Source organism: Callospermophilus lateralis, chromosome 14 (genome assembly GCF_048772815.1).
Source record: "Callospermophilus lateralis isolate mCalLat2 chromosome 14, mCalLat2.hap1, whole genome shotgun sequence".
Classification (NCBI taxonomy): Eukaryota; Metazoa; Chordata; class Mammalia; order Rodentia; family Sciuridae; genus Callospermophilus; species Callospermophilus lateralis.
In genome coordinates, this window is record NC_135318.1 from 48,894,511 (window position 1) to 48,966,599 (window position 72,089).

At 37.8% G+C, this 72,089-nt stretch overlaps 1 protein-coding gene across 2 annotated transcripts; it reads left to right on the forward strand.

The window, feature by feature from the left end:
* The first annotated feature begins 3,004 nt into the window (after positions 1-3,004).
* On the forward strand, positions 3,005-39,286 carry Papolg (poly(A) polymerase gamma). 2 transcript variants are annotated; one of them, XM_076833123.2, is made up of 22 exons: positions 3,005-3,237; positions 6,380-6,541; positions 7,899-7,965; positions 11,435-11,516; positions 12,478-12,587; positions 13,457-13,510; positions 15,536-15,647; positions 17,838-17,927; positions 21,613-21,751; positions 23,184-23,256; positions 24,198-24,318; positions 24,633-24,717; positions 25,138-25,191; positions 27,162-27,281; positions 27,988-28,097; positions 29,812-29,933; positions 30,178-30,353; positions 30,884-30,972; positions 31,051-31,271; positions 31,833-31,898; positions 32,221-32,277; positions 35,264-39,286. In XM_076833123.2, exons 1-22 carry the CDS (start codon positions 3,221-3,223, stop codon positions 35,360-35,362), a joined length of 2,226 nt encoding a protein of 741 aa, XP_076689238.1. In that variant the 5' UTR covers positions 3,005-3,220; the 3' UTR covers positions 35,363-39,286. The 2 variants fall into 2 exon arrangements, with proteins under 2 accessions (XP_076689238.1, XP_076689239.1); XM_076833124.2 differs by lacking the exon at positions 31,833-31,898.
* The last annotated feature ends 32,803 nt before the right edge of the window (positions 39,287-72,089 follow it).

The following is a 72,089-nucleotide window of genomic DNA, read 5'->3' on the forward strand; positions in this document are numbered from 1 at the left end:
ACCCATAACATTTTCTAACATGGAAAGATGCCCATAATTTTGAGTTAAAAAAAAAGTAAGGAGCACAATGTGTATGATGTGATTCCATTGTTTCCAAAATTAAAAAACAATACATCAAAATCACTGGTACATATTTATACGTGATTTGGGGTGCTAGAAAGATAAATACAGAGTTGGGAATGTGGCTCAAACAGTAGTGCACTCGCCTGGCATGTGCTGCGCTGCTGGGTTCAATCCTCAGTACACATAAAAATAAAATAAAGATGTTGTGTCCACCAAAAACTAAAAAGAAAAAATAAATATTTAAAAATTATCTCTCTCTCTCTAAAAAAAAAAAGAAAGATAAATACACAGCTGTTAATAATGGTTCCCCTGGGAAAGGGGGAGGGATACATATCCACTCTCTTTTTATGAACATGGGTTACTTTTATAATTTGAAAAACTTTAGTTTAGCTTAACAAATACAGCTATAATGTATACTGCAAAGGAGAAAATGTTCTTATTTAAATAGAATTCAATCCTAGGTAGATTATCAAAGACATAAACATGGGGGAGAGGGCAATTATACAGTGCCAAACTACAAATTATATAAAGAGGAAAATTAAAATGTATGTTCTGATGTTGACTTTGATTATTTAAATATAGTTTAAAAGTTATCTTAGAAACACCTAAGATTTCACTGAATTAATAGGATTAAAAGGAGAATTCACCTTCCTTCCAAATTGCTCTAACAGACGATGGCAAACAAATTATTCTCTTCAGATAAAGTTAAGAATCAGAAAAAAATAGAACGGAAAATAAATATTTAAAAAACAAATATATGACAGAACAACTGAAATTGCCAGCCTCAGCAATTTAGTGAGCATTTTAACAACTTAGTGAGATCCTGCCTCAAATTTTTAAAAAGTAAAAAGGGACTGGGAGTGTAGCTCAGGGGTAAAAGCACCCCTGGTTTCAATTTCCCATACCAAAAAAAGAGAGAAAATTTAATTTATTGAATTCGTATGAGCCTGGCACTGTGCTAAGTGCTCTACACTATTTAGATAGCAGAGTTAAACCCTGCAAGTCCTCCTGACATTTGTATTTGAAACAAAGCAAAGCCCTGAAGAGAACTCCACATCTTGGTTAGAAAACTTGAAGAAAAGAGGCTTTCTAACAACACATCTTGGTTAGAAAACTTGAGGAAAGGAGGCTTTCTGTCTCCTAGAGTGGCAAGATACACTAACCTGTGGAGGAGATGGGAAGACTTGCTATCTCTGTGGTACTCTGGGCTGAGACCACAGGTCCTTACCATGAGCCCCAGACACGACCCAGATGCATTAGAAAACCTCCAGGCCCAGATGCCCACAGTACAGAAAAGTGGCCCAGGACCAGACATATATAATTTGCTCTATATCTAAAAGTCCCTTGGTACTATCCCAAGAAAGGGGAATAGAGGGAAAACATGATCAACATTGCCTTGTATGCTAGCTCAGAAGACTGAGGGGATCAGAGTCAAAACTTAAATTTTTGAAAATAAAGTGCTAATTGTTGCAAGTCTGGATTTTTGGATTGAGATTCATACTGGTCATACATACTCTTCTCATTTGATTCTCTTTTATTCTATAGATGAGGAAAAAGTTTTTCTTTTTCAAGATTAACTTAAAAGTTTGTTTTGTTGTTGTCACAAAACCAGTCAACAGCAAACCTAGGACTCAATTTTAGGTCTACCTTGCATTAATACCCATGCTAGCTCCTACTCTGTATTTCCAGGAATAGGTTTTTCCTTCTTCCTACCATCTACATCCAATCCACTATTGACACATTCCAAATTTAGATAAGTCCCTTATCACCCTGATCCCATCTGTATCATAGACCATACTGTATTTTAATGACTTGTGTATATGTTTTCCTCCCCTTGGGCATTTATTTATTTATTTATGTGGTGCTGAGGATGGAACCCAATGCCTCACTCATGTTAGGCAAGCACTCTACCACTGAACTACAACTCCAGCCCCGGGACATGATTTCTTGTAGGCAGAAATTAAGTTTTTCCACATAATATGTGCTTTAGTTTTACAACAACAAAAAAAGTATCACTCATATCTGATAGTGTTTTCTACTAAACTCTGAGCTTGATAAGATCAAAGGATACATCTGGTTTTACATACCAGTAAGTCCTGGAGCATAAAACAATGCCTAATGCAGACTGGATTTTCAATAAATATTTTGAATTAATAAATGAATAAGTCAATAAGTAATCTCTTCTATTTAACTGTGACTCTGAGTCATATTCCAAGAATAAGCAGCTTCTTGACATCCTTTCTTTGTAATGGGTTAGTATTTGAAATTTTAAATAAATTTAACATTTTAAAATCAGTCATTATTTTCCCATTTTCATCCTTACAATCACATAGAACATGATCTTCATTATTTTAAAGTGTGAGATTTTGATTCAGCCTTGGATTTATCCTGTTGCAAACTGCTAGCAATTACTTTCAGCCTCTCTGAGCTAAATGCCAGAATGTCATGAATCAGGGGGTGGCACTTAGAGGTGAAGTGAACAGTTAGCCTCCAATTTACAAGCTTGCTTTCCCCTGGGATAATTGCCTTAAAGTCGCACGTTCCTGGGTGTGACCTTCTCCCAACACAATCTCCTTGACAAGTGGATTGATTACGTTTGACTACGCTTAATTAAATTAAAGATGTGGGAAAATTGAAGAGTTAAAATTGTATTTGTTAGGCAAGCATGTGATATTTGAAAAAATACATACATGTTTTCAATGGAGAAACAAGAAAAACATATTTCCAAATTACATTCCAAGAGGTGTGATTGGATTGACAGCCCCATGGACAAAGGAGAGGATCTAAAGCTTTTTTCCCTGTCTGCCTTCGGAGTGAAGGCGCTCACCGCCCCCGTGGGCGGAGCCAACGCAGCCCGAAGGCAGAGCGGGCGTGGTCGAGGGCGGGCCCGGGAACCAAGGGGGCGGGGCTGCAGAGGACGAGAGGCAGTCTGGGAAGCGGCGCCATATTGGCGTCGTCCGCGCTGTATTGTCATAAATAGAGCCGGTTTTGTGGTGTTTTCACTACTCGTTTGGATGCCTCGGCCGTAGTAAGTGGGGAAGTGAGAGAGCGAGCGAGCTGCAAGTGACTGCAGGAAAGTGGATACAGGGAGAAGGGAGCGACCAGAACAGGACTCCAGAGCGAAAGACACTCGCTGAAGAGGGAGACGCAGGAAGCGATGAAAGAGATGTCTGCGTAAGTGGTGGGGGGCGGCGGTTGAGGGCGAGGTGGGGAGAGGTGAGCTGAGGTGGTCATCCCGGAGCTTCGTTTCCCTTCCCTGACCCTAGTACTCTGCCCGCACCTTGCCTCAGTGATCTCCTTCCCCGTTCCCAGCCAGTCCGCAGTGGCACCTCCCCTACACCCGGTGGCTTACCTACCCACCTCTGCCTGGACTCCGAGACTCAGGAGTCCCTGTCTACCCCCGCGGTCCCGCCTCTGAGGACGCCCCCAGACACTGATGAGGAGGGGGAGAAGTGCTTGTGTCCGTGGGGAGAAATTGTCGGTCACTCTCCTGTCCTCAGTACTGTCTGAGCCCGTCTGCTTCTGTCTGCATTGGCGCAAATACCATCCCCCTGCCTCCCCCTCCTCCCTGCCGGAGTGGCTGTCTTCAGGTCTTCAGGAGTGAATGACCTATTCCAGCCCAGGGGTTTCTGTTTGATAAAGGCAGAGGCCTTTTCGCCACTGACGCCCCCTCCTCGGGCCTCCCCACCTACCCACAATATCTACGGGTCTGTATCTCCTGCTCACACTTTGATAAGTCAGAAACAGTTTCTTTGCTTGCCAAGATTTTGTTAGAGCTTCTTTCGGTTTATTGGGAAATAATTTAAATATTCATATAAAAAAATGCAGAGAATAGCTGAAACACCGCTTGTGCCACCACCCATTTCTCTCAAAGAATAACACGCCCGTGTGTGTGTGTGTGTGTGTGTGTGTGTGTATGTGTGGTGTCTGCATTTATTTATTTAAAAGAAGTCAGACGTTCCAGATACATCTGAAGGATTCTCATTCCCCCTTCTCTGGTCCCATTCACGTTCCTCTTCAGAGATCCCCACAGTTCTGAATTGGATGTTTATTGTTGATGCATCTTTTTATGCTTTATATACGTTTGTGTCTATAATAGCTGTCATTGTTTTACTTATTTTTAAACTTTATAACTTAGTGTCACACTTGTCATTCTGCAGCTTGTTTCTTTAGAACAACATGGTACCTCTCAGCTGTCCATGTTAATAGTTTCAGTTTTAATTAATTTACATTAACTAATGTGTTGTATTCCATCGTGGGGATACGACCAAATTTAGTCCTTTTCCTCTTAGTGACTGTTTAGGATATTTTAAGTTTTTAATGTTACAGTGTGGCAGGGAGCATTCTTTTACATGTCTTCTTTTCCACTTGTACTAGATTTTCTCTGTGGTTTTTGCCTATAAGTGAAATTGATGGATGGAAGGGAATGTGCAATATGCTGTTTACAACCCCCACCCCTTCCTGTTTAGATGAGGGAGGTTCAAAACCCTAGAATTGAGATTTTTATGATCAGTAGGGACTCAATAGCCAACATTTTGAGAATACAGATAAGAAATTGAGACCTGGGACTTATAGTGTCAGAAGTAGTTATGGAAGAGAAAATAGAATGGTGGAAAAAGGTTTTGGAGTTCAGATTCTGGCTCTTTTTCTCTCTTTGAATCTCAGGTGCTTTTCTGGAAAATAGCACTTATTCAAGACCTGCCTCTTGGTTATTGAGATTAATTGAATGGTAATATTTAATCAGTCTGTCCCATGTCTATCATATACATGTAAGCAAACACAAACAATACCAGAACACCTCTGTAGCTCACTGAAGATAAAAAGCCAAATTTTTAAAAGGAAATACAACTTGAGCAAGATGCAGTGGTGCATACCTATAATCCCAGCAACTCAGGAGGCTGAGGCAGGAGGATCTCAAGTTCAAATATAACCTTAGCAATTTAGCAAGGCCCTAAGCAACTTGGTGAGACTCTGTTTCAAAATAAAAAGGCCTGGAAATGTAGCTCACTGGTTCAGCACTTCTGGGTTCAATCCCTGGTGGCCCCCCCCCCCCAAAAATGTGTGTACACACATACACACATAAATATATATATTTATATATATATATATGAGAGACTTGAAATAACTAATAAACATTTACAAAATCAGTGTTGAAGAAAATTAAACTGCTATGTTTCTTGGAGTTTCTTGGTATGTTTCTTCTATTTGATTCTCCCCTCCCTCCCTGTGAATTGTATATGATATATAATGATCAGAGTAGGGCAATTACATGCTTTACCTTACACATTTGTTGGAAACATTCAAATTCATCACTATTTTGAAATGTGCAATAAATTGTTGTCAATCACAGTTGTCCTACTGTGCTGTTCATTTTCCTTTTCAACTGCAACCTGTACCCATTAACATGCCTCTCAGGATTCTTCTGTGTCTTACTTTTATAAGACTATTTTATTCAAGCTAAAAGACTGCTTTTTATTTTGAGATTATATTCTTACTATTACTTGTCCCTTAGTGAAAGCATGGTGAAAATGGATGGTAAGGTTAGTTGGTTAGTGTGTGTGTGTGCTTTTACTTTATTTTCACAGCAAAATAAGATGTTATAACCTTATTGGGTCCAAAATTTATTTTGAAGTCATTGGTCCATGTAAACCCCAAATCTCAGAAATCGATTGTACCTTATTCAAGAATGTAATTTCCTGATGGCTAGGGTCTGTGGAAGATCACTTGTATCCAGTAAAAAAGGTTGACATTTAGTATAAAGAATTGGGTAATTATTCAGTGTGAAATATTATTAGTGCCAATCCAAAATGAAGAGTTAAGAGTAACAAATGTTAGGATTATAAACTCTGATTCAAACAAAGGGTGTTGAATTTCCCAAGAAGAAATCTAATTGTGATTTCATTTAAAAGCCAGATTATTTCACAAGGACTTTCTGATGGTATGTTTTTGTTTCTTTCTTAGAAGGAAAAGCCCAATGGTTTTTACCAAGAAAGTTCTTTCTTTCAAGCATTTGCATTTCAAAGATTCTAGAAAGTAGATGGTACTTGACTTTAAGTCTGCAGGGTGTAGTGGAGGTAGCCTTGGCACAGATCTCATTTAGGTTTTTTGCATTCAAAGTAAGTAGTGTTATGCCAACACATGCTGCTTTTGGCTTGAAAAGTCCCCATTTTTCCTTTAAAAAAAGTGCCTGCCCAAACTGTTAGTACTTAATTAATTTCTAAGGTAGCTCAGTTAACATGAGTGGATTGAGAGGGTGAATGTATCAGTATGATATGATACTTTAAATTTTTTCTACTGTTTCCTTTTTCTTCAATAGAAACACCATGCTGGACAGCCAGCGTCAACAAAAGCATTATGGAATTACCTCTCCAATTAGTTTGGCATGTCCTAAAGAAATTGATCATATTTATACACAGAAATTAATTGATGCCATGAAGCCATTTGGAGTATTTGAAGATGAGGAAGAACTGAACCACAGGTATGTCATTGAAAACTGTAAAATATTTTATTGTATCTTATTTAATCATTAATTCCAAAAACATATATTGAATGCCCACTATATCCCTACCTATAGATACAGAAATGACAAAAAGAAAATTTTTGGCCCACCCTACAGCTTACATTTTAGGTGAAGTTTAGAAGAGACTAACAGTCAAATAAGTAAGATAAATACAGTATTACACGTAAGTGCTATTGAGAAAGATAAAGCTGGGAGTAGAGGTTTTCAGAGAAGGCCTCATTGAGAAAATGACATTTAGAGGAAAATGTGAATATGGGTGAGAAGGTGGATATTTGAGGGAAAAACATTCTGGATAGAAAACCTGAGGTGAGAGTGTACCTGGTAGGTTTGAATAGTACATAGTAAGTTCAAATCTGCTGAGTATCTGAAGCAGAGCAAGTAAGCAGGGAAATTTTAGCTTTAAGAAAGTGAGGTGGGAAGGGACTTGGACTTTGGACCTTGTAATGCATTTTCAAGGTTTTGGTTTATTCTGAATGAAATGTAAAGCTATTAGGGCTTTGAGGAGAAGATTAACATGATCTGATTAATGTTTTAATACAGTCACTCTGGCTGCTATATTGGGAATAGTCTGAAGAGGGGTGCAAGGGCAGAAGCAGAGAGATTATTTAAAAGGCCATTATAATAACCCCAAGAGGAAATAATGGTACTTGGAACTAGAAGATGGCAGTGGAGGTGATAAATAGTAGAATTTGGGATACATTGTTAAGGTAGGGTTATTTAATGACTGTGGAATATGAGAAAGACAATGCCAAGGTTTTCAGTCTCAGCACCTTGAAGGATGGAGGAAAAGCAAATTCATTTTCTCATGTTATCTTTTATATCCCAAACCTTCTTTTTTTTTTTTAATGTTGATTTATTTGTGGCATTGACTGCAAATTTGTTTTAATAATACCAAACTGCTCTTATTAAATAATATACTTCACAAAAATTAGCCAATAATTAATTTGCCCATTTTAATTACTCAAAGACTTATAACTGGCAGTGAGCAAATGCTAGCCTCTGGTACCACATTGAGTTTATCTAATTTACACAATAAAGCAAAGAAAATTGACAATTCTGTTGGCCTCTGCAACTCACGGAAGATAACTTTGTGATTTTTACTAGATTTTTTTCAATTTTGAAAATAGTTCAGAGACCAAAATACTATCATCACATTTATCGTCTCTTTGACACTCTGAGGGATCCAAGAATGCCAAAAATGTGCTGTGTATCAACAGATGTGATAGTATTAGCATATATACAATGTGCTTTTACTCAAACACCAACACAGAGATACTGTCTATATGTTTATTTCTTTAATATGTTTTTATTATAGGTTGGTTGTTCTTGGTAAATTGAATAATTTAGTAAAAGAATGGATATCCGATGTCAGTGAGAGTAAGGTAAGATTCTATACTACATGGAATTCTTTGTTTCATTATGTCCTGGTCTTTTGTCCTAGTAGTAAGATGCAAAAGTTGAGAATTATCTGAAACACATTATAACTTAGCTCTGTGGTATACAGGGGATAAATTAGTCTAGATAATTTAATTTCTAAGTAGGTGAGGTTTTACCCCAGAGGTGGCAAATTATAGCTGCAAGTTCGCATAATTTTTTTTTGGATCCATATGTAGTAGGCCAAAATTTAAATATGAGGAGATTTTATTTAAAAAACTAGATTTCAGACTTATTAAATGACACATCAGATCTGGCAACACTGGGCCTGCTTTTGTACTCAGCAGAAAGGCTTGAATGGGACTGGGTTCCTGCCCTCTAGTACTCAGTACTTCCTGCTCCCTCTATTCCCTGTTATTTCTGACAAGGCAAGTGCCATTCATCAAATTCTGTATTTCTCATGTGGGAGTTCCTTATTTGCATACCTGCTTGGCCTCTAAGACATAGGAATTTGTAAACACAAATTTATAATTATGCAAGTAGCTTAACTGTTTTTCCTCTGAATTATATATTTTTCTTTTTTAGAATATTTTGAATATAATTGAATTTTCATTATTGTCTCATTATCACTGTGAATATTATTTTAATGGCTGGATTACAATTAAATGGGGCATGTTCAACTGGGAGTTAACTATATTAGTTAGCAGGTAGCATTTCATCACTAAAAAAATTGTTAAGACAGACTCTATGAAAAAAGAACATTTAGTTAGTTTGCAATTTTGGAAGTTTGAGTCCAAAATTAGGTGACCCTTTGCTTTGGACCTTTGATGAGTATAGTGAATGGCAGTAGTAAGAGTTTATGTCAGAACCAGTAGCACATCCCCATCCAGGAAATAGAACCAGTGGAGTTTCACAGTTCCTTTTGTAATTAGTTACGAATTACCGCCTTACCTCTTAAAAGTCCACACCACCTCCCAATACTGTCACCCTAGAGACCAGTCCTTTAACATATAAACCTTTGGAGGACAAGTGGTCTGCTCACATTCAGACCACTTGTCCTTCATCAGGTAACTCAAATTATTGTATTATAAACTTGGTTTGTTTTTTAAATAATAATTCCATCTCTTCCCATAGTAGCAGTTGAAAGTTCATGTCTGCCAACTGATATCTATAAAGTCCCTTTATGCCCCTTAGTCTGCATGGGTTTAGAAATTAGATAAACATATCCTACAATTATTTCTTTTACAACTTTTATTATTTATTTCTACACCTATGATAAATATGTAGATTTGATTCTTATAAACAATGACTCAAGTAAGGTTAGGATTCTCCTAAGACTTTAGTCATTGAGTTTAACAGTCTTTATGCTATTTACTATTTACTCTTGCTGCCAAAAGGCTGTCTGGCTCATTTCTAAGCTCTCAGCAAGGTTATCAACAGTGGAGTGATATGTCAGATTCTGAGCATGTGAAATCATTGTTACTAGTAATCAGAAAGGAAGTTTTGACATTTTTCACTGAGTAGATAAGGTCATTTGCTATGTCAATTGTAATTCTTTGGTTTATGCATGTTTTAGTTTGGAAAATAACTGAAGGGTTTGTGTTAGAAACTCTAAATGGTCTAGAACACCTATTCTGATTATTTCAGCTAAATGATTATGTTTTAAAACATTTTACCGGACTGGTGTTGTGGCTCAGCAGTAGAGCACTCACCCAGCATGTATGAGGCCCTGAGTTTGATCCTTAGCACCACATAAAAATAAATAAAATAAAGGTATATAAAAAAAATATTTACTTATGATTCAGTGTATTGCTTTCTCACAAATCATGCAAGGTTTTTAAATTTCAAAGTAGAAAGGCAAACTAAAAGATTTTTCAATGTTTGGCTTATCTTTTGATTCATGTTAGTTATTAATAAATATACCAGCTCCTTTCTAGCTATAAAATTGTGATACTCTTGAAACATTAATATTTATTAAACAGAAGAAATAACAAGCATATTCTTCTATACAGATAGTTCTATTCAGATTAATGAACAGATGTAATTTTTACTAGGTATTATAGGAAAATACAGAGAAGTAATAGATACAATTCTCACCTTTGAGGATTTAAATATGGTTGGAGAGGAGACGTTTATGGATCAATAAGTGTAGTGTAAAGATTTTAATAGTGGAGGAGCACAGAGGAAAAAGAGCTTGTTACCTGAATAAGTTAAGAATAGTCAGGGAAGTTTTTACGGAAGAGGTAGAACTTGAAATGAATTGTGAAAAAAGTATTAAAGATACTCAAAGAGGCATGCATTTGAGGCAGGTGCAATGGCAAATGCAGTGGAAAGGAGATTGGGTTATGGAATAACTTCAGAAAGGAAGTTCCATAAGAGCGCAGTGTGGAGATTGTCAGGCCCAAGAATCTTTACCTCAATAGTCCAGGAAGATTGCACTGTAAAGTTTTGAGCAGAAGTAGTATGTAATGGAATAATTTAGGAACACGAGTCAGTGAATTTTGTACAACATAGAATAAGAGAAAAGAAAGACTAAGGGCAAGATTATATAGCTTAGGATAACTATTAAATAGCCTGAAGTTAGGGGAAGAGTAGTTGATTAGAATGGTAGGTGACAAATTTAAGAGATATGAACTAAGAATTAGCCAAAAAGAATAATAATGATTAGTTTAGGCAGTATGGATAATAAGAAGTAGCTTGCTTTTTTTTTTTTTTTTTTTTTTTAGTTGTAGTTGGACACAATACCTTTATTTTATTTATTTATTTTTATGTGGTACTGAAAATCGAACCCAGGACCTCACATGTGCTAGGCGAGTGCTCTACCGCTGAGCCAAAACCCCAGCCCCAAAGTAGCTTTTTAATTATGGTACAATCATAGAAATATTAATTGATCATAGAAATATTAATTGAAGTTATTAGATTAGCTCTCATGAAGATATCATATTAAGAATGACCTCACTTTCCTGAGAAAGCTTGCAGAAATAGAGTCAAGAAATTAAACATACTTTAAGGGGAAATGGGATAGGCTGAGAATATCATGTTGTAAATAGCTGAAAGCTCATTAATTTGTAGTTAAGAGTTCCCTGGTGACTGTTAAAAGTGATCAAGCCAAAAGACAGGGATTTGGAAAAGTCAGGTAGAGTCAAGTGATGAAAAAAAGTTTATATTTAAGAGAGAGATGTAAAGATGTGGGGCATGTGTAGTAGACATGAATGTTTTGTCCTCCCTCTGGAAATACCCTCTTTATTTCATGTCACAACCAAAAGACCCCTGAAGTGCTTTAACAAATCCCATTTTACCAAGGCTGTCAAATGTACTGTGTAACATATGCTGAATAAAATGTAGTAAGCATTTAGACACTTTAAAAAAATTTTTTTATTTGTTCTTTTAAGCTATACATGACAGTAGAATGTAAAGACTTTTTTTGTACAAAATAACTTGAACTATTGAATGTCTTTTGTGTGATTTTTATTTTAGAATCTCCCACCTTCTGTTGTGGCTACGGTTGGTGGTAAAATTTTCACATTTGGATCCTATAGGCTTGGAGTACACACCAAAGGTAACTGGTTTTGGTTATATTCTAGTGATAAGAACTTTGAGTACATGCTTATTTGTTCATAGAAAATATAAAAGCAAAAAATTCCCACTATCACTACTCAGAACTAATCTTTATTTATTTATATATATATATATAAATATATATATATATATTTATATATATATATATATATATAGTGGAATGCATTATAATTCTTATTACACATATAGAGCACAATTTTTCATATCTCTAGTTGTATACATAGTATATTCACACCAATTCGTGTCTTCATACCTGTACTTTGGATAATAATGATCATCACATTCCACCATCATTAATAACCCCATGTCCCCTCCTTTCCCCTTCAACTCCTCTGCCCTATCTAGTGTTCGTCTGTTCCTCCCATGCTCCCGCTCCCTATCCTACTATGAATCAGCCTCCTTATATCACAGAAAACATTTGGCATTTGGTTTTTTGGGATTGGCTAACTTCACTTAGCATTATCTTCTCTAACTCCATTATTTACCTGCAAATACCATGATTTTATTCTCTTTTATTGCTGAGTAATATTCCATTGTGTATATGTGCCGCATTTTTTTTATCCATTCATCTACTGAAAGGCATCTAGGTTGGTTCCACTGTTCAGCTATTGTGAATTGTGCTGCTATAAACATTGATGTGGCTGTGTCCCTGTAGTATGCTGTTTTTAAATCCTTTGGGTATAGGCTGAGGAGAGGGATAGCTGGGTCAAATGGTGGTTCCATTCCCAATTTTCCAAGAAATCTCCATACTGCTTTCCAGATTGGTTGCACCAATTTGCAGTCCCACCAGCACTGTATGAGTGTACCTTTTTCTCTACATCTTTTCAACTAACATTTTTCTTATACACACCTTCCATACTTTGTTCTGTACATATGTTTGCATGAACTTTAATGAAAATGCATAGTATGCTTTTCTTCATAAGAAATACTTTGATTTGTAGGAGCTGACATCGATGCACTTTGTGTAGCTCCAAGACATGTAGAAAGATCTGATTTTTTTCAGTCTTTTTTTGAAAAATTGAAACATCAAGATGGCATTAGAAACTTAAGAGTAAGTATCCTTTCATATTTGATATTTTGAAATTAGTAACCTAGTTATCCTAGGTCCTAGGATTATTGAAATGCCTCAGAAGAAGTTGCTGTTTAGTTAAACTAATACATAAAGAGTAAGAACACAGGCTTTATAATTATACAAACCTGGGTTTTCAACTGGAATACCACTTTTAGCTCTTAGACCTTAGTTGTTACCTACTCTCTCTGAGCCTATATTTTATATTTTATTTTTATTTATTTATTTATTTTTATTTTATATTTTATCTTTATTTTAAAGATATGGTGCTAACATTTTTATAAGATTTTTTTACGGATTGGTGAGATAAGTTATATAAACCATTTATTGTAGTATCTGATAAATGGTTGATACATAATCAAATTGTGTGTGCTATTGAGTGAAGGTTCAGTTAGTAACTATATATCTAGCTATTCATTCAAGAAATAAAATTTTAATAGCAATAATTTGCAGTTACTGGCCTTATTCCTACAAATATAATTTTTTATTGGTCAAGAGTTTTGATTATTTTAAAATTTCTAACACTAGTGCTGTTTCTAAATAATCAGTTTTCACTTTAGACCCAAGAAACACTAAGTATCCAAATGACAACATTTCTGCTTTCCAGTTTTTGACAAATATTTTTAGGAGGATAATAAATTTAATATTTATTGTCATAGGCATTTTGTTTATCTTAAGTAACACAGGTCACAAAGTAGAAGGCCTTAACCTGAATATAAGATGAAGAACATTTTTTATTTTTTCTGTTGATTAAAATACAAATTGGAAACAAAGAGATTTACGTTACTGGCACTTAGGAAGTATAGAGAGAAGATTAACCTGTGTGTTATAATTGTTTTCCTCTTTTGTAGGCTGTAGAAGACGCTTTTGTACCTGTTATAAAATTTGAATTTGATGGTATTGAAGTAAGTGTTTATATTCTTCTGACTTGATAAATGAACTGTTTAACCAATAAGATTTTTTTGTTGGGAAAAAAAAAAGATTTTGTTTGTTTTGTTTTATAATCCCTCAGTGCAGGAGAATGATACCCAGGGGTGCTATATTATTGAGCTTCATCCCTATCCCTTTTTTTTTTTTATTTTGAGACAGAGTCTCATTAAGTTGCATAGGCTGACCTCAAACTTATGATCCTCCTACCTCAGCTTCCCAAGTAGCTAGTATTACAGGCATGTGCCTCATCTAATGTAGGCACATATCTTAAAAGAATTAAATAGTAATCTTTAAATAGCCCCTCACCTTCCTCTTTCTTATTTCTATTGGCTTCTCACCATGGAAAACGAACAGACCTCCCTCTCTACCCCCATGGTTTTTAGATATATCTTTCTTTTTCTCATAATTTAAAATAATTGTATTATTATAATTTTAGTTGGAGCAGTATTCTGTGTTTACATTATTATGATCTTACAAGCATATTCAGAGCTGAGCACTAAACATCCTAGATTACCATTCTTTGCTATGTGATATTTTATTTTCTTAGATGTAAATAATTGTTTGGGGTTTTGTCATCTTGGAAAAAACTGAGTCTTTTCACCTGTTCCAATCTAAGCTGATTGTTTTTTGTGAATAGTGTACAGCTGTCATCCTGGCATCTTTCTTTGCCAATATCTTGTAATTTCCTTTTGCTTCTCTCAAGAATTTTCTTTCTGTTTACTCTCATTTTTAATGGAGCTCATCCACTAACTTACTGAAAAAGTATATTGTTCAATATCTTGCATGTTTAAAAAATGCATTCATGGGGCTGGGGATGTGGCTCAAGCTGTAGCGCACTCACCTGGCATGTGCGGGGTGCTGGATTCAATCCTCAGCACCACATAAAAATAAAATAAAGATGTTGTGTCCACCGAAAACTAAAAAAAAAAAAAATTCATTCCATTTTTATACTAAATTGATAATTTGGTTGGTTATAGCATTCTAGGTAGGAGATGATTTTTCTCAGAATTTTGAAGGCCTTTCTTTATTGTCTTCTAGCTTTCATACTGCACTGAAACATGTATTGCCATTTTGATTCCTCATTCTTTGTATATGCCAAGTTTATCTTTTGGAAGTTTGGGTTTTTTTTGCTTTTGTTTCCATAGTTGTAAAATTCATGGTGATATACTTGGGCTAGTGTCATTTCAGCCAGTGTTCTAGGCAGTTAGTTATTCTCTTTCAATTTGAAAGTTTCATCCTTTAGTTTTGGGAACTTTTATTGAATTCTGTAGTATTTCCTGCCTTTGTCCGCTTTCCATCCCCCACCCTCACCCCCAGCCCACCCCCCGCCAAATTTTTATTTTGGGTCTCCAGAACAGCCTGCTTTAATCACATCATTTTAATTTTGTTCTGTTTTTTTGGGGGCGCTGGTTAATCTTGCAGACTTGCTTTTTTCCATTTGTACCGTCCTATTTTTAATTTCTAGAAATAATTTTATTTTCTGAATGTTCCTTTTTATTTATGATGTGCTTATGTCTGTCCTTAGTTCCTGAATGTATTTTCTATCTGTTTTGCTAGGTCTACTGGAACTGTTATCACTTGTTCATCTGCTTTCTAGCTTTCATAGTTCTTGCTGTCTCTTTCTATCTCTTTGTCCTAGTGGATTATGCCTTTAAATTCAAATTAACCAAACAAAATTTAACTGATATTTTAGTTGGGTTTCAAGAAGGAGTGAATGTAAATGTGTGTTGGATCTTCCATCTTTATTTAGAAATCCACTCAAAAGATTTTTTTAAAAAACACTTGGCATATATGTTAAAAGTCATAATATTTGCCAAAAACAGAAATTTTAATTATTGTAAAACTTCACTCACATGAGATTACCTGCATACATCCTTGAGGTTTTGATAGAATTTAACAATTAATAATTAGAACATTTTACATTTTGATGTGGGATGGGGGAGGATGAGCTGGAAGAAGAAAAAGTAATATTTTTTTCTTTTTTTTGCCTCTTTCCAAAGATTGATCTAGTCTTTGCAAGACTGGCAATACAAACCATATCAGATAATTTAGATCTAAGAGACGACTCTCGCCTGAGAAGCCTTGATATAAGGTGTATTCGCAGCTTAAATGGTAAGCTTCTAAAAAGAAATCTCAGATACTACTTGAAAACAGACAAGTAGAGCTCTTTTTGTAGAAATATTAATGGCCTTTTTAGGGATTGGACTAACTCTGTTATTTATAAGTTAAGTTGGATGGGGGTGTAGCTCAGTGGTAAAGCACATGCTTAGCATGTGAAAGACCCTGGGCTCAATCCCCAGCATATACACACAGGCAAAGATGGTGTAATTTTCTTTGTGTAGATAATATATAGATACCATGACCATCCTATAAACCACAAATTTAATTCGAAAGGTTGTTTATGTTTTTAGTTATAGTTCACAAACTTATTGGTCTCAGGATCATTAAATCTTAAGATTTATTGAAAACTACAAAGTGCTTTTTTTTTTTTTGAATTATATAAGTCAGTATTTGCCATATTAGAAATAAAATCAAAATTTAAAAATAATTATTAATTCATTTAGAAATAACAGTAATAAATCCATTATAAGTTAATGTAAATAAATTTTATGTATAAAGAATGACTTAAATTTTTCAAATCTCTTTACTCTTTGACTTAACAAAAGTCAGCTAAATTATTCTATCTGCTTCTATAGTCAACTTCTTAAAATATTTTGTTTTTGTTAAAATATAAGAAGAAAATCTTGCCTTTCGCTATAAAGTTGAGAAGGGGCAATGTTTTAATAACCTTTTCAGATAATTGCAATTATTCTTATTTGATAGTACACCAAAACTTGACCAGTGAGAGTTTTTTTTTCTTTTCAACAGCTTTTTGAGATATAATTTCATACCATAAAATTTATCCTTTTCAAGTGTACAGTTCTGTGTTTTAGTGTGTTAACAGAGTTGTGCACCATGATCTAATTTTAGAACATTTCATCATTCTCAAAAGATCCCTCATACCCATTTGCAGTCATTTTCCCTTCCAACCCCTGCCCCCCATCTCAGGCAACCACTAATCCTCTTTCTGTCTCTATAGTTTGCCTCTTCTCATATTTCATATAATTGAATTATGTAATATGTGGTCTTTGTGTCTGGCTTCTTTCACTTAGTATAATGTTTGTGAGTTTCATTCATGTTTGTAGTTTGTTACTTTTTTATTGATGAATAAAGGTGGTAATTTCTAAAAGGTTAATTACAATATAGAATCTAAAATCACATCAATGAAATTTTGTACTCTCATGAAAATTTGCTATTTTATCCTTTGAATGGATCTTATAGATCTTTTCCTCATGTGTGGTTTTATACTATATCATGCCCTGGTCATTTGGAAAATACTGATTCAGAGTTATTTGTATCTTCCAAATGTTAACACATTTCAGTATAAATTATTTTCTAGATTGCATTCATTATTATCACCACCAATTTTGTTAGAAGTCTGCCAGAATCACAGTAGCAGATAAATTTTATCCAATGTTCTAATTTAACAAAGTTTGCATTTTATTATTGACAATAAATTGTGTCATTTGTTTTCCTTGAAGTGAGGAGCTTACTTAGGTCAATTTTTAGTAACTGTGAATAACCATAGTTTATCTGTCAATCATACTTTCAAGTAAAATTGATGTTTCTTGAAAAAAAAAAAAACAAGTAGTTCAGCCTACAGCGCAAACTATCATACTCATTTTTCCTTTATTTAACTGTGTGTGTTAGTAAACCATGTATTATATTCTAGTACACTTTGTTGCCATTGCCTTGATTACTTGCTAAAGTATTAACAGGGATGCTTTTGTACCAACAGTGCAAATGTTAATACAGTAAGTAGGACAAAGAAGCTGTGGTACTATTATAAAAATGGTTTTAACCTCACCTATTCTAGAGGCTCCAAAGTCTATACTTTGAGAACCATTGGTTTTAAGTATCTTGCTTAATTTGCTATACTTACAGAATGTAACAATAAATCACATTATTTGTGAATAAGGTTTTTGTTGAAGCAAGAATACTTTTACAACTTACATGCAGTTAACAAAGTCAAATGAAGAAAAAACTAAAAAGATACTTAGAACCACATCTACTTTAAGACTGGATTTCATTGCCCATACACTTTTAATTCTTCAAAAGCAGAGTACTTATATGTGAATGCTAAATTTCAAATAAACCCTGACATATATCTTTCATTTTTAACATTTGGGAATCTGGAGGTTAGGAGGGTATTTTAATTCAGTTTTGTTACATCGTGGAAAATGAATGTTTTGTCTTTTTCAGGATGTAGAGTTACCGATGAAATTTTGCATTTAGTGCCAAATAAAGAAACTTTTAGACTCACCCTAAGAGCAGTCAAATTATGGGCAAAACGTAAGTATCCAAGTCTTTTATGTTTACGTTATAAAATTCCAGTTTTCTGTTGCCAGTGATAGAAGCACATATGGAAATTCTAAGCCTATTGATAACTATTAAGGATTGGGGCTAGTAGACTTAGAAACAGCTATTTGTTTTTCAGTTATAATGATTATGATATTGTAATATGTGACTCTCCTTCCACCTTCCTTGGGTTAAAATTAAAAGCCCCTTAACCTTCCATCTTGGATTTCAGCCAGGTGCTCAGAACTTGAAAGGCCCTTTACATAGTCCTCATTCCATATTATTTGTAACTTCAGTTACATGTCTCTTAACAATGAAGATACATTCTGTAAAATGTATTGTTAGATGATTTTATTGTTGTTTGGAAATCAGAGAATGTACTTACATAAACCTAGATGATAAAACCTACTATACACCTAGGCTATGTGATACAACTGTTGCTCCTTGGTTGCAAATGTATGTAGCATGTTATTGTACTGAATACTGTAGGAAGTTGTGACACAACATAAGTATTTGTATATCTAAAGATATGGGTGGGTCAGTGAACAAGCAGTGAGTGAATGTAAAAACCTTGGTCATAGGGGCTGGGAGTTGTGGCTCAGTGGTAGAGCACTTGCCTAGCACTGGTGAGGCCCTGGGTTCTATCCTAAACACCACATAAAAAACAACAATAAATAAAATAAAGGTTAAGTTCTTTTTTTAAAAAGTATTTTTAAAAAATTAAAAACCTCAGTCATTACTGTAGACTATAAACATTGTATGCTTAAGCTACACTAAATTTATAAAAGTTTTTTTTTCTTTAGTTATAAATTAATCTTGGTTTACTGTGACTTTTTTACTTTACAAACTTTCCTTTTTTTTTTTTTTTAACTTTTGGACTCTTGTAATATCATTTAGCTTAAAACACAGACTGCAGTAGTACTTGGGCAATTAATGCAGGAGGATGGCTTGAGCTCAGAAGTTCAAGAACATCCTGGGCAATATAGCAAGATCCTGTCACTTAAAAGAAAACAAAACAAAAACATATTGTACAGCTTTACAAAGAAAAAGAATTTGAGGGGGTACTGGGAATTGAACCCAGGGGTTCTTTATCACTGAGCCACATCCCCAGACCTGACCTTTTTTAAGAAAGTGTTGAGGCTGCCCCAAACTTGTGATCCTCCTGCCTCAGCCTCCCAAGTCACTGAGAATGATGGGTGTATGCCATCACACCTAGCCAAAAATATTTTTTTCTTTATATCCTTATTATATAAGCTTTTTAAAATTTAAAATATATACTTTTAAATTTTGCTGTAATACTTTTTTAAGTAATTAAGACATAGGCCTACATAGGATTAGGATCATTATTATTATTACTGTCTTCCATCTTCACATCTTGTTCTATTGGGCCTCACAGCCAGTATGCATGAGCTGTCATCATCTGTAATAACAGTACCTTTTTCTGGAATACCTCTCTCAGGACCTGCCTCAAGCTTTTCTTGGGGAAGTATATTACTCTTTTCAGAAATATGTCCATATGCTTGATTTGTTTCATGTTTTCATCATTGATTTGCTTATAAGCAGATAATGCGCCATGAATATTCCTTTCTCTTAATGAAATCCTTTCTGTGTTGGAGGTCCCTGTTTTCAGTTTTTTGTTTTATTTTGTTTTGTTTCGTTCAGTAGTGGGGATTGAACCCAAAGCCTCATACATGCCAAACAACCTCTGTACCACTGAACTGTATCCATATTCCTTGTTTTCAGACTTTTTAGAGAGCTTGTTAAGGTTTGCATTAGATTCTGCTATACCCTTCAATGTAAATTTTCTTGGTGGTGGTGGTGGTTCTTTTTTTTCTGCAGTTTCCTTTTTTCTTGCCTTTTCTTCAGCTATGTATTCATGAGGAGGTGGGAGTTTATTGTCTCCTTTGTAGTCTTAAGGGAACACCATCATATATGGTCTGTCATTGACTGAAATGTTGTTATGCAGCTCATGACTGCACGTTTAAAAGATTTTTACACTTCTGGCTCCATATTTTACATAGTTTAAAACAACACTCCAACAAAATTTTGTGCAATTACAGAAATGTTTTCTTATCTGTGTTGTCAAATACAGTAACTTTATGACTATAGAGCTCTTGAAATGTGCAACTGGAGAACTGAATTTTAAATTTGTATTTCATTTCAGTGAATTTAAAGCTAAATAGTTCCCAAAGGAAGTGAAAACATACACACTAATTCTTGTATGAAAATGTCTCTAGCACAATTATTGATAATAGCCAAAAAGTGGAAATCATATGTTCATAAATTGATGAATGAATAAATAAAAGTTGATATATCTACACTAAAATAGTATTTAGCAGTAAAAAGAAATGCAGTACTGATACATGATACCACGTGGATACATGAAGCTTGAAACTGTTTTGTTAAGTGAAAGAAGCTAGTCATAAAAGACCAAATAGTGTATGATTCCATTTATATGAAATGACCTTCATAGGTATTTCTGGAGAAACATAAAAGTGGATTAATGGCTACCCACCTCTGGGAGAATTGAGGGGGAAGTGTCGAAGTGTCACTGTTAGAAGTTTCTCTTTGGGGTGATGCAAATGTTTAGAAGTGACTATAGTGGTGATTGCAAAACTCTTGAGTATACCAAAAACCATTGAATTGTTTTAAATGGATGAGTCTTATGGTACATGAATTTATATCAGTAAAACTATTCACCAAAAAATAAAAAGAAAAAAGAAATAGCTACATGTGGCTTGTGGCTACCATATTGAACAATGCACTTTGTCCTCAGATTCAAGTACATTTTGCAGTGAAAGAATAAGGTGAACAATTTGCTGTGTGTGTGTGTGTTTTATTGAGCCCGTACATGCTAGATAAGTATTTTACCATTAATCTATATCCCCAGCCTTTTTATTTTATGTTGAGGCAGAGTCTTTGCTAAGTTGCCCAGATTGGCCTTTAACTTGCTATCCTCCTGTCTCAGCCTCCTAAGTAACAATAATTTGTTTTTCCTTACAGATAAAATATCATATTTTGTCAATTCTTAGATGCATATTTTTTATATTGAACATGTCCAAAATTGGCATTTTATAGTTGAATTTTTTCCACCTGTTCCTTAGTGGGACATAAAATAATGTTATATAATTGAGAGCATCTTAGGTTTGGTGAAACAAGGTAATAATAATGTTTTATAGATTGCTGTAAGAAACAATTTTATAATAGATGAGTATGTCAATGGTGTATTATACTTTATGGAGTGGTACCAGATTCTGTAAGATACTGAAGTTAATTGCCAATTTTACACTTGATTTTCAAATACTACCCATGAGAATGATTATTTATGAAATGTTCATTCTTCCCCATTTATAGATCCTCCAGATGCCTTTACTGATTACTTTTTTCTCTAAATCACAAATATTAAATGATGAGAAATTTCAATGTAATTTCAGTAGAGCCCAGCTGTAGAGTTGGAACTAAGGCAGGGAACTGAGGTGTCTGTATTGGAAGGCAAAATAGACGTAGTAAGAGGAGCAATTTATGGTTGACTGTGGGCCTAGCATGAAGTGTTGCTTGTCAGTTTTAATGAGTCAATAAGGGAAAACATTCTAAACAGGTCTTAAGGATGAAGTTATACTATTGAATGTCAAGGATAGTAGATCTAAACAATAATTAACAAATGTAATTAATTTTCTAGGACGTGGTATTTATTCCAACATGCTGGGATTTCTTGGTGGTGTCTCCTGGGCAATGCTAGTTGCAAGGACTTGCCAGTTGTATCCAAATGCTGCGGCTTCTACTTTAGTTCATAAGTTTTTTTTAGTTTTTTCCAAATGGTAAGTATTCATATGTGTGTATGTACATGTATTTTGATGTTTACTAACTTCTGCCTATATGTAATTTTATTTGGAAATTTAAAATCTGTACATAGATTTTTTTTTTTTCTGTTTTACATTCCTTAAATTAAAAGTTTAAAAACATCAAATTGGTGGGAGGCAATAGTGGGACATCCAGACCAGAAAGCATTTTTTTTTTTAACTTTTAAAATTGAAACAAAAATTGTACACATTTATAGAGTACCTTAATATATTGTTATGATACATGTTTATGTTGCATACTATTCAAATAGGGTAAACATATCTACTCAGACTTTTTTTTTTCATTGAAAATGTTCAAACTCTTTTTGGTAGCATTATCTATAGTATGTGTTCACTAGAATGTACTTATTTTACAAACTGTAACTTAGTACCCATTGACCAGCATTTCCCCATCCCTCTATCTGACCTATCTCTGGTAACCACTAATCTGCTTTTAACTTCTATATCAACTTATGTGAAATCAGTATTTTTTAAATTCTACATATGAATGAGATGATGCAGTGTTTGTCTTTCTGTGCTTGGCTTATTTCACTTAACATAATGACCTCCATTTCCATCCATTTTGTCACAAATGACTGGATTTCTGGATTTCACCTTTCTCTCTCTCTCTCTCTCTCTCTCTCTCTCTCTCTCTGGAAGGGGGATCGGCAAGGGGGTGGGGATTCCACTCAAGGACTCAAGCATGCTAGCCAAGCACTTTATCACTGAACTATATTTCTAGCCCCCTTTGTTTTTTTTCTCATCTGTACAATGGAGATAATAATCATAGCTACCATATTGGTAGTATTTTCAGTAAATGTTAGTTATTGCTGTTATTAAATTACCAAATTTAAATCTATGAAAGCAAATGAGAAGAAATGAAAAGATTCAGGTACCAATTAGTTAAGATTCAGGTATCAATTAGTTATAACTAATAAGTAACTGTTTGCCCATTTAAAAAACACTGCTTAAAATAGTTTTCCTTTGTATATTTTTCCCTTACCTCTTTCTTTTCTTTTTTCTTTTCCTTTCCTTTTCCTCTCCTCCCTAACCTTCCTATCCCCTCCCCTCTTTCTTCCTTCCTTCCTTCCTTCCCTTCTTTCAAAGTTACCCAAAATATCTGCCGTATAAAGGTTGGAACAGGGCCTGGGGATGTGGCTCAAGCGGTAGCGCGCTCTCCTGGCATGCGTGCGGCCCAGGTTCAATCCTCAGCACCACATACAAACAAAGATGTTGTGTCCGCCGATAACTAAAAAATAAATATTAAAAAAAAAAGTTCTCTCTCTCTCTCTCCCCCACTCTCTCTTAAAAAAAAAAAGGGTTGGAACAGTCTAATGATTTTAGTTCTTAATATTTCATATAGTATCTGAAATGAGAGTCTATGTAAGTTAATTTTCTTCATTCGTGTTAGGGAATGGCCAAATCCTGTGCTATTGAAGCAACCAGAAGAAAGCAATTTGAATTTACCCGTCTGGGATCCTCGGGTATGTGATTTATTGTAGAATTTCATTAAACCTTTTAGGAAAAGGACATTTCTCTAAATTATAATCTAAAGATAATTCCTCTTGTTCCCATTCTTCTCCCTTCTGTATAGCTGTGCTCCTTTCATTCCCTTCACTGTGTTTTTTGGCATGGATGATTTGAATCTCTAATGCTGATCCAAATGTTATTTCATTAAAAATTGCCTATGTAAGACTAGATGACTGGGGCTAGAGCTGGGGCTCAGCAGTACACCACTCATCTAGCATGTGCAAGGCACTGGGTTCTATTCTCAGTACCACATAAAAAATAAATAAAATAATATAAATAAATAAATAAAGGCATTGTGTCCAACTACAACTAAAAAAATATTTTAAGACTAGATGAGTGTGTATATCAACCACAATATCATAATCCATGGTGAAAAACTGTCTCACAAGTAATTAGTTGCTAAAAATAAAGTACCGAGGTATATTAGAAAACATACATTGCAGTACAATTTAAACCACATTCATATTTCCAAGATAGCATAATTTTGTGTACCTTGCATTTTAATTTGCTTTTAGCTTGAGTGCTTCTTCGTCTTATAACTAAGGGGAAGTCATCGATTGAGTGGGTGCATTGAAAACCATTGGACCAGATATTGCTTTTTATGATTATGATACTCTAATTTCCTTGGTTCTAAATGACTATTATTTGTAAGGTACACCATTGATTTAACAGTTTTTCTGAAGAAAAATAAACTGCAAAAGGGTCCTTTGACTTTGATTATTAGATACATCTAACTTCAGAAAAAAATGTAGTTGGGGAGGGGAAATGTGCTTCTTAGAATTGGGGGAAACTTAGTATTAAATTTATATTTCATATTCTTCAGACTTTTGGGGAAATGAAGTGAGGACAACTGAAATAGGAGAATAGATCAATTATTCTGCTTCTAATTTCACAGGTAAATCCATCAGATAGGTATCATCTCATGCCCATAATCACCCCTGCCTACCCACAACAGAATTCTACGTATAATGTGTCCACATCAACTCGGACAGTAATGGTAGAAGAATTTAAACAAGGTAAACATGTTGGCCCTATTGCCCTTTACATATTCCCACAAGGTTGGTTGACAGTTTTGTTCTCTATTGCAGCTATGGATTGGCAATTAGAATTATGTATAACACTCTTTCTAAAACTTCTTTCAAATATTTTCCAAAGTATATGATAATATTAAGACCAAAAATTGAGCTAGTCCAGTTATGGTTTAACTTAATTTTTGTGTTCTGAGAAACAATATATTTACATTTTGTAACAAAAGAATTTTGGGGGAGTGGAGTGATACAAGAAATCAGACTCTCTCTTTCTCCTTCCTTCCCTCTCTCCCTCTCTTTAGGTCTTGCAGTTACAGATGAAATTCTTCAAGGAAAATCAGATTGGTCCAAATTACTTGAACCACCAAATTTCTTTCAAAAGTATAGGTATTTGAAATTTTGCATTTTGTGTGTGTGTGCGTTTGTGCAATCACGAAGAATGATTTTAAATTTATTAAAGTTAATATAGGGTATGTTAATATTTGGTAGATGATAACTGTTTTTTAGATTTCTTAAGCAAAGTAGAAAATAAGTTAATTAAAGTCCTCTGTGTTAACAGAATTCCTTTATTCCAGTAGTAACTAATCCAGTATTAGTGATTTTTTATGTGAATTTTTTTTAATTATAGGGCCTAGAATTAATTTTATGAAAATCAGAGCATACTTTAATTTTTATACACTGTGCTGATATTGCTCTTTTGTTCAGTGGGAAAGAGAATAAAAAGGTAATAATGGAAAAGCAGACCCTAATAATGTTTCTGTTTTTTTTTTTTTTTTTTTTTGATTGTTGCTAAAAAATTCTTCATAGACATTACATAGTATTAACTGCCAGTGCATCAACAGAAGAAAACCATCTAGAGTGGTAAGACTTATATTCAACTTCTCTACCTACTATGTGGTGAAAATAATATATTTATATGGTGCTTTACCAATTATGAAATACTTTGATTTCCAAAATTATTAATCTCTCCCTTCTTTTTCTTCCACCCCTCACCTCTACTCACTACCCCTACCCCAATTCCACTCATTACCCACCCCCCAATTCCCCCAGTACTAGGGATCAAACCCAGGACACTCTACCACTGAGCTACATCCCTGGCTTGGCCTAGAACTTGGCAATATTCCTGCTCTACACCCCCAAGTGACTAGGATTTTCATAGTTATTATATCTTATTGGTGGCTGGTGTATATGACCATAGAGCACCAGTGATTAAGAAATGCCACTAAGTTAATGTTTCAGAATTGGGAGTGATATGAGATAAGAATATATATACAGATTATGCTCTTTGTTGTTTCTCAGAGTCAGATTTGAATAAAAGTTTTTAGGTGGTTTGGATGAGTCTTTGCATCATGATTTCCTCCATCCAAACTCAAAGGAAAAGATAACATTATTTTTAAATTTAGGAGATGGTGGCATGGAAGGTCTCAGAATGTAAGTTTCTGTCAAGAGAGAAGAGATGTGGAACATATATTCTTTCTAATGCATCTAAATTCATGCTCTCTGCCTCTAGTATATTCACATTCTTGACTCCATTGGGCAGAACTGTTGGGCCACCAGAGATGGTTGTACTTTCCTCATGTCTGACTTAAGAAAAGCAAAACGTAGTACTATCTTATTCTTGCTTCAAGAATTTTATTTCATTGGTAATTAAAAGAGATCCTGAAAATATTTGGAGCATCTTTGGGTCATTTTCAAAGTATTTTTCTAGATCAAGGGTCAGGAAATTATTGCCAAAGTCAGTCTGCCACCTATTCCTTAAGTTTCACTGGAGATAGAAAATGCTTGTTCACTCACTTATGTGAAACTTATGTGTATGGCTCTTTGCATACTTGATAGCAAAGTGGAATAGTTGCAAAAGAGACTGTATGGCCCAAAAAGCCTAAAATATATTTTGTCCAGCCCTTCGCAGAAAAGGTTTGCCAGCCTCTCAGATACTAGACCAAAGCAGATTTTTGTGCATCTACTGTTGAGGCATACACAATTATAATGTGCAAGGTTTTGTTGAAGATGTTTGAAAAAAATTTTTTAATGTTCTTATACTTGTTCTAATTTATAAAGTCACTAATAAGTTAATATTTTGCTGGAGCTAGTCACATTTCTTTAAAATTTTTTTTTAGTTGTAGATAGACAAAATACATTTATTTGTTTGGTTGGTTACTTATTTACTTTTATGTGGTGCCAAGGATCAAACCTAGTGCCTCACCCATGCTGGCTTGCTAGGCAAGCACTCTACCACTGAGCTACAACTTCAGCCCCCTCATCATATTTATTAAGTGAGATAGAAAATGAAGTTGCAGAAATCTGATGAAATTTTGTGTATTTTTCTAATATTTGATTTGAATTTAGTGACTTCTTTTTAAAATGCAAGGTCTAGTATTAATTTTGTGAAAATAAGAGCATATTTATTTATAAATTATGGATCTGAATTAGCATCTTTGTTCACATTATTTAAACATATCTTGGCATTTGAGTTTAGACATAAGATTGAAAGTGGAAACAAAAATTAAGGACCAGCTTAATCAAGAGTTTTTGTTCATGCTCAGATTAGGACTATTTTATAGTCTTAACCAAGATGGGGTATTTTAGATACAGAAATGCATTATATTGATCAATTCTTTTTGTTTAAAAGAAAACAAACTTTAAAAGATAGAATATACAGGAACTCATTAAATGTGTCATTCATCTGAATGGTAGCTTAAAGAGGCCGTACTATGTTGAACTAAAGTTTTTAAATGAACATGTAAGGCTCCATAGCTAATATGCTTATTTGATTTACTTAAGTATAGTTTCCAAATTTGACATAGACGTAAGAAAATTTTTACTTATTTTAGGGTTGGATTAGTAGAATCTAAAATCCGTGTTCTTGTTGGAAACTTGGAACGGAATGAATTTATTACTCTTGCCCATGTGAATCCCCAGTCATTCCCAGGAAATAAAGAACATCATAAAGAGTAAGTTAACTGTTTATTTTTTTTTAAGTTAATTGTTTCTTAATATTACATTTCTTTTTTAAAAAAATATTTTTTTAGTTGTAGATGAACACAGTATCTTAATTTTATTTGTTTTTATGTGGTGCTGAGGATCGAACCCAGTACCTCATGCATGCAAGGCAAACGCTCTACCACTGAGCCACAACCCCAGCCCCTGTATTACTTTTCTTAATGTCATTTTGCATATGCATTCAGATCAGTTCTACGATTGTCATATAATAGGTATTGATGGGAAAGTGAGACATATGACTGAATATGAGTGACCATGGATTAATAATAAGTACATAATATTTTATGCAAAACAAGCCTCCTATCCCTCTCTTCACTGGGTTTATATTTAATATTAATATAATTAATAATATTTTGATAGCCCATATAGACGTCAGTAAATACTCCCATCAAATATTCTCTCTCTCTCTTTCTTTAAAAAAAAAATATATATATATATATATATATTTGGAGCATCTTCATTTTCAAAGTGACTTAATTATTTCAGAACAACACAGGATAACTTCACCAGTGTTATGGATGTCAGTTTTAAGAACTTGGCCAACTCACTGAAATCGCTCTTTATGACATAGACACATAGAGATGAAGTTTTAATTCCAAATAGCTTCTGTAAAATTGTTTTAAAAACTAATGGAAATTCTTAAATTTTACTTTATAGCAACAATTACGTATCAATGTGGTTCCTCGGGATAATTTTTCGGAGAGTAGAAAATGCAGAAAGTGTTAACATAGACTTGACATATGATATACAGTCATTTACTGATACAGGTAAGACTTTGTCATTGTAGAGCTGTGATTCTCAACCTTGGCTATGACTCATTATCATCTGTCTAGTATCTGCTGCCTGTAATTTTTTAAGTTCCACAGTTGGTTAAATTAAATAGTATATACATTTTATAGAAATCTGCGCTGTTATTTAAGAAGGGAAAAAATAATGAAGTAATTTTCAAGACATTAAGGAGGGGAGGGGGTTGCAGAAAAATATATATAGTGTGCTACCATTTTCACAAATTAAAAAAATGTGTATTTTTGCTTACAAATCCATTTAAAAATATATTTATTTGAGAAAGAATAGAAGCAGCAGCAGATGTCAAAGGTTGTTGCTTCTAGGTAGGAGAACCAGTGTGTTTAGGGGGACAGTGATAAATCTCTGAGTACTCATAGTCCTTTTGAGTTTTGGACCATGTACATTTGTAATCTGTTTTACAACAAAAAGAAAGCAAGCTAATTTTTACAGGTGGTTCTTTGTGTGCACAGCCAGGGTTCGTAACCACAGTCACAAAGATGACTTGATTTCTGTGTTTTTTTAGAAAAAATATCAGACTTGCTGAATGTGTTTCAGGATCAGTGAAAATAATGTCTTTCATATCTAGCCCCCAACTACACTTCTTTGAATATCTTAATATATTAGTTATAAATTTGAGTTGTTGAATCTGAAATAGTATACATGCTGTTATTATTCTTGACTTACCTGGTCTTCTGAATTCTTTTGAACTAGCCCTTTCATTTATATGATAATGTAGATTCCCATACTTCACCTAGAACCACCAAGTCACACTCTCTGGGGATGGAACCAGAAAATCTACAAATTATGAATTATGATTATGAATAAGCTCTCTAATAATTACTTTATAAACAGAAATGAAATAGCCACTGGGATGAAAACAGAGATAAATTATTCCATTCTAATTGAGGGTCAAATTCAAAAAGGAGAAGGTTGGGATGCTCTGTTTATTATAGATTTATAAAATGCTCCTTTCCAGATATGGAAACTTAAAGACCCAAGAGATTAAATAATTTACTACATTTTACAGTAGTTGCTGTGCAAAACAAGCCTCCCATCCCTCTCTTCACTGGGTTTATAATTTAATTGGCCATTCACAGTTAAAATACATTAAGTAATTTGTATGATCATTAATATATCTCATTATCTTAAAAGGTGTGAATAGCAGTAGAATGGGAATCTGAGCAGTATGTATTCTGGTCTTGTCCAAGTCTTCAGGGCTTTTGAGCCTAATTTCCCCATCTGTACAATACAGATGTATTTGTAGATAGTTTCTGAAGTCTGATGTTTTGTGATTAATGTGGGTTACAATAATAAAATAAGCCTATGGTAGAAGGGGAACTTGAATTGCATCTTGGATACTGGCATAAGAATTAGTTTAGACTGTGGGCAAGGAATTATGCAGAAAGATTGCCTTTTGGGAAAATAGCAAAAAACAATATTTGGAAAAAGTCTTTTTTTCCATTTATTTTGTTAATGACGTTTGATTATGAGAAAGTCTGAGAAGATAGACATGTGGAACTAGTCAATTCTTGGATAGGATTGTAGCACAATGCAAATATTCTAGAAATATTTTATCTGTAAGAGGTGTCTGCATCTGTGTGTTGGGAAAATATTGAAGATATATGCATTGGGGAGAAAAAAACAGCTCCTAGTTCAGAAGGAAGTTTCCACTTAACATGGTTAACATTGTTACAGTTTACAGACAGGCGAACAATATAAATATGCTAAAGGAAGGAATGAAAATTGAAGCAACTCATGTAAAGAAAAAACAACTTCATCACTACCTTCCGGCAGAGATTCTTCAAAAGAAGAAAAAGGTGAGTCTGTAATCTTAATTCTCCAGTATGGCTCCACTCAAATAAATGATCATGAAATCAAATTTGAATTTTAATGTCTCCCATACTGATTAAGAGAAGAGGGAACTGGTATAGACAATCAAGGACTAAAATCCTTACCTTCAGGAATTATAAAAGATGATTTGCTTTTATATCCTTCAAAATTGAAACCAGTCTTATATTCTCATTTGTTTTTTGAAATCCTAATAATTTTCCTCTGTTTCAGCAAAGTCTGTCTGATGTCAATCGATGTTCAGGTGGACTTCAGTCCAAAAGATCATCTCTGGACAGTAGTTGTCTGGATAGTTCCAGAGACACTGATAATGGAACGCCTTTTAATTCCCCAGTGTCTGCAAACAAATCTTCCAAACCTGAAAGTCCTCCTGCAGGAGAAGCAGAAAGGTCTGTATATCAAAATTGTCCTTTTAGTCTTCTGGTTTTTTGAGGATATTACGAATTTTTCAATAACTTTGCTAAATATCTTTTTTTTAATATTATTTTTTAGTTTTTGGTGGACACAACATTTTTATTTTATTTATTTTTTATGTGGTGCTGAGGATCGAACCCAGCACCCCGCACATGCCAGGCAAGCATGTTACCGCTTGAGCCACATCTTCAGCCCAATATCTTTTAAAATTATTAAAAAAATTTAGATTTTTATAGCTGCTGGTCAGTTTCTTGTTTAGAAATACTCTGCAATTTGTGGTAGTGCTGTGAGATATGGTATATAGGCTTAGAAACGTGGGAATCATTAAGTACACCAGAATATACAGACTTTTTGCTTAGATTTTTTCTGTTAATTCTCACTGAGCCCTTTGCCTTTTCCTTCATTGAAATTTTAAAGTAGGAATACTTGAAGGAATTCTGTTAAAATTAGAGTTTGGAAAATAAGCAATATTTAAATAATGATGATAATTTAACATTTTTATTAGGAATAATGCTGAACCTGCTGCTGTAATTGTGGAAAAGCCACTGAGTGTTCCACCAACTCAAGGATTATCTATTCCAGTCATCGGTGCAAGTAGGTGTCTAAAACTATATTACGAATGATTCTACTACATAGGTATTTAATTATTAAAGTTGTTTTTCTCTTTTTCAGAGGTTGACTCTACAGTGAAAACTGCATCATCCCCAGCTGTGTGCACTATTCCTACTGTGGTTGGGCGAAATGTCATTCCTAGAATCACAACACCCCACAACCCTGCCCAGGGACAACCACATCTAAATGGAATGTCAAATATAACTAAGAATGTTACACCCAAAAGATCCCATTCCCCATCTGTAGATGGGACTTCTAAAAGGTTGAAAGACATAGAGAAGGTAAAGTTACAACTTGAGTGGTTTAGTATGTTATTAAAGTAAGGATAATACTAAAGAAATCCACAATTCTCCATAGCAATATTAGTTTTCAACTAGGAATTGAAAGTTTGAAAAGAATATTAGGAATTAACAGTTTGAAAAGAATATTTCAGACCCTAAAGGAACAATATTACTTGATCATCCTAAGTTCAAATTACTAATGTGTCTAAATTTATCCTTGACTTCTACAAGTAATTAGATTATTTCTTGTGTTCTGTTGATATTCTCTGCTTCCAGTAGGTGGTGATAAAGCTTTATTTACTTGTTAGAGTCTTTATTGATTTAACCAAAAAGCTGTAGAAATGAAGGGTGGCAGTTGAATTCAGTCTAATTTAAATTCCCTTCCCTCACTACCCCATGTTTGTGGTAGTTTTTGATGAGCCTCATTATTAATTATTTTCTATTTATATGGATTTGTATGGTTTTTGCAGGTATGTATTAGCAACTCATTTTTAATGTTTATATTTTATATGGTTTTTGCAGGTATGTATTAGCAACTCATTTTTAATGTTTATATTTTAGTTTATTCGACTCGAATCAGCATTTAAGGATTCCCATTCTGCTGAAGAGAGAAAAAGAAAATCAATGGTAAACATATTAATATGCTTCAGAATGTTTACTTTTAAAGAGCAGTGTATCAGGAAAAAAATTAAATGAGTAGGTCAGACTAGATTTGTCAGGCTTTAGTTGTTTTATTTAAAGATTTTTGGGGAATTTTTTAAGTTGTAGATGGACATAATACCTTTATTTTACTTTTATATGGTGCTAAGAATTAAACCCAGTGCTTCACACATGCTAGGCAAGTGCTCAACCACTCAGCTATAACCACAGCCTCTTAAGTTTTATTTTAAGTAGGAATAAGTAATTGTACATGGCAAAGTTTTCACGTATATAATTCTTCTGTTTTTAGGATGCCATTGGAGGAGAATCTATGCCTATTCCAACTATTGATACATCACGCAAAAAGGTAATAGATAATCTTATTCACAGGTACAATACATAAGTAAAAATTCATAGATAATCTACACATACAAAAAGCTTATTAAGAGCTTAGCATTGGAGAGGCCCAGCTTGGTAAAGATTAGTCCAGTGATTACATAAGAGTTGGGCACCATAAATTCTCTATATTTTGCCTTTCATGGCTACAATCCTACAATCCCAGTGGCTCAGGAGGCTGAGGCAGAAGAATCACAAGTTCAAGGCCAGCCTCAGTAACTGAGGCCCTGTCTCAAAATAAAGTGTAAAACCAGGGGCTGGGAATATAGCCCAGTGGTTAAATGCCCCTGGGTTTAATCCCTGGTGCTAAAAAACAAACAAAAAAAAAAAAATCAACACTGGAAAATGGTAAGATTTTCCCCTATTCTCAAAGACCAGCAGTCTAGTTAGGGTTAAAGATAGAAATAACATACAAAGTATATAGTTCTGACTGACTGTACATAACTCAGAAATCAAGAAAAGAGGGAGTAATTTAAGAAGATTTCATGATATTAATGTTAAGGTTTTGTTCATCCTTTGTTTCTTATTTATCTTTAAAGATATAGAAAGTGGTAGAGCACTTGCCTAGCATGTGTAAGGCCCTGGGTTCAATACCCAGCACCACCAAAATAAAAAAGGGTGGTCATCCTAGGAATTACCAACACCTAAGAGTATAGCTTTTATTTTGTACCACTGCTTAATGTTAAAATTTAGGTTTGATAATTAGAAACTATACATACGAATATTTTGAAGGAAACAAATATAGAAGTATACATAGTAAGTACCTTTATGTAGAGCATGAACTAAAGAGTCCCTAAATCTTTTTTTGTTTGTTTTTTTAGGTGTGGATGGACACAATACCTTTATTTTATTTTTTTCTTAATGTGGTGTTAAAGATTAAACCCAGTGCCTCACAGATGTGAGGCAGCCCCAAGAGCCCCTAAATCTTAATTCAAAGTTTAATCTTTGAAGAGTTACCTTTGAGACAAATAATATGTAGTTAAGCATGATAAGCTAATAAACGGGTGCTCAAAAAAAACCTTGTGTAAATCACAGTAAGCCCTTGTCTGAGAAATTACAGTGAACAAAATAGTTTATCTTTACCCCTCCCATTAAATGATAAAGTACTTCTCATTACAGTCAGCTTATCACTTGTGAGGTGTCTCGGGACATATTAGCCTTTAGAAAGCAAAGCAGTATCCTCACAGGCCATTAGTTGTATGATTTGGCAACACAAGACAAAGTTATAGGTGTATAATTATATTAAATATGATAATGGAAGAATAAAATTTTGAGGTGGATTTTTAAAGTATTAAAGAATGAAATAATGTGTTCAGAGTTCTTAAATATTTTGAGTATAAAGGGTAAGTGGGTAAACCAGTCGAATGTGGTAATTTTAATAATGCCTGAGTCTTCATTGACCTATCCTGTACTTTTATCTATGTCCAAAATTTTTCTTTTCTTTTTTTTTTTTTTTTTTGGTACCAGAAATACTCAACTGAGCCACATCCTTGGCCCTATTTTGTATTTTATTTAGAGACAGTGTCTCACTGAGTTGCTTATTAGCACCTCGCTGTTGCCAAGGCTGGCTTTGAACTGATTCTCCTCTCTCAGCCTCCCAAGCTGCTAGGATTACAGGCATGCGCCACCACACCCAGCCATAATTTTTTGATGGAAGTGAAAATAGAGAAATTTATTTAGCCAATGTACCACAGAGAATTTCTTGACAAGAAACTTTATTATACTATTTCTTTTCTTTTTATATATATATAAAACTTTATATATATATATATAAAACTTTTTTTTTTGTTTTTTTCTTTTTGTGGCTTTCTGTCCTAATGTTGCATAGTTACCAGGGAGGGTTAGTCCAGTGATTACATAAGAGTTGGGCACCATAAATTCTCTATATTTTGCCTCCTATGGAGGCCTTCGAAATGAATCTTTATTAAAAATCAAAATAAAACCAGGATACTGGTTTATACAATATATATATATATATATTGTATACAATGTATAAATTTATACAATATATATATAAATATATATATAAATATATATATATATATATTTTAGTTGTAGATGGATACAATACCTTTATTTTATTTATTTTATGTGGTGCTGTGACTCAAACCCAGTGCTTCACATAAGCTAGGCAAGTGCTCTATCACTGAGCTACAACCCCAGCCCCTATCATACTGTTTGCATCACACAGGTCTATATTTTTAGAAGGCTTTCTTTGCTTCTCAATTCCTTAGGTTCTTCATTATATAATAATCTTTAGCATCCTCAGAATACCTCACACAGATGTCCCTGAATTTCACTGTCATCAGTTACCTACCTAGGTTAAAAACTTCAGTTTTCCGGAAAAATTATGTATCTCACGATTGGAAGATTCATGAATGTATTACAGAAACTAGTTGAAGGATATAACTCAAATATCAGATTTTCTTCCATAACCCTCATTTTTCATTTTAGACCCCAAGAGTTTCCTGTTTAGTTACAGTGTACTTCCTGTTTCTAGTATCATTGCCTGACTTCAGGGACTAGGTTCTTTATGCATTTCTTTTTTGTTTGTTTGTTTAAACATTTAGTCATAGATGGATGGACACAGTACCTTTATTTTATTTATTTGTAGCAGTGCTTAGCATCTCTGTAGTATTTCTCAATCCGGAAGTAGCAATTGATTTAACATAGCCCTCTTCTCCTATACCTTCTCATCCTCATGCCAATTCTTCCCCTTTCCCTTGTTCCTCCACTTTTCAGTTCTGTGTTTTTTAAAAAAAACTTCCAAAAGCAAGAAAGGGAATGAACAAACAATACCTGAAGGAAATATTAAACACATACCTGAGTAATTAGGAGCTTAAGGAATTTGGAGAGAAATAGTTAGTTGGATGCTTTATTTTATATATAGCTCTCTATATATACAGATATCACATATATAATGCTTTTCCTTTTTTGTTTCTGTATCTTTCTAATAGAGACTACCAAGTAAAGAACTACCAGATTCATCATCCCCAGTTCCAGCAAATAACATCCGTGTCATCAAAAATTCCATTCGACTGACCCTTAATCGGTAAAAGCAGTGCCTCCTCACTTAAGTGAGCATGCAATCATATAGTGGCATAGATATAGCCACTCTTTTCAAAATAGAAGTGGCTGTTATACGTAAAATAGGTGAAAGTTACAGTCATCAGCCTAACGACCTTGAAGTGGTTTTTGAACTCTCACACTGACCTGCAGATGCTGTAGCATTCTCTCACTGATTGCTACATACACTCCTCTGAGGATCACCTGCTATCAAATCGTCATCTACAGTATTATGGCTTCGCATTTGGAGGTTTTACTGCCTTAACTTTTGATGTTTGTTTCTCTTGTTATGGGAACCAGTTCTTGGCCACTTGGACACTGAAAACAAGTGCTAAAACACTTTCATTTTTCTTTTTTTAAGTCTTATGTTGTAATCATTGTATAGAACTGAAAAAGTTGAAAAAAAATTTTGTCTTGTAATTTTCCAAATGTTAATGCATTTATTTTAGTATCAGAGCCAGTTTCTGAAACCTGAGATGAATGAATGTGAGATATCTTTTCTGCTTCCTTCATTTGTGTAGATGTATTGTCTGTTCTGTTGGTTTAAATTATTTTTTTCTAGATGGCACATGGAATATTTAAACTTTTTTTTTTTTTTTTTTTTTTTTTGTGCCTTTCTGTCCTAATGTTGCATAGTTACCAGGGAGGATTAGTCCAGTGATTACATAAGAGTTGGGCACCATAAATTCTCTATATTTTGCCTCCCATGGAGGCCTTTGAAATGCATCTTTATTAAAAATCAAAATAAATCCAGGATACTGAAAGTCAGTATATGAATGGTGAAATTGTTACGTATCCTACTATCTCATGCCATTCTTGTTAGTTGACCGGTATTTTTTACTGAGGATCAACTCATTTCACCATCAACAAGATACCTTTACATATGGTAAACTTGTATTTTTGAAGTGTAAAATTAACTCGGCATGATAATTCCTGACCATAATTTACCCCACAACTTCAAAATTTCTTCACGGACTAGGCATGCAGAAATAAGCAGTGGATTTTATTGAACTCTAAAGGCATTTTTGAATGACATTGTTAACAACCATTAATTGGCTCAGGACCTTTGTAATTTTTATTTAACTATATTAGTTGTCTTTTTTTACACTGCTTTTTTCAATGCACTTCTTAATATTTTTTAAGTTTCATGAATGCATGCTCAGTTTATTAAAATCCATAACCATGTAATTCTTGTAATATGTTGATTCAGTGTTTTGTAAATGAAGTCGTATGTATTTTCAGAGTATTTTTGTATGTACTGTAAGATACCATCTTTTCAAAGAGAAACCTTTAAAACCTTTACTGTCTCTCTTTAGTCTAATTTTTTAAATATGAATTATGCTTGAATTATTATATTTAAAATGAAAATGTATAGATTGCACAGCCAGGAATGCCAGTATATGTTACAGTTCTTCAGCTTTCATACCACATTTAGTGGGCCAGTAGGAAAAACAGAATGGTACATTGAATAGTGAAGAAATACCTGGTTGTATATTTTATAGGACTCATGGGATGCCATCTAGTCAGTGGAGAAATAGCAGTCCATTTTCTCTTGCAGCCCCTTTACCGTTGAGTTTAAATCCTTGAATTCAGATTGTCAGAGAGCAGTATCTTCCATCTTCCACTCCTGTTTCCCATCCCCTAGGTCTCTGAAATACAAATTCTAGTGTTTAGCTTGTACAAAGAAAAATGTGGCAAACTTCTAGAAGGAAAAATAATTGTTCCATTATTAACTTTTTCCCTATCAGCAAAAGATAAGAATGAAATCCCATAACCAAGTTGTAGTTTCCATGGCAAAGTCATTCTCTTAGCTGACCCTTTTCCTGTATTCACGTATTTTGGATTTGTTTTACAAATACTCTTATTTGGACAAAATTGAATGATTATGAAAGAATTGAAAAACTGTCACTTGACTTCAAACTTTGAAAATTCTTTGGTAAGGGACTTAATTAAATTTTATATACTTGAAGTGTCTCTGTGTTTCTGTATTTCCTCTCCCCTGCTTTTATAAATCAGTCTTTAACATCTCTTTAGGAATTCCTTATAGGGCTGGGGATATAGCTCAGTTGGTAGAGTGCTTGCCTTGCATGTACAAGGCCCAGCACCACAAAAAAAAAAAAAAAAAAAAAAAAAAGAATTCCTTTTATCTCCATGTTTACCCTGTTATAGAAACATATTCTTTGGAGTGGCCAGTGGAGTTTTTCTTTAACAAAAAACAACAAATCTGACTCTCTACCATAATATAGTCATTTCTCTTAGATTAAAGATCCATTCTGCATGATGTTAAGCCATGGTCAATGGTTCAAATTAGAATCCTCAAGAATAGTATTCTTCAACTTGTTCAGTCATGGAGGTTGATAAGATGCTTTTGAGATGGTGGGTTTACTCAGAAGTGTGTTTCTCATCCTGACAAGCAGGAAGGACTCAGTACACTATTTCATGACCATAGTAGGAGCTTCCATTGTATTGGTTCCAATAAGTAAAAGGAGACAGTGTGGTCTAGGATTGTATATTACGTTCAGAGGTACTACATGTGTTCATTTTCAAGTGGAACTATATCTAGAAATACATTTCATAAAGTCCCATAACCTGTTCTTCAGTATATAGACATATTCATTTTCACACAGTATTAGATTTTAATATATTCATTTTTCTGTGACTAACTCTGGAGAATAGTATATATCAAAGGAAAATAGATGATGTTTAAACCTTAGGGACTTAGAGATAGTAACTGGCTCAAAACTGTAAAATTGGGGCAAAAGAATGAATTTTCCAAGTTTATTGGTGCTTAAAATAAGAACTTTATCTTAAGATGGTGTTTAAGTGCTTATTTTATACTATAGTAGCAATTAAAGAAAATAGGCTAAAGTTATTTTCCACTATTATCCCACAGTTGTGAAATGAGAATTCCTAACTTGGGGATCATGAATCCTTTATATATGAGATGTTTTTGTTTATATGCATTTTAGGGGGATGAGGGGCCATAACTTTCATAAGTTTCTCAAAGTGATTCATGACCCGAAAAAGGGAAAGGAGGTAGGGTCCACTAGGATTGAACAATCCTAGAATATTTCAAATTTCCTCCATTTGATTTTGCTGTGGTGTATTTCTGAAAATGTACTGTGGCTCTTAACTAGTAAAGTATTGGTAGAGGATCTGGAACACTATTTCTAAAGTTCTTTATATACTTCAGATGAAACATACCAACATTATAAAAATATACCAACATCAGATTATCATATTTAACAGGGTCAAACTTTAGTCCTAACAAATTTAACCTAAGATCCATCTGAGTAAAATAGTTTTAAATGATCATTATAAGTGATATAAAATAGAAATAATCATCAAAGGTCCTAATCCTTTGCGTTCAGTAACATTAAATTTTTCATTTTCTCCTCCATGTTTGTCATTCAGGCCAGAACACACTGAACAGACCAATAAATAGAAGTGTTTTAGTTAAAAATAAATATTTTTGTATAAAGTGTTTGTGTTTAAATAAACAACTGCCTAACAAATCATCCAAAGCTTAGAATCTAAATTGGTTGTGATGCTAATAACAAATAGTGCACAGATGGAAGAAAACCAGTCTCAATAATAACAAATTATTTCCTTTGAGGTTTTCTGAAGAATTGTACAACGTCATGTCCTTCCCAGATTCCCTAATTTTTTGAAATAATTTTTCTGATATAATTTTATATTTAAAATCAGTTAAACATAAATTTATCAAGTTTGTTATAATTTTAAGCTATTACTGCATTTTAACAGACTGAAAGTACTTAGGCTGTCTTTGATGTAAATGGTGCTACATCATTTCACAGTATTCTATAAAATGAATGCAGCTGCTGTTCCTTTCTAGATGTTTGTGTGGTTCATATTAATTTTTCCTGCCTTTATTTGGATTGTTTTATTTCCTAGTTGTACATATGAGACTTATTTGTCTGGAATAAGTAATCAAATAAACTTGCTTTGATAAATAGGTAGTGGTTGAGTAATGTTATTTGGGAGCAACTCAAAAGTATCAGAAGTCTTTCCTTATTTTTCAAATTGATAGCCAATTTGGTCATTTTCACTCAGAGTCTTTTTGGTAGATAGTGTTATCCTTTCCCACTTAATACAAAAGCAAAGCTCAGAATCAATTTGCCTCACACAGAATCACCTATTAAACATTTATTAGCAAGCAGTAACAGTTTGTACAATCTGCTCTGAATTCAAAGAAGTTTCGGCTTTCTGCCCTTTGGGGTGCTCTGACCACACTTTCATGAAAAGGTCACTTGAGCCATCTGTATCAAATAATGGAGGCAAAATTCTGTCATCCTTGTGGTCAGCATCAGGCAACCAGAGTCCTCTGTGCTAATGACTGAACAGAGGTGTGTGTAGCAATCAAACCTTAAATACTATTCAGACAAGCATAGGTTACAAGGTACATTCTTGTAAGAACACAGTGGCTAGTCACAGCTAGTCTACATCCTGGTATTGGATTCACAAATTTGAGCTTTAAGGTTACTAGCAAGCCACATATGTCACCAATGGGAACACACTGGATACTTATTAAGCTACAATCTCCTGTATTGACTGAAGTACAAACAACAGGACTTCTAGTAGTCACTTGTGAAGTGAGGGTTTCCCAATTAAATTTCTGGTCAATCATCCCTGGACTGATTTTCTGATTGAAGCCTCTTCCTATTCCTAGGATACGACTTATACAAATAGAATTGTCACACTGCTGAAATGTTTTAAAGTAAATTAACAAAACGGGTTACTTTGTGGATTCAAATGTGTTACAGAATTAAGAACAAAATAGATTATATTGCTTTTAAAGCTCATATTCTTGAAACTATCAAACTTTATGATCCAACCAAACTGTTTTACGGAAGAGTCTAAAAAAGACACACTGCCAAGTCCTTTCTTGCCAATCTTTGTTGACATATTTTACTTCTCTGAGCTGCATAGAGCCTCCCATGGTACCCTGGCTGGAGTGACTCACTCTATCTTCACAACAGTTACCTGTACCTTTTTAACATTTAAATTATTTTAATTTGCATAACTTTCAGTTTACCTGTTTGTTTCCCCTGATAAGCCTATAGGTTTCAAAGTAGTGACATTCATCCAAGATTTCTTATGTAGTGAGTGCCCAGAAAATGTTGAAGAGGGAAACATGAGTCCTTGTTTCCTTGGGGTCTTTGATTTGTTTTATTTTCTTTTGTTTATAATTCAAATAGGATTGATTATCTTAAAAAGAGACCAATAAACTAAGGTTCGAGAAGGCAAACAAAACTTAGTGAAGATCCTAAAGATACCCTTTCCAAACTTTTCAACAGTAATCCTGCATAAGAAGTGCATCTTATATTGTTAAGTTAGCACATATATACATACTTGAATATGTGTATAGAAAGATTTATTATATATATGCACACATACAGTTAAAAGAAGTTCACAAAAACAATGTCTCCTTACTATGTGTGACACTGGTATTTTATTTTGTTTCAATATTTTAGATGGCAGTTGTGATTTCACAATCAGTCTTGAGTTGTTACCTACACTTTGAATTACACTGCATTAAAAGCTCTCTTCCTCAAAGTTCTTCTCAAACCTGCAACATCTTTCTTTTCTCTGTTCTGTAATGCAAATATTCTTAGCAAATAGTTCAGGAAAGGATAGTAGGATGAAAGATGAGAAAGAAGTAGATCAAGTACAGATATTCCCTTTTCCCAAGAAAAGATTCTGACCCAAAAACCATAACACTTTTGCATCAATCATTAATACAGCAAGAGTGTAAAAGTCAAAACACAGCAAAAAGCACAAATTGGGACCTTTGGATAGAATTTAATATTGGTCAGTTGACTTCAGCTGGCCAACAGATGGCATCAACTTTCAGAAAGGGGCCTGGGATTAAACAGAAGAATGACAGGGATAGCTTATTAACCAAGATTTATTCAATTGAGAGGCAGAAATCACTCATGCAGAGAATTCTATTGTACACAGCTCTCTTAAGGCTCAATATGGCCAAGAAATGCAAGGATACTAGATACAAGGGAAGTTCTAAGCCCATAAGTATAAAAGTGTTTCACATTCACTGAGCATTTTCTAATGTGCCCTTTAAAACATCATGGAACTTAATCTTTATGATGACCCTATGAGGTAGCACTATTATTCTATTATTCGTATTTTACAAATGAGGAAATTGAGGCTTAGGGAGATTACATAACCAGCTCCAAATTGTATAACCATTAAGTGGCAGATTCCGGAAGTATGATTCAAAGTCCAAGTGTTTAACCATATCTCTCAGTTAGGAAAGGACTTAGAGATATCCATCAAATCTCCACCACCCCATATCATCCCATGAGGTATGGACTTTCCAGGGTATGCTGGCCAGTTGCAACGATGGTCATTTGTTCCAAGATGAAGGGGGCACTGCAGAGAGCTTCATTCTATCCTGGTTCTGACACTTAGATCTATGGAAATTTAACTGATGCTTAAACACCCTATGCTTATTTTCTCCCATCTTAAAACATTTGCCCTTTAAACCTTTAGGTAGCTGTCATGAAAATATCCCCAGAGACCAGCAGGACTCCAAATAGAGGAGACAGGTAATCTCTTAGGATTCCTTGGCCATCAGACCAGAAAGAAAGAGATCCAGAAGGAATATCACCAAGAAAAAATAAAATAAATACCTGATATGCTTATGCACAGTGAGAAGATAACACTGCTGTCACAGAGCTTGAGAAAAATCAAGTAAATTTCTTAAATGGCACATTTTCATTTTAGAGAACTCCAAAAGCCAAATAAAAAAAAGAAATGGGACAACAGTACATTACATGGCTCAGCCGTGAATTCACATAGTCTTACTAATGTAGGTAGAGAATACTGAACTAGCCAAAACATTTCTATTGAAAAGGATGTGAGAGTGAGGAAGACAGGACCTAAGAGGGTAAAATCCTCATCTTCAATAGTAATAAGTAGAAAATATCTAAAACTGACAAATCTAGTATAGTATAAGCATGTTATTTAGAAATATGTGACTAGGAGAAGGAAAGTCTTAAAATGTTGAAGATGATTGCCTCTAGAGAAAAGAAATAAAAAATGAGGAAGAGGTAGGAAGGAGATGACCTTTTAAAAAAATAAAATGTGTAGAACGTTTTACTTTGAAACTAGTCTATCCACTATCTAACCAGCATGGGGTAGGAGAATGATGCTTTGAAGCAGCTAGACCTAGAGAGCTACTTCCTGTGGGACTCTGAGCAAGTTGCTCAGCCTCTTTGAGTTCTAGGTAACTCATCTGTAAAGTGGGACTATTGATACTTATTTCACAAGAGAAGCACAAGGAAGTGCAGTCAGACTTCCTGGCTGTATTCCAGCTTGCCACTCACTTGTTGACCAAGAGGACTCATAGAAGTTACTTACTTCTGTGCCTGTTTTCTCTTCTTAAAAAAAAAATGGTGATTATAATAACAGAATGTATATCAAAGAGTTGCTAGATGGATTGAAAGAGAGGTGATCCAAAATTTCTCAGCACATACTGCAGTTTAATAAATTGCTGAGGAATTATATATTACATGAAATACTATGTCATGCTCTATGCATGGCAATGACCCATAATGGACAACCCTTCTCCTAAAAAAAAATACCCCACAAGAGTCAGGGAAGAAAGCCAATGTCTGTCTCCCCAGATAGACTGAAATAATAGATTCCCCACCTCCCAGGCAATGGTGTGGAGATACATGACCCTTGCCCTGCCTCCAAGTCCTTCTCAAAACATAATTCTCAGAACAGTTGTTTTATTTGGAGAAATGTGTAGGAATTATTAAATTCTTTTTTTTTTAAGAGCCAAACTGGATTTATAGCATAAAAAGCCTGGAGTGGGGATAAAAAAAAAAGTGCATCACAAGTTCAAGGCAGCCTGGGAAACTTAGCAAGACCATCTTAAAATAAAAAAGAACTGGGATGAAGCTCCATGATAGAGTACCCTTGGGTTTAGTTTCCCGTACTACCAAAAAAAAAAAAAAAAAAAAAAGACACTTCTTACTTGGGATGTAGCTCAATGGTAGAATATGTGCAAGGCCTTGGGTTCAATCTCCAGGACCAAAAAATGAAAAAAAGAAAATGAAGTCACTCTAGTACTATGGAGTTCATATTCTAGGATGGAGAAGAAACTCTGGGGAGGAGGTTTTTATAAGAGTTGGGGTAACAAAGGTGCCTAACATTGGGCAGATGCTACAAAAACTGAAAAGGAATGAATGGACCATTTGGAAGCAAAATTACCTGTGCAGTAAATTAATTTTAGAAAGAGGGATAGAAAGCAGAGTGAAGAATGGTTCCTAGGTTTGTGATCTGTAGACTAGGTAGATGAAAGAAGTGGGATGTTAAGAGGAAGGTGGGAATCTAAAGTACCATACACTCACATCTTCTCCCCTAATTCATATGTATAGTGGACATTTTCTAAATGTTTTGCAAATTTTTAAGCAAAACACATCTACATTCAGTATCCTCTTCCAATGGGATGAACATGTCAAGGCCTTCCTACATCAGTTGGAATGTGGGCTGTCATTCTGTGTGAGAAACAAAGACTAGGATTATTAGGACAAGGTTGGGGTTGGATGAAGTCTGTTTATTTGGTACTGGGAATTAAACCTAGTGACCCCCTACCATTTAGCTATATTCTTAACCCTTTTTAAACTGTTTATTTTGAGACAGAGTCTCCAGGCAGGCCTCCAACTTGGACTCCTCCTGCCTTGGCTTTCAGAGTAGCTGGGATTACAGGCATATACCATGGTGCCAAAAGCAGAGAAAATTTAATTTTATAATCATGTATAAGATTAAGTTCCAGAAATAATTTAAGTTTAGAATTACGACTAAGACTTTGTTAAACGAGCTCATTTAACAAATACTGAGTACTTACTGTGTGTCCGATTTCTATTTTCCTGTCCTCACTTGTTGACCAAGAGGATTCATAGAATTTATTTACTTCTGTGCCTGTTTTCTCTTCTTAAAAAAAAATGGTGATTATAATAACAGAACCTACATCAAAGAGTTTCTAGATGGATTGAAAGAGAGGTGATCAATAAATTGCTGAGGAATTATATGTTACATGAAATACTATATGTCATGCTCTATGCATGGCGATGACCCACAATGGACAACCCTTCTCCTAAAAAAATACCCCACAAGAGTCAAGGAAGAAAACCTCATTAAGTGGGAGAGACAGACAATAAATGAATACGATTTCAAGTAGATAGAAGTATCAGAAAAATAAAGAACAAGGGGATAGAGAGAAATTGGAAAGGTCAGGAGGTGGGCAGGATCCCTAAGCTATCTGAGGTTTTAAAGAAAGATCTCTTTAAAGAAAGATCCCTTTGACGGGTGATATATGAGCAGAAAGCTACAGTAAGGTAGAGGGCTATGCTAGTTTCCCATCCCGAGACATGGGTGAGAAGCAGCACGTAGAAGACAGGTTAACTCTGGGAGGTCCACTAGATGTGTAAACGGAGCCGTTGAGGAGGCAGGGGGATGTACCACCCTGGAGTTTAGAGAGAAGTTCGAGCTGGAATTTGGGAATTTCCAGGATCCCACTTGGGCTTACTTTGATCAGAGCTCACCATTTTTCAGTGCTAGGGGATGGGAGTATGGAGATGACAGAGCTATAACGAACAGAGGTCCTCAGATCTTGTTCTACTCTGGGCACTTTGGCGAGCACTGAGAGGGCAGCAAGTTGGGATGCCAAGAGGGGAACATTCCGGAAGAGGTTACCGCAGCCCAAGAAGCCAGGGCCAGGAGGGGGCGGAATTATTAAATTCAGTTTCACTGAACTGTTCTTCTGTCCACTCAAAGATAACAACAGGTGAAGCCAAAATCAGAAAGTTTAATCAAGTCTGTCTTTGCCAGCCCAGGACTCACAGATGCCTTGGCCTAACAGATGCCCCACCAGAGTGTGACAGACACCCGACAGTGTAAACAGACATACTGATTTCATAGTCAAGTAGATCTGTAAAATGCCACACAAGGGAAGAGGACCCTAGGAATAATCTAAAGCCACACCCACACAAGATGCACCTGTACCTCACTCCTCCCACCTCTCCTGGGCAAGACCAGCTAACCCGTCCCAAGTCACTTCCTGCTAAGCTTCATAGCAGTTCAGAGAACTTCTAAGTGCAGGTTCTTTCCAAATAGATTGGTTTCTTGAAACTCACAAGAAGTCAAACACCAAAAAAGAGGGGATTTCTGAAAGCCACCCACTTGGATGGCAACTGGTACTTTCAAATATTAAGAAAAGAAAAAAAAAATCGACCTTGATTAGGCAGTATCTAATCTCCGTAAGCACAGGAAGTGAAGGCGATCATGTCTGATTTGCAGGAGGCCCTGAGGTTGCATGAAGCATCACTCCCCAGCAAGGCCCACTCACAGCCTGCAGAGACCGCCTGTTTTGCCTGCCTTCCAACTGAGCAACCCAGAGGGAAAGCACCATCAAATTCCCTATGAGCTCTGCAACCAATGAGCTGCATCAAAGTCACCAGGTGAGGGGAGGGGGAGAAGGAGGGAAGAAGTGAAGGAAGGATAAGATGGTTTGACAAGGCACTATTGTTGGGGCCAGCAGTATGCGGCAGCCATAGATGTTTATCAAGTCCCTAACATCCATCAGGTATTGAGCTGGGAACCATAACCCAGACAGGAATCAAACACTCCCAACTCTGAAAGACTCTTGGACTGGTAGGAAATTGGCTAGCAAACATCGAGGTTATGCTGCACCATTGAGAGCAGAGCAGAGGGACCCCTTAATTCTACCTTGGTCAGGAATGGTGCTGGGTATAATTAATAACCGTGGAACTGAATATTATAGGACTGTTAGGAATTTAGGGGAGATGGAAAAACGGAAAGCAGTACAGAGAAAACATTCATTCAAAGCGTGGAGACACTGGGTTATTATAGTAGATCTGTGTGGAGTCTGAATGCACTTTGGAGAAAGGTGAAAGAGGATGAAAATGAGGCCAAGTCCTGCTTCCCATAGACCTTAGAAGGATCCCTAGGGGCAGGGAGGTGGTGAGGAGGCTCCTGAGAGAGGAAACCAAGGCAGCCTGAAGGAACCGTGCAGAGTTTTAAGAAGTAGAAAGATGGCATCTGCTGACAAAATGGATTAGGGACAAAGTGGAGGGCAGAGTATACCTTCTTGGGTTGGAAGGTAGACTGTCCCATCCTTCATCGTCTCTGAGAATACCAGGGGAGTTTGGAAGAAGAGAGTCCTGACTTCAGATTCAGTGGTGTTGAATCAGAACAGCCTCAAGCCCACCCACCCACAGTAGAACCTGGCCAGTGCTGATCTGGAGCTGGGGAAAGCCTTTGCTGGAAGTCCAGGTTTCACAGTGAGGCAGTATCTTTACTGACGCTTGTTAGGGCTTGTTGGGGTTCCCAGCCCCAGGAGATGGGTTCTCAGGCAGGAGGGACATTCCCACGTCTCCACCACCCAGGACCCCTAGCACAGAGGGCCGGTTATCTGATTGGTCCCTGGGGAGAAGGAACTGAGCATGTGCAGGCCCAGGGGTCTCTCTCATTAGATCCTAAATCCTTCTAGCCACAGACTCGGTGGTCTTGTTGCATGAGATGGTCTACAAAGCAAGATTGCTTAGAGCAGACCCAAGGCACCACAGTCTCCAATCAGTTGTACTGGTAATAAAGTAAATGTCTGAATGTACTATGTCTCTAAAGGTGCTGGAATATACAAGGAAAAATAAAACTCTTTACAACCAGAAAAAAAAAAATGTTTTAATGTCTGTCTGGCAGTTCCTATGAATTCACATGAGAGAAGAGAGTGTAAATGTATCTTGAAATTCACCAACAAAAGTAATTTATGGTTTATCTGTATTCCCAGAAGGTGGAGAGGCCTGTGGCTCTTCCTTTCCCCAGATGTTTCTGCAGGATGGAAACACAGACACTAGACATAGTCCCTGGGTGGGGACTATGAAAGCCGCAAGAAAAGAGAGATTTGCCCCTGGCCCTGGGAGAGAGAAAATAGCAGCAGGTTCTTGAGGACTGGGATCTGTGTCCTGCTCTATATCATCTCTCTGGGGAGGTGACAAGTCCTCAAAGAGGGCAGCTGATTGGTATAGTTAGGAAGGCTGGACCCAGGGGTCAGGAATATTCACCTTGCCCCAAATTCCTTTGCTGTAAAGCCCAAGGCCATTGGACCTGAAGGAACCATACAAACAGAGCAGGGAACATCCAGCAGTTATTAATGAGAACCAAAGACTTTGCCTAGCAGGGCCTGCAGGAGAAGCTGACCTTGACACACACCTGGATGGGACAGGGAGGGGGTTAACTCTTACTGCGATCATTTTCCTGCCAGGTCAGTAGAATAGGGGCTCAATGTCTGATTGAAGTTGATTTAAAGTAGGCCAAAAAAATATGTTATTTCCTTCACATCAAAGTTGGAAGAATAAGATTCAGAGCTACACCAGTTACAGAACGTAGAAGTGTTGAGAGTAGTGAAGGCAGAAAATCAGAGGGAGTGAAGCTAAGGAGTGAGGGCAAAGCCTGAGCAATCCCGGATTTAGGGGTAAGTGAAGACATAGGGGGCTAAGCTGAAGTCAGCAGAACAGGAGAGCTGAAGAGGAGTTAGCGCTACATGCTGTGGAGAGGGCTGGGGGTGCAGCGTCCAGTGGTAGAGTGCTGGACTAGCATGTGTAGAGCTCTGGTTTGATCCTCAGTATGAAAGAAAAAATGCAACAGAGGTCACCTTAGAGAAAGATGGAGAGGCAGTCACATGACCTGGCATTTAGGAGGTCACTGATGACCTTAGCAGAGCTGTTCTGTGGAGGTGGAAGTGAATGTAGGGAATAAAGGTCACATTTTTGAATAAGAGTAACAGGGGGGAGAACAGGAGACCAGAGGTCACAGATCAAGGTGGAGGGAAGGTTTGTTTTTAACTTGGGAGATTTCTGGACACGTTTTAAGGTTGAAGAAAGAACCAATGAAAAGATGGTGGATATTTTATAGAGCTAGAATGAAAAGATAGGAACATTTGCACATGTTGAAGAACTAGCCCTAAAGAGGAGGAGGAATGGGGAAAGGAGGAGAGAAGTTGGGGTAGGCAGTTTCCAAATGGCCCCAATGATCCGATCCTTGCTTCCTAGTGTTCCTGCCCTTGTGTTAGTTCTATTGAGTGGAATACAGACTTATTGACTCACTTCTTACGAACAGTTACTTCCGTTATTAGGTTATAAAAAGACTGTGGTTTCTAGACTGGGCACTTGTTCTCTTTTGGCTCACTCACCCTGGGGAAAGTCAGCTGCCATGTTCTAAGGCAGCCCTGGTAAATGCCCTCATGAGTGATCTTAGAAAAGATGACTGCAGCTTCAGCCAGTAGCTTGATTGCAACTTGTGAGAGAGGCTAAAGGAGAGGCACCCAATTAAACCACACCAAGAGGGTGGCCAGGCCTGTGGTAGGAAGATAATGAATGTTTGTTGTGTTGAGCCACAAATTTGGAGGGGTAATTTATTACGCAGCAATAGACAATAAGTAGACAAATTTGCATGCAGGAAAGGCAAACATTTGATGTTGCACAAGTCCAAAAGCCTGCTACTTTCTGTGCTGAGAACAAGTTGAGAAGAGGAATGAACATTTAATATGGCCACAAGGGAAGATGGGAAATAAAGGCGACTAATGACGTATAAAAGAATGGACCCAATTAAGACTGAGGACAACTTTTAAGGACCCAACTGAAACTGGTAACAAAAAATCTAAAATAGGCAGTTAAGGGATTTTTGTCCAACTACCTCAACATCCTGAAATTGAAGAAAGAGAGACTATTGAAATGATTCAGGATTAGGAGTTTAAAGATGATAGGGTAGAAAGCCAAAGATGCAAATCGGTTGAGGATCCTGGCAAGCGAGGGAGTGCAGTTAAGGAAATCACGGGAGGGAAACACGAGGAGGTTAGGTCATGGATGGATGGGCAGGTAACAGCAGGCTCAGTAAAACTGATGGGTTGATGTGATGGGCTCAAGAGTGAGAGGAACCAACCAAAAAGGAGCAGCCCTGGGTGACCAGACAGGTTGGGGTGTGCCCATGGGTACAGGATGTTAAAATGGGGTGCCTGTGTTAGTCAGCTTCCCGTCACGATAATGAAACACCTGAAATGTTCCCAGCAGAGATAAAGAGAAAAGACTTATTTGGGCTTACAGTTTGGGGGATTCCAATGCATGATCCTTGGTCCTGTTGCTTTGGTCCTCTAGCAAGGCAGCACGTCGTGATAAGAGTGCGTGACAGAGCACAGTCACTCACCTCATGACCAGCAAGCGGAAGTGAGCAGGGGACCAGCATCCTACAGTCCCCTTGAAGGGCATGCTCAATGACCTCAGGCCCTTTCACTAGGCCCCACCTCTCCAAAATTCCACCATTTCCCAATAGCAACACCCTGGGGACCAAGCCTTTAACCCATGGGCCTTTGGAGGACATTCCAGGTCTCAACTACAGCAATTCTCTTCACCAGTCCCTCCAGTCTGAGCTCCGTCTTCCCATCACCATAAACATGCTTCAACCACAAAGGATTCCTTTGGTTGTCTTCTCGTCACATCTGCCTGGTTGCCCTCCCTTCCACCTTCACTCCTGTCTGCCCTTCCATCTTTCCCCAATACACTTTTCAGTTCTCAAGCGTGAGCTCATGGTCTGCTTCCTTGGAGAGTCCTCACAAATGTCCCCTGACTGAATGAATATCTGTCCATTCCAAACCTGGGTTTGCACCTGTTACAGTCTCGTATTTACCATATGTTATCATTAAGAAAACAGGGTCCTATGTTTTATTCACTGGAAGGTACATCCTTGGAGGGTAGAAGGCCTAGCCCAGCATTTTAGGTAGCTGATGTTTCCAACAGAGTGGCTGATTTGCTGTCAGTGCCCAGGGCCGAACCAGCTAAAGTAGTGAAATAATAAGGCTAAGATCCAAAGTTAGGTGACCAGACAAGTGCATGAAGAATTCCGAAACAAAAATTCAGTGGGAAGTACAAATTAAAACTACTTTAAGATTTCATCTCACTCTAGTCAGAATGGAAATTATCAAAAATAGAAGCAATAATAAATGTTGGCAAGGCTGTGGGGGACAATCATACATTGCTGGTGGGACTGCAAATTAGTGCAACAATTATGGATAACAATATGGAGACTTCTCAGAAAACTTGGAATGGAACCACAATTAGACCCAGCTATCCTACCTCTTGGTTCATACCCAAAGGACTTAGAATCAGTCACATTGATGTTTATAACAGCTCGATTCACAAAAGCCAAACTATGGAACCAACCTAGACACCCTTCAACACATGAATGGATAAAAAAAAAATGTGGTATATATTCAATATGAAATATTACTCAGCTTTAAAGAAGAATGAAATTATGGCACTTGCTGGTAAATGGATGGAGCTGAATAACATCATGCTAAGTGAAATAAGCCAACCCCCCCCAAAAAAAGGCCAAATATTTTCTCTGATATGTGGATGCTAATTCCCAATAAGGGGGTGGGAGCTAGGGAAGAATAGAGGTACTTTGGGTTAGACAGAGGGGAGTGAAGGAAGGGGAGGGAGCATCGGGGTAGAAAGACAGTAGAATTGATTGGACATTATTACCCTATATGCATATATGATTACACAACCAGTGTGATTTTACATCATGTACAACTAGAAGAATGAGAAGTTGTATTCCATTTATGAATGATGTGTCAAAATGCATTCTACTGTCATGTATAACTAATTAGAACAAATAAAAAAAATTCAGTGGGGGGGCTGGGGATATAACTCAATTGGTGAAGTGCTCACCTCGCATGTACAGGCCCTGGGTTCAATACTTAGGACCACACACACACACACAAAAATTAGTGGGTGAGAGCTATCCTCTGAGCACTTTGTCCATTCTGCATGGGTCAACCCCCACAGTAACCATGCAAGGTAGATCTTCCTTAGCTTGGAAAACTAAGCCTGTAAGTGTCTTCTTGGCCATGATGTGTGTCTGTATTCCTCCCAAGGTCTCATCCAGTCTCAAGACTAGATTCCATGAATATGCTGATGACTCCTATATTTCATCTCCAGCCCAGCCGGTGCCTTTACTGAATTCTAGAGACAACCCCACCTGCCTTTGAAGGGTCTTTAACAGACCCCTCAGACTTCACATAGCAACAGAAAACTCCTGATTCCAACCCAAAGTCTGTTACTCCCACCATAGTCTCTGTCCTGGTAAATGGAGAGTCCATTCCACCAGTTAGGACTAAACTTTGATCCCTCTCTTCCACACCCACACTCGGCACTTCCTGCCAGCTCCACCATCAAGGGGTGTCTAAATTTAATCTCTTACTTCTGTGATTCCAGCACCAGGGGAGGGCCACCCATACCTCTCACCTGTTGTTGCAATGAGCTCCTTACTCTGCGGACTGCTTCCTCTCCTGCCCCCTTCAGTCTATTCTTGACATGGCAGCCGAGATTCTTTGCAAATAGAAATCCTGTCATTTCACTCTTGTACTTAAAACCATCCAGTAATGTCCCAGCTCAGAATAAAAGCATGAATCCTCACAATGGCTCACAGGCCCTGCACAACCCAGTCCCCCATCAGCCACTGCTCTGACTTGTAAATAGCTATAGTGGACATCGTTCACCTATCACACAGCTCACCCATTTAGAATGTACATTGTGTAGTTCTTAACATATTCCCAGAGTTTTGCAGCCACAATCTCAGTAAATTATAGCACACTGTCATCATTTCAGGAAAAAAAAAAAACATGTATTCCAAAGTCAGTAGTCCCCAACTCCACCCACTCACCCAGCCCAAAGCAACCTACTTTCTGTCTCTACAGATTTGTCTGTTCTGGATATTTCACATAAACCTCTCTGACTGTATCTTCTGCTCCTAAAACCCCCTTCTTTGCACCTGTCCTCTGCCTCCCTGAGAGCCCCCAACACCCGCCCCACATTCTCCACTAGGGCCTGGGCTCTCGCCCCAAACCCACTTTCCCCAGATCTCTGAGTGGCCACACCATCTCCTTTGTGTTTTGGCTCAAATGTGCCATCTTCTGCGGAAAGCTTTCCCGGACCTCCACCCCAAACACCACTCCCCACCCTCCCCTTCCTCTTCCCCACACACCCCACTTAATTTAAAAAAGTATAATAAGTATATAGGCATATTGTTAGGCAGCACGAATCACCATGTGTGATATGTTTCTTTTCTAATTTCAGTGGCCCCTTGCCTCTCATGAACTATCAGCTCCAGAGACAGAGGTTTGTTCACTTATTCTCTGTTGCTCCCTCCATGTCTCAAATAGAACCCGAAATATACTCTATAAATATTGTCAAATGAATGGCAGAAATAGGATTTGATCACGTCTGTCAGACTTCCAAACCATGCCCTTTATTATCAGGCTTTCAGATCTTAGAGGATGAGAAAGATATAAACAGGAGGTAAACATACAAAAGGTCCAAAGCCTCGGGTCGGTGCCATGGGTGGCCCAGATCTTCCCTGCAGATTGGGGGCGCTCATGGCCCCAGCTGCTGGGCACGGTGGCAGCTGGAGCTCACACTGCCCTGGCTCCAGGACTTGTCCTAGGCTGAGAGCAGCCTCTTCCCAAGCCAGTGCCCCATTCTAGGGCCACCTGCTTCCAAAGATCCTTGCAGGGGTTGTGGAAGCCATTCCTGCGCTCCCATTTCAAAGGGTCATCCTGACTCCAGAGTCCTTGTGACCCTGGCAGAAGCCTTGGTTGTGATGGCATCCCATCAAATCATAAATGTACAGGTATATTACTAGGTGGCACCAATCACCATGGGTTATTTATTTCTTCTCTAATCCCCCGTGTTCCCAGCACCACTCATGGAGTGCCAGTTTCAGGGGCAGGGGTTTAACTTCTCTGACTCACCGTTGTACGCTCCGTGCCCTGAACACAACAGAAAGACAGACGCCATGGAGCCTGCTCAGCCAGGGCGTGTGCTCCCTGGAGAGCTCAGTCTGCTTCCAGGGAGGTCAATGGATCTCTGGGAAACAAGACAGAGAAGAAGCTGGGCCTCTGGAAATCCACACAGACAACTAGATCATGGACCACCCACCGCTCATCGTGTCTCTTAACAGAATAACCTGGGAAGGAAGAGAATGGGGCATGCAGGGACCACAATCACCCCCCTGCCCCAGGATCATTCCCTCCAGAAACCAGCTCTGTTTCTTGTCCAAGAGACCTGCCATGGGCTGTCTGTCTATGCTATGACCTCACCCTGCTGAGTCAGACACACAGCGACTCGTGAGTCATCAGAGCCTCAATCAAAATTTCCTCTGCACTACACACCCCACCCCACACCCAGGACAGTGGTTATCTCCACTCCCCCTTCGGGAGCACGGGGAGGGGTTGAGGTGGGGGAGGACTGAGAAGAGGGAAAAGAGCAAATCAAGAAATGACAGCCCCAAGGGGGCAGCAGTATCCCTACTTGAAGTCTAGAGAGGAACAGTCAAGACTATTAAGATCACACTTGCCTGTCATTCTTTCAGTTGAGTAAGAAATTAGAAGGTGGGAACCTCCCTTGCTTGGGGACAGTTGGACAGCAGGTGGTTTGTCGTTTATAATAATAAAAGCGGATGCTCATGTAGGGAGACTGTGTACCTAGCTACATTCTGAGCCTTTGACATATATTTACTAATTTAATTCTCATAACAATACTAGGAGGCAGATACCATTATTATCACGGCCATTCTGCAGATGAGAAGACTAAGGCACAGAAGGCTAAAGAACAGGTATGAGACTTTACCCTGAGGAGAAGTAGTTTTGCAGGGTACCACCCTGCCCGTGTATGCAATCTAGGGCTGGAGGCAGTGCCTGGGCCGCATGGGATCCCCTGCCCCATGGCCCTTCTGCCACCTGGCCATCTCCCCCTCAGGAGTAAGGAGAGGCCCACAAGGAGTGGGTGTTGCAGAGAGCATGGGTTAAGAGCACCGCAGGGGCTTCTCTCAAAGCCCCTCTTCTTCCTGCCTGGGGTCCAGGGCTGAGCGTCTCCCCTGGCTCCGTTTCGTGGTCTCTGCTCTCTCTCTTTGGTTCATTCATTCTTTCCAGAGTTTTTACTTTCTTTCCATTTGTCACCAGGGAAGGCCTGCTGGGGCGGAAACAACGCACAGGAGCTGAAGAACAATGGGCGCGAGGTGCCCAGGAAGCCCTGAGTGCGGTGGCTGTCTTGTGGTTCCTGAGCTTCCTCCAGGCGAGATTTGATCTGCAGTGACGCCCAGCAGGGCCAGCGGAGACGTTCATCACTTCCTACCTCTGCAGAAGCGCCAATGAAAGGCCCTTCTCTCCTAGGCCAGCTGGTCCCCGTGCTGACCAGAGCCAGGTCTCTGTAGAGTCTGGTTATTTCCCTGCCCTGTCAGGGTGTTCTGTGCCTTACACCTGGGAGCCCCTGCCCTACCCACCCACCCACACAGGAACCTAACCACTGGGCTTCCCTGGGCATCTCTGGGTACTGTTGCTCTTATTCTTCCTGATTTCCCCTCTGCCACGGTTTGGGCATGGTTTGAGCCCCCCATGAGTTCATGGGTTCAGTATGGCAGTGTTAAGAGATGGTGGGACCTATAAGAGATGGGACCTGGTAGGAGGTAATTAGGTCACTGAGGACACAGCTCTTGGAAGGGATCCATGTAATTCTCTTGGGACCCTGGCTAGTTTTCATGAGAGGGTTGTTATAAAGAGTGAGCCTGACCTGTGAAGGGCTGTCTGGCTTCTTGTCTTGCCATGTGATTTTTCCCTCTCATGTGTGCTCCTGCCATGATGCCATCTGCCATGCAGTGATGCAGCTGGCAGAGGCAGGAGGGTTGCTAGGGCCAGTATCATGTTTTTAGTCTCCCAAACTGTGAGCTAAATAAACTTTTTTTATTTACAAAATATCCAGTCTTGGGCATTCTGTTATAGTATTGAAAAACAGACTAATACACCCTCCTTGACCAGAAAGCAAGATCATTCCCTTAGGTTAGATTTTGGAGATTGGGAAAGGCCAGATTTAGTTAAAAAAAAAAAAAAAAAAAAAAAAAAAAAAAAAAATATATATATATATATATATATATATATATATATATATATTTCTTTTCTTTCTTTTTTTTTCATTATCTGCTCCTAAGGAGTCTTGTTTGACATGATTTTCCTAATCACCCCTTTCTCCATGGCATCACTATATGTCAACATTATCTGAATATCAGCACATCTGTGATATCTAAGTTTGACACACATATACACACACACCACACTTTTCACACACACTAAGGAAATTATTTTCACCCCTTTGATGCAATATCACCCACTGAGAATATATGAGCTACACTCTTCTCCCCTCGGGGTGGTGATTCTTGACACTTTGCCCCCAACACTGATTCTTGCTCAAGGTTAGATGTCAATCCCACTTACCTCTTACATTAGAACCTTGAGCCTGGATCGACTTTCTTCCTAGGTAATTATCCAAGAGAAGCAAATCCATATGACTAATGAAAGAATGTTATAAGAATGTTACAATTTTCATAGCAGCTTTCCTAATAGCCCCTGCCAGAAACATTCTAAATGATCAGCAAGAGAATAGATAAATAAATGGGGACATATTCAAAAAATTAATATTACCCTCAACAAAAAGGAAATAACTACTGCCACCCATAACAACAGAGATAAATGGCAAAAACATAATATGAGTGAAATAAAACAGATATAAGTCATATATATCAATGATTCCATGTCTATGAAGTTCAAGAACAAGCAGAACTAGTTCATGGTAAGAGTCAGAATAGTACATACCTCAAAGAAAACTTAGAGGGAAATTTTTCTTCTCCATCTTGATTTGAGTGGTTGTTACGTGGTTGTATAATTATGTTAAAACATGAGCTTATGTAAGAATTCTGTACACTCTACACTTAAAATCTATGTGTCTCACTATATAAATTATACCTTAAAAATTTAAACAGATCCTTGACAACTCCTTTTTTAAAACTCCAGCTGATTTCAGAGTGCCATCCAGAAATGTATTTGTGATGTGGGGCCAAGACCTTGAATCTTATCCAAATTCACAGGCAATTCCAATGAAGTTATCCTGAAACTCCATCCAAAAACACATGGGCCAAGAGAGGGAGTTTCAACATAATCTATTCACTTCCCCATTAGCTTCCTGGTTTGCGTTGCCATTACATAAACCTAAAATATTTGAAGTGAACCAAACAGATGTTGCAAAATCTGTGAGGAACACAACGGAATTAGACCCCAGTGTACTACAAGCTTAAATCCAAGCAACGAGCCCCTAGGAATAAAAGTTGTGATGTCAGAAGCAAGAAACAGGAGAAGAAAAGGGTCTTTAGACTATTGGCTTTTTAATTGCTGAAACTGAGTGTTCTGACTCCAATCCACCCAATCAAGCACACATGATTTTTCCCTGTGCTGACCATGTAGTGGTGTCAGAGAATCACAGGATCCAAATATGAGCTCCTCCTTGGATGTGCTATGTGACTTTGGGTAAGTTACATAACAACTCTGACAATCAGTTCCTCCTCCATATAATGGGAATAGCAGAACTTAACTTGCAGGGTAGTTATAAAGATTAAAAGAGAAAAGGTAATTAATGATCTTGGACAATGTGTAGGAAGGAAAGAAAATCTTTCCCCCTCTACCCTCCTAAGTTCTATAAATTGGAACAACAGATCAACAAGAGGAAAACAAACAGACGTCTATTGACCTGAGAATCCTGACTTCACACGGAAGCAGTCACCTTGGGTAACTCAAGGCGGTGATTACAACCTGGGTCCACATGGGGTCTTAACAAAAGAAGCGACAAGAGGAATGAAAAGGACTTTGAAGTCCTGGAGCAGCAAAGTGTGGAAAGTAAAATACATGGGGCCCTGAGGAATGTGAGGGTTGGAGAGTGAGGCTTGTTTTTGACTCCCTCCAGTGTCCTCCTGGGCTGACCAGGGTCTAGTTGTCTCCAGTGATTAACTCCTGTGCTTCCTAGAAGAGAGGGTAGGGGCCCCCTTCCTAAATTTGTATCCTGCTACTAGGCAAATAGTGGGACTTGGACAGCTTTTCTTGCATCTGCTCCTTCACAGTTGTCTTCGGCTCAAAATAATCCTTATGCCATAAAATCCTTGGGCATATTTTGGGGTCACATACTGTGCTGCCCTTCATATGACAGAAGGAGCTGGTGAAGGGTGGCTTTTGCCAGTCTTTCTGAAACTCTGAGTTTCTCTTTATACCAGCTTCAGCTCACATTCACACATTAGGTCTTTAATGAAGCACCTATATTGTGCCAAACCTGTAGTGGGGGCTGGGGCTAGAGGACTGAAGGAGATGTAGATATTCACAGTGGATGGGGTGGGTAGAACAAACTGGGAGGTCAAAGATGAAGACAGAGTGTCAATTCCTCCAGTTTCAGGGGCACTAGGAAAGGCTTTCCAGGAATCCCCTGAGCTGAGTTTACCAGGATAAACAGAAGTTGCCAGAAAGACAAGTTACAAAGACAAAAAGACCTGGGTGAGGAGATCTACTGTGTAGACTTCCTGGGTTCTCTTTCACAGAGGGCATTCATTCAAAAGCAGCATCTTTAGCAGTGAGAGGTTGTCTGTGGGCCAGGCACTGGACCTGAGACTGTGAAGACCACGAGGATGATGGGCAGTCCTTTCTATCAAGGGGCACCTCATCTGAATCAGGTCCTCCCTGAAGCACCAGGGTAGTAGAAAGCAAGAGATGGCAATTATACATTTATTTAGTCCCTGTCCTATGTTGCTAGTCCTCATAGGGAGAGGGATAAAGTTTTGGGTGCCTTTATTCTTTGTCTTAGGACCTGGTAACAATATCTGACCAAGAAGAAAACCAACTGGCAGTATTGACTAACCAAGTCTGACCACCATGGTCCCCTCCATCAAAAGCATTCAAGAGGTTCTGACAAAAAATCATGATAGATCCTAGGTGGGTTGGTAACAGTTGTCCCAGTCAAGTTCCAAAAGTCATCATATCACTTTGTCTTAAGTCTAATCATTTTGAGAAAACTTGCAATGCTCCAAGAAATTGGGTATCTTCTCTGGAACTGGGAGAGGTGGCCTATGCCCAGTGGCATGCTAATACATGTTGAGCCTAAGGGAGATATAGAAAGGCTTAAGCAGCCAGGGAAGGTGGAGAGTGAGGAGGTTGAGGGTGGGCCAGTACAAAGGAGCATGGAGAGGGTCTTCTAATGAGGTCAACTTCCTACTTAATGGATGTGCTCATGGACACAAGTGGGGAGACCCAATCAGACAAACCCTAAGCAGGGAATCCAATAGGAAAACTAAAACAGATGCATGGACAGAGGAGGCACCAATCAATAATAGTGAGGAGAACGTGGGCAGTGGAGGAGATAAGGAGAGGAGGAAATTCAGACATCATAAAAAGAATAAGCCAGCCAGGTGTGGTGGCACAGGCCTGTAATCCCACAGCTCTGGAGGCTGAAGCAAGAGGATTGTGAGTTCAAAGCCAGCTTCAGCAACAGCAAGGCACTGAGCAACTCAGTGAGACCCTGTCTCTAAATAAAATGCAAAAAACTAGGCTGGGGATGTGGCTCAGTGGTTGAGTGTCCCTGAGTTCAATCCCCAATTAAAAAGAAGAAGGAGAAGGAGAAGGAGAAGAAGAAGAAGATGATGATGATTTCCCCACTGGACTCCCAGTTCTTCTGGGTCCTTCATTTTGAATAAGTCTATCTGCCGCAGTCTGGCTGGGCACAATTCATGAGCCACTTATCAAGCAGAAACGAACTTTATTTTTAGAACACACACACACACACACACACACACACACACACACACACGCCGCACCACATGAGCTCTTCAGGAATTCCCTCAGAGCCCAACTGCCACCACCGGCTTCCCACGAGCCTCTCAACCCCCCCACTCCTCCTCTCTTGAGGCCGATTGGCTGGGTCGCGTGGGTGGAGCCAAAAGAGTCCCCCAATGAGCAGCTCTGTGGTCTGAAAGGGTGGGGAAACAGCCCAATGAGCATCACTGCAGAGGAGCCAATCAGCTGGCAGCTGAAAGTTTGTTGGGGCCACGGTGAGCCAATCAGCTGGAAGTTTGCTGGGGCCACTATGAGCCAATCAGCTGGAAGTTTGCTGGGGCCCTTTCGACTGTGGCTCTCAACATCTCCCCCTCTCTGTTTAAACAACAAGCATGTGGCTTAGGGACCGTGCCTGCCTTAGGTTGTCCAATACTACATATGGTTCTTACCCGTCATCGGATGAGCTGACCTCAAGGTGTCAGCCTCCTGTCTTAGGTTGGTACCATTGCAATTGGATCTTACCCGTCATTGACTACCGGTCCAGCATACAGTCACACCTGTGGATAGGCCTTTGTACCGGGGGGGGGGGGGGTGAGGTTCTTTGCCTCACCTCTGTTGGCCTCCAAATTTTAGCTGAATGACCATCACAAGCAGAAGGGAGGAGGATACACCAAGCCAATTGACGGCTCCTTTTGGAAAAATTGTACCACCGATGACACCATCAGCAAAAATACCCCAACACTACCACAAGTCGCTGCACCAACAGATAGTTCACAATGCATACAAGTGATACATAGTCCAGGCAAGTTCTGCAAGCAGTTCAGTGATAACTATTGCAGAAGGTGTAGATTTATTTTATCTTTGTCTTCACCGGCACTGGGATGAAGATAGAATTCTGGCAATAATGGCTAAAGAAAAAAATTATGTAACATTCCAGCAGGCACTAAAAGAAAACAATTTTCTGAACAATTTATATTATCCTGAACAGAATTATTAAATATAAGAAAAGGAAAGGTGAAAGTAAACAAATAGATCTATTAACCTCCTTTTTTGTTCACATATTAAAACAATCCTCAACAGCTGTTTACCCAATTTAAATTAAACCATTTAAATAATGTGAATAAGAAAAAAATATTTGGATTCATTTTTTCATGAGCGCTCATCATACATGATATATGAACATACGTACATACAAACATACAACACAAAACACAAGTGTGCACACATAATATAATACATACAACACATAACATAATAGTAAAGGCCTTATAACTTTTTACAGGTGAAATCTCCATTGCAATGTTTAAAAACTCTATAGTCGAAAAAAGAACTGATCAGCAAAACATTAACCTAGGTCTGTATGAGCTCAAAAAACAAAATAGAACTTCATGATGTGGAAAGGGCAATAATAAAATAGATATTGAAAAAAGCATCCTGGTTCTGTTGAAGATGTAAGGATAGCCAAACTGGAGTTCTGGATATCAGCTGTTATGGATTTGAGCCAAATCATCTTCTTTTTGGTCTGTAGAAATCGCTTTAGTTAATCTCTCTGGAATCTAAATCGGCTGCTGTTCTCCCTGTGGAAACACACAAACAGACCCCCGACTCCAGACAATCACTGGGTCAGGACCTTAGTTAATCTCTCTGGAATCCAAATCTGCTGCTGTTCTCCCTGTAGAAACACACAAACAGACCCCTGACTCCAGAAAATTACTGGGTCAGGACCTTTCCATTGTCCTGTTAGAATATCCTTCCAAAGTACCTTGGGCTTATGTACATTTTTTGGACACATATGCCTTTCCGCAGCACTAAGCCCTGATGAATCCAAATTTAAAAAGTTTACAGTAAAAAGGGTTATTTTAAGTTTATCTTTGGGGAATATATACCCCTTCCCAATTCCCTTTTTTTGCTTTAATAAGTACATTTTAATAGTTTGATGAGCTCTTTCAACTATGCCTTGTCCCTGTGGATTGTATGGGATTCCTGTTATATGAGTAATGCCAAATGATGAGCAAAATTGTTTAAAAGAGGTAGAAGTATAACCAGGGGCATTATCTGTTTTTAACTGTTTTGGAACGCCCACAGTGGCAAAATTTTGTAAGCAATGAGCTATAATATCTTTAGTTTTTTCTCCGGCATGAAGGGAGCCCATCAAAAATCTGGAAGAAGTATCAACTGTAACATGCAAATATTTCAATTTTCCAAATTCTGGCAAGTATGTGACGTCCATCTGCCAAATATGGTTAGGTATCAGTCCTCTAGGATTGATTCCAAGATTAACTTGTGGTAAAAAGGTCACACAATTTTGACATTGTTTTATTATTTGTCTAGCTTGTTCCTTAGTTATTTTAAAACACTTTTGTAAAGTATTAGCATTGACATGGAACTTTTTATGAAAATTTGTAGCTTTTTCTAGTGTAGAGAAAATATGTATGTCATGTGTAGTTTTATCTGCTAAATCATTGCCCAAACTAAGGGCTCCAAGCAATCCTGTATGTGCCCTGATATATCCTATAAAGAATGGATCTTTTCTGTCCCAGATTAGACTTTGTATAGTGGAAAGCAAAGAGAAAACAGTAGAGGAAGGGGAAATCCTATCAGCATCTTCAAGGGATACTATAGCATTAACTATATACTGACTATCAGAAAATAAATTAAATACAGAATCTTTAAACATCACAAAAGCTTGTAATACTGCATTAATCTCTACGTTTTGAGCTGATTGTTTGGGTACCAAAAATGTAAAAGTTTGATCAGGTGTAACTATTGCTGCTGTACCATTATTTGACCCATCAGTGAATATATTTGGAGCATTCATGATAGGTGTTTTTCTTGTCATTTTTGGAAAAATTACAGGATGCAATGACCAAAAAGACAATAAAGGATTAGATGGTAAGTGGTTATCAAATGAAACATTAGATTTGCTCATGATTATTGCCCAAGTATTTAACTCATTAGCTAACTCATCAATTTGATCCATAGTATATGGAGTAATAATTTTATTGGGAGAAATTCCAAACACTCCCTTTGCTGCTTTTATTCCTTTGAGTATTAATTGTCCTACAGCCTCAGGATATCTAGTAAGAATAGTGTTAGGAGAATAAGATAAATATATCCATAATAATGGACCTTCTTGCCAAAATACTCCTGTAGGAATATTTTTTGTTGGTAGTACAATAAATAATAAAGGCAAACTTATATCAATTCTATCCAAATGCATATTTTCCATATATGTTTCAATGATTTTTAATGCCTTTCTTGCTTCAGGCGTTAACATTCGGGGTGAATTTGGATCTGATGGACCTTTTAGGATATCAAATATATTCCCCAAAGATAAACTTAAAATAACCCTTTTTACTCTAAACTTTTTAAATTTGGATTCATCAGAGCTTGGTGCTGATAATGCCAAGGTCGCAGGTTCGATCCCTACATGGGCCACCAAATGCTCCAGTCTGGCTGGGCACAATTCACGAGCCACTTATCAAGCAGAAACAAACTTTATTTTTAGAGCAGAAACGAACTTTATTTTTAGAACACACCACACCACACGAGCTCTTCAGGAATTCTCTCAGAGCCCAACTGCCACCACGGGCTTCCCACGAGCCTCAACCCCCTACTCCTCCTCTCTTGAGGTCGATTGGCTGGGTTGCGTGGGCGGAGCCAAAAGAGTCCCCCAATGAGCAGCTCTGTGGTCTGAAAGGGCGGGGAAACAGCCCAATGAGCATCACTGCAGAGGAGCCAATCAGCTGGCAGCTGGAAGTGTGCTGGGGCCACGGTGAGCCAATCGGCTGGAAGTTTGCTGGGGCCACTATGAGCCAATCAGCTGGAAGTTTGCTGGGGCCCCTTCGGCTGCGGCTCTCAACATCTATCTCTGTCACTTTTGCAATAAACCTGCAGCTTGCTGTCTCTGTCTTGTTCTTCAATTCTTTGCTAAACGGAGACAATGAATCCAGTACCTCTAGATGGTAACAAGCCTGTGCTGGAAACACCTGATTTGTAGTGTTGGCTGATTCCTTAGCATAATGATTGAATGTGAAGTTGGGAGAGATGTTCTCAACTAGCTTTCACCAGAAGAAAGGAAAGTACTCATCACGCTCTACTTGGACCCTGAAAGATAACTTGCCAGAAAGGTCTGCAAATGCTACCTCATTGATAAATAAAACCATTTTCTTTTTTAATTTGTTCTTTTTAGTTATACATAACAGTAAATGTATTTTGACATATCATACATGCATAGAGTATAACTTCTCATTCTTGTGGTTGTACATTGCCACAGTCTGGCTGCAGCAAACTAACCTGGGGGTGACGAGCAACTTGTGAAGATTGATACAGCAGGAGTGAGAGCCGTTTATTGTAGGACAGGAGGGGTATATATGCATAACTGAATACACAGCTTAACTTAATTAACATAAACTAGATACAGCAGTCAGTCATTAAGGAATCTCTATCATCTTAATGGCTTGCTGGCCTTACTTCACAAACCACTCCCTCTGCAAAATGCCAGGCACCATCTTGACTTGTTTACGGATCCTAACAGTACATGATGTGGAGTTACACTGATCGTGTATTCATATATGAACATAGGAAAGTTATGTCTCTGATTCATTTTACTGTCTTTCCTATTCCTATCCCCTATTCCTTCCCCCATTCCCCTCTGTCCAATCTGGTGAACCTCCACTCCTCCCTCCCTGCCCCCACCTATTGTGAGTCAGTATCCCCATATCAGAGAGAACACTCAGCCTTTGTTTTTTGGGGGATTGGCTTATTTCACTTAACACGATAGTCTCCAGTTTCATCCATTTATTGGCAAATGTCATAATTTCATTCTCCTTTATGGCTGAGTAATAGTCCATTGTGTATATGTACCACATTTTCTTTATCCATTCATGTGTTGAAGGGTACCTAGGCTGGTTCCATAACTTGGTTACTGTGAATTGAGCTGCTATGAACATTGATGTGGCCCCATCACTATAGTATGCTGATTTTAAGTCCTTTGGGTATATACTAGGAGTGGGATAGCTGGGTCAAATGGTGGTTCCACCCCACCATTTGTTAAACAGGAAATGTTTAGCAAACATTTGAGGAATCTCCATACTGCTTTCCAGAGTGGTTACACCAATTTGCAGTCCCATGGCAATGTATGACTGAACATTTCCCCCACATCCTTGCCAACACTAATTAATATCACAATGTTCTTAAAGACCAACTAGCTTTGTTTGAAACACATTTGGCACCCTGCATTCAGAGCTAAGCCCAGGCCTCAGGGACCAGGTTCTATTCTTTAGATCAGGTCACCTTCCACACCAGGTCTCATCCTTTCTTTGACTGCTCCTCCCCTACCCATCCTGCCATTCTCAGCTGGAGCCACTTCCACCCTTCTTGGGTCAGGTCCCCCCATCATGTGCTCTCAAACCCCCACTCATCACAGTAACCTTCATCAGAGTGTGATGATTTAATGCCGGTGTGATTACAAACCCCCTATGGGCAGGGCAGTAATCCCTCTCTAGCACATGATGAAAATCCAGGATATCCTTCCCAGATAAAGAAGTGCTCAATGTGAAGAAGTGACTAAACCAAAAGAGCACCAGGACAGGCAAGAGTCCAGGATCAACCATCAGTATCATCCATGAAGCTCTGCCTCTTCTACTTCAGGCAGATGGGACAACTGGTTGACCTCTGCCCCAAGTTTCAAAATTCATGGTTTGAGTACCAGTTTAGCCACAGGTTATCATTCAGTGGAGGAGAAAATTTCCCAGCTCTGATGAGAAGGCCCTCTAGCTATGAACCTCCAGTAGCTTTACATGGTGCTTATTAACTAGATAAGATATATAATGAAATAACGCCAAGGATGCTATCTTTAGTGGGGAAAAAATGCACTTCTTCCTCAGGGCACATGGTTCAGAAGACAGCACTGGGGCAGAATCTCAGCCTTTACCAACATTTCAGTGAGGCTTCTTTACAGAGCACAAACTGGAGAAGTGTTCACGGCAGTTCTGCTGGCTCCTCTACCTTAGGAGCCAGCCTCGCCAAGATCTAGGGCCAGGGCTGGGGATGTGGCTCAAGCGGTAGTGCACTCACCTGGCATGCGTGTGGCCCGGGGTTCGATCCTCAGCACCACATACAAACAAAGATGTTGTGTCCGCCGATAACTAAAAAATAAATATTAAAATTCTTTCTCTCTCTCTCTCTCCCTCTCTCTTTAAAAAAAAAAAAAAAAGATCTAGGTGCAGAGAGTTTCAGGCAGAAGCAAATAGCAGTGCAAAGTCTCTTAAGCAGGACTGAGCTCAGGCTTTCTCTGAGAAAGAGGAGGCCAGGATGGAGGGAACACAATGAGGGCAGGAAGAAGTGAGAGGGCAAGAGCTAAGTAAAGATCTTTTATTTTATTCTGTTTGCTGAATTGAATGGAAGCCATAAAATCAGATTAAACAAGGTTTTTTTAAATTTTATACTGATAATGAATGCATAATTGATCTCAAGGGAATGTAATAAGGTCATCCTCTATTTATATATAGGATTTGGGGGACCAGATTCTTTTCTAGAGCATGTAGGACCTGAACTTAATTGTATTATGGACTCTCCTTCCCCAATCTTTCCCTCTAGGTAAAATCAGGCTACAATAGTCATCACAGATGCCCTCACAAAGGTAGACACTTATTGTTATACCTATTTCCCTTCTCTTCTTTTGGAATGGTTCCTTTCCCTATTCCAAAAATGTGGTTTCAAATGGAAGCTGCCATATTCCTATAGACCTGATCCTTGACCACAGTCCTGAGATGAAAACTTGACTCTAGATAGACCAGTCAGAAGATTTCCTCAGGATTTAAAAATATGAACCAGAGAAGCCTTAGTAACTCCTTTCTGGTGCATTAACATGTTCAACATTTTTCTTTTGGAGGTGAGCACTTATTATAACACTGGGCTTGTGTACACAGGATGCAATGGTAAGAGAAAGAAAGAACACAGTCGCTGCTTTCACAAAGCTTAAAATCCAGTGAGGACAGATGTGAGCCCCAAAACAATGCAAATAAATGTAAAATGACAATAAGAACAGGTGCAACACAAGAGAGACTAGGGATGCTTTGATAACCCACAATGGGGGAATTAGCCTAGTGGCGTAGGTCAAGGAGGGCTTCCCCAAGGAAGCAATGACTGAGCTGAGATCTAGGCATTGGGAATGGCACAGGAGAAGACCAAGTGGCAGGAGAGGGCAGGGTAAGTATTGGGAGAAAGAGGAGCAATGTGACTGGATAAAGGGAGGAGGGTCGAGTGGGCTGGCACCAGACATGGATGGAGGTGTAGGAATGTCTGTTAAGAATTATATTTGGTCTCTAGTTCCATGTATGAATGGCTTCAATGAGAGAGAAGTTTATAATTTCTCACCTAAGAGTTGTCTAGAAATATAAAATGTCACCTTCATCCTGAAGGTAAAATGGCTCCTTCTACCATTCTCAGCCATTTTAGTGGTAGTTTCCACCTTCAAGTTATCCTCATAGTCTCAAGATGATCATCATAGTACTAGTTATCACGTCCACATTCCAGGCAGATGCAAGGAGGCACAATGACAAAGATGAAAAATGTTCACCTGAGTCCACCATTTTGTAAAGGACTTTCCCCAGAAGCTCACCTTAATTACCATTGCTTACTTCTCATGTCCATCCATGGCTGCAAGGGAAGCTGGGAAATGTAAACTCTTCAGCTGAGCTCTTTGCCACTTCTAACAACATGGGGGTTTGGGTACCAATAAATGGGAAAGGTTTAAATACCTTTGAAATACCCCAAAATAGATACCAGGTAGGCTTTTGGATACACAGGCCTAGAACTTGGAGAAATGTCCATGTTGGAGAATAAATTTGGGAAACCTCAAGTAGAATCAATAATTGAAGCTGTAGGCATGAGTGAGAACTCTGAGGCAGGGAGGAGAAGGGCCTAAGATGGAGCAGCCGGAGCTTTCACACTTGATGGCCAGCCATGGACAGGGCTGAGCCTGCCAAGGAGACAGAGAAGGAGAGGAATGGAATCTAGGAGATGCAAGGCTTGGGTACTACCACCGAGGGGAGAGACTCTCTTGGCAGGGAGAGAAGAAACAGAGTTAGCCCAGACAGATTGCAGAATGGGGAGCACTGAAGGGGCAGGTGGAATTCCCTGGTTCCCTCATCCCCAATGCCCTGTCCTTCCTGTGACTGGGTTATTGAACCTTCTCTCCATCATATGAGCCTTCCAATAAATCCCCTCTTTTCTTTTAGTCATCCAGTCTGCCTCTTTCAGTTTTACTAATATAGTCAACCCTCTGTACCAACATGGATCCATGGAGGGATCCAACCACCACGAGTGCAAAATATTGGAGGAAATATTTGGTCTATAGCAAACTCATACAGACTTTCTCTTGCCATTATTTAAACATTACAAAGATTTACATAGTATTTACATTGTATTAGGATTATGAGAGGATGTGCATACTATATGTAACTTCTGTGCCATTTATGTAAGGGACTTCAGCATCCAGACTTTGGTATCTGAGGAGGTCCTGAAACCAAACCGCAATGGATATTGCAAAGGCAAATTCAGTCTAGAGGAATGTGGAAAGTAACTCCCTCTAAAATTAATTAATTAATTTGTTTTAATCTGTTATACATGACAGCAGAATGAACTTCAGTTCATAGTACACATATAGAGCACAATATTTCATGTCTCTGGTTTTATACAAAGTAGAGTCACACCATTTGTGTCTTCATACATGTATCTAGGGTATTGATGTCCATCTATTCCACCATCTTTCCTACCTCCATGTCCCCGCCCTTCCTCTCACTCCTCTTTGTTCATTCCAAAGTTCCTTCATTCTTCCCATATTCCCCTTGCCCCTTATGAATCATCATCCACTTATCAGAGAAAACATTTAGCCTTGATTTTGGGGGGATTGGCTTACTTCACTTAGCATGATATTCTCCAACTCCATTCATTTACCTGCAAATGCCATGATTTTATTCTCTTTTAATGCTGAGTAATATTCCATTGTACATATATGCCACAGTTTTTTTTATCTATTCATCTATTGAAGGATATCTACGTTGGTTCTACAATTTAGCTATTGTGAATTGAGCTGCTATAAACATTGATGTGGCTGTATCATTGTAGTATGCTGTTTTAAAGTCCTTTGGGTATGGGAGTAGGATAGCTGGGTCAAATGATGGTTCCATTCCAAGTTTTCTAAGGAATCTCCATACTGCTTTCCAGATTGGTTGTACCAATTTGCAGTCCCACTAGCAATGTAAGAGTGTGACTTTTCTCAGTTCTTTTTGGTACTTTTGATGGATCTACTTTTGAGTAAGTTCTAAATGAAAACTCTCAAGGTTGGACCTTGTGTCTTCCCATTGTGTGGCTCTTAACAGGCTCCAGTTGTCTGAATAAATAAATGTTTATGGCATAAGAATCACCATGCTTGCTCCTTGACCTAGCTCATGAAGCTACTGGTTGTCAGAATTGGGTTTCTTCAGTGTTCACCTCTCTCCCTTCTTCTCACCCTTTATTCAGTTACTCTCTCAATGACCCCCAAACCAAAAGCACCACATCAAGTATTCTCTAGTCCCTGTGATATGGAGACCCAATGGCAACAGAAAAACAAACAAGGATAAAACCTCATTGCTATCTGCTTTGTTTCTGACCACAATATGTGCCTAAAGGGCAGGGATAGCCTATGTCCCAATGAGAAAAGTGTTAGTCATCTCATAAATGACATTCCTGAATTTTCAAGGTAATGAATCAACTAACTATCTATATAAAAATTCAACAAGCGGAAGTTGTAAGCTTTCTGTCCACTTGCTTGAGAGGAATCAAGTCTGGCTACGTGGAAGAAGAAGTTTTAAATAGTATGGAAAGGACGATAAAAGTATTGTCCATTTATTGTTGGAGGAATGGGGAATAGTTGGGGCAGAGAGAGCTAACTGATAAACCATATCCAATTTTTGTACAACTCTGAGTTTCATAGGTACCGGTGCAAACAAGGATGTAAAACACACACACCCTTGGATTTTTTTTGTTTTGTTTTGTTTTGTTTTTTCACCCTTGGATTTTGGTAATCAAGAGACTCCCAGAACCAATACCCTGCAGATACTGAGAAATGACTATATTTTCAATCATCTCTAGATTACTTGCAATACCTAATACAATGTAAATGCTATCTCTGTACTTGTTGTACTGTATTGCTAAGGGAATGATGACAAGAAAATACATGTGTACATGGTGAATATAGATGCGATTTTTTCCAAATATTTTTGCAAATATTTTGCAAATATTTCCAAATATTTTTTGCTGCAGTGGGTTGAATCCATGGATATGGAACACACAGATAGGGAGAACTTACTATATCCAGTTGTGTGTGTGTGTGTGTGTGTGTGTGTGTGTGTGTAATCTCTAAGCAATTAATTCCACCAATGTTGTACATAAACATGGAATTTAACTCTCTCTGTCCTCATCCGAGTCACCACAGAAAGTCTTGGAGACAAGCATTTTAACTCTAGCCAGTCTCAGCAGTTAATATATTATTCTGGCTAACTGTAATGAAATAGAAAAAAATAAGCATTGGATTTGAGAAGGGTGATATCCAGTACTTCTCAAACTGAAATATTTTTATTCTAGGAAGAATTAGTTGCAAACAGATGTTCCACATGGCTCATCGGCTCCAGGTGTGATCGAGCTGGTGGGTAATCATCCGTGAGAGATTTTATAGTCTTGAGAAATCGTAACACCGCGTTCCATGCTTGGGTGAACTGTCTGCACACCTGACCAATTTAAAGTCTTCACTTGCAAAGTTGATGGCATTAAAGTCTTTTTATCTCCCCGCTTAAGGGATATGAAGCTGCTATTTGCTCTAAATCAGTCTCTGAATGAAACAAAACTCAGCTGCTCTGAATAAATCTCTGACTCCTTGAGTCAACTAGAGTCATTTTCATTGATGTCATTAGTAATTGGAAGGGGGGGGAAAAAACCTTCCAATAGATGACTTTTGAGAGCCTAAGCCACTTCTGATAGAAAATTAAGAGCCTGATGATTCATAACACGCCTTCTAGGCAAGGAAAAAAATACCTCGGTCTATGACTAGGTGGTCTCTTACTTGTCCCACTTGGGAGGGGCATGGACTGGGCCCCTAACCCAGAATGTCTCCCTCCATCCCACCCTGCCAGTTAGGACAATCAAAACTGTTGCTCCTGCTCCCCTATTTAAATGGACTTACGGAAGGCAGGAGGTGGAGGAGGAGAGGCTTCCTTAGGTTGGCAATCCCACTTAGATGTCCCACTAAACATTAAATCAGAGCCTCAATCTGTTCTTTTCTCCTGGGTCCTCCCAACTTGATAGTTGGGACAGAGATTTGAAAATTATCTCAAAGGCAGGATGGGGGGCAGTATTGCGTCAGGCATAGATGCTGGGTGGAGATGGCTTCGGTTACATGGGCATGAAGTTCTCAGTGCCCAGCACCCACCTCTGAAAAATGGGGCCAATAAAAGGCACCCACTAGAGGCTGAGGAGATAGCTCAGTAGTAGAGCACCTTCCTAGCATACCCAGGGCACTGGGCTCAATCTCCAGTACTGCAAAACAGCAATCATCAACAACAATAATGGCACCTACTTTCTGCACTTAAAATATTCCCTATGATGGAAATCTTTCTCCAGTCTTCTCCTCTTCTATTTTCTGATCCAGTGAGAATGAGCTTGTAAGTGCTTTAAAAATCTCTCCTATCTCTGTATCTAAAATGTGGTTTTCTCCTGGATGACCCCTCCCCCAGTGTGATCCTCCCTTCTTCACCCACATGCCAGGTTTTACTTTAGGTGATATTTTTTTCAGTCCTTGACTGACATCTTCTCCCAAGTCTGGAGTAAGGGTCTACATAAATATTTCTACCACACCCTACATTTCTTTTATCCAGCTCCTATCATGTTGAGTTTCAGGTGCCAGATTAGACCATACATCCCGAGGACAGGTTTTGTAGGGACAAATGAGGCAAGGCACCAAAGACAGCAGGAAACAGTTTTATTTGGCTGCAGCCATGTTCAGAGGGCACAGCTTTTGCTGTAATCAATTAATCCCCTGAACCCCAAGTTCAGGGAGTTTCAGAATTTTATACCCAGCATGTAAGGGGAGGGGCTCAGAAGTTCACAGTCTGCAGAAGTTCACATAAAAGCAGCTTTTTCTTTCACTGTTCTGGGCAAGTTAAACCTTCAAGGACAACACCTGAGAAGGGGAGAGCTTCTTCTCCCCTTTCTTTTCTCCCTCTGCCAGCTGTTACCATGGAGCCCAACTGGTAACTTCTCTTATCTTAGAAATGTAGACATCTCTGTGACGCTCCAGCTCAACCAGAGACCTTGTTTACACATTTCTACAAACTACTATGCTGGATATATATTTGTGAACAACAAGTAAGGGGGTGTCTCGCACCTGGGGTGCCAATTTCTTCCAGGCTAGCGGCAAGTAAAATAGGGCAACACAAAAATAGGAAGTTTAACTACATTGAACTCTTTTGTAGAGACTCTTTTGCTAAGAGTCCTAAAATCAGCCATGGTGAAGATTTCTGGAGAAGCCCAGTTAAGATGTTTTTGTGGAGGAGGGGACACCACTACACAGGCACCATGTCTATCTTGTCCAAGGACCAAACACACATTTTGATAAATATTGTTGAATTAAGGAATGAATCAGTGGATATATAGAAGGATGCAAGTTAGGCATAAGCTTATTGGTTCCAACTTGTAGAAACTTACAGCCATTTCAGCACAGAGGGTATGAGAACAGAATTACCCACAGAAGGGATTTTTTTTTTTTTTTGCCTTCAAACATAGATTTAGGGTTCAGGTGTTATTTACTTGTCTTTTAAGAATTGACGGCGTTTAATGTCAACAGCTCAAAGACTACTTGTTTCATTTAGCTTTATCTCCACAGATGTAACAGTACTGTAGCAGGAAGTTTCTTTTTAGTA

Coding starts and splice junctions, on each gene's coding strand:
- Papolg (XM_076833123.2), top strand. Junction 24,718..25,137: donor AATTTCTTTCAAAAGTATAG/GTATTTGAAATT, acceptor AATTCTTCATAG/ACATTACATAGTATTAACTG. Junction 31,272..31,832: donor GGTTGAAAGACATAGAGAAG/GTAAAGTTACAA, acceptor TTTATATTTTAG/TTTATTCGACTCGAATCAGC.